Raw genomic sequence first — 72089 nt, forward strand, 5'->3', positions numbered from 1 at the left:
TGACATTTACTTTTGTATGATTTCTCCAAAACTTTCACTTATTATGGATGATGAGGAGCAGTTTATGTTCGTTCTAAGATTGCAATAACTAATGTTCTGAAATAGATATAGCTTAAAATCTGAGACCAGAGTAGAGAAATAACCACTTTATGAATTGTTAGTAATTTTTGTAATAGCAGAATTATTATTTTATTATTGGTAGCAGGATTTGATTTGTTGATGGAAGCAACAAGAAATTAAATCTAAAATTATCCTTTTGGGGCATGTTCAGTGATGACCAAGGAGTTCCTTTTCTCAAGATATAGTACATTGGTGCAGCAAAAAGTCACTTTGGAGCACGGGTGCATTGGAGCCCAATATTTTGAATAATGCCAAAATGCTATTTTGAAGTTTCAAAAAATTATGAAAATAAATCAACATGTTTATATGGATGTATATTACACATGTGCAAAATTTGATGCTGGTATAAGTGACCATGTGAGTCACACGAAAATGACAAAATCAGGACTCTGGAAAGATGAATAGTGCATGTATTATTCACTATTTGGAAATCATCATTTTGTCATTTTTGTATAGCTCACATGTTTACTTATTTCATCGCCAAACTTTACACATATGTAATATACATCCATATGATCATGTAGAATTCTTTTCGGAATTTTTTTAAAAAATGAATGTGATTATTAAAGTATTTAAAATAAGGTCCTCCAATACGCCCGCGTTCCAAAAATCCACTCTCGCTGGTGCAGGCTATTCTTATAGGTTATTTTTGCATAATGAGTTGCATGCATGCTCCCTTTGCCAAGGTTAGCTCACCACAATGAACAGGGATGTATAGGATCTCAACTACTAATGTGTCATGATACAATTGCACTTATATTCTCTTAGTGCATCTTATTCTTGAGAACCGCTTAAGAAGAATGACAAGCATGATCCAAAAATCAGTTTGGTTTCATGCCTGGGAGATCGACGATGGAAGCCATTTGCTTGGTTCGACAACTTATGGAGAGATACATGGAGCAAAAGAAGGACTTGCATATGGTGTTCATTGACTTGGAGAAGGCCTACGATAAGATACCGTGGAATGTCATGTGATGGGCCTTGGAGAAACACAAAGTCCCAGCAAAGTACATTACCCGCATCAAGGACATGTACGATAATGTTGTGACAAGTGTTCGAACAAGTGATGTCGACACTGATGACTTCCCGATTAAGATAGGACTACATCAGGGGTCAACTTTGAGCCCTTATCTTTTTGCCATGGTGATGGACGAGGTCACAAGGGATATACAAGGAGATATCCCATGGTGTATGCTCTTTGCGGACGATGTGGTGCTAGTTGACGATAGTCAGACGGGGGTAAATAGGAAGTTAGAGTTATGGAGACAAACCTTGGAATCGAAAGGGTTTAAGCTTAGTAGAACAAAAACTGAGTACATGATGTGCGGTTGCAGTACTACTAGGTGTGAGGAGGTGGAGGTTAGCCTTGGTGGGCAGGTGGTGCCCCGGAAGTACACCTTTCGATATTTGGGGCCAATGCTACAGGAGGATGGGGGTATTGATGAAGATGTGAACTGACGGCGGTTCGACCCGCAATGCTATATGGCCTGAGTGTTGGCCGACTAAAAGGTGACATGTTCAACAGTTAGCGTAGCACCAATTGAAGAGAAGCTTGTCCAACATCGTCTGAGATGGTTTGGGCATATTCAACACAGGCCTCCAAAAGATCCAGTGCATAGCGGACGGATAAAACGTACGGAGAATGTCAAGAGAGGTCGGGGTAGACCGAAGTTGACATGGGAGGAGTCCGTTAAGAGAGACATGAAGGATTGGGGTATCACCAAAAAACTATCTATGGATAGGGGTGCGTGGAAGCTTGCAATCCATGTGTCGGAGCCATCAGTTGGTCACGAGATCTTAGGGGTTTCACCTCTAGCCTACCCCAACTTGTTTGATACTAAAGGCTTTGTTGTTGTTGTTACTAAGGTTTAATATAACTTTTTTAATCTTTCAATGAAGTAACTTCATTTTTTTTCAAACTATAAGTGGCTTAGTATAACGTAGGTTTGTACTTTCCAAGGAGTTCCATGGAAATGATTGGAACATGAGTTCAATATATACTGATATAGAATTTTATTAGTTTGTGTGAGTTTCCTATGTTGATGCACCCATGCTACTTGATTTTGAATACGAGGATTTTTATACCGAGAACTTATGTCATTTCTCTTCTCTATATATATTACTCATCATTGATGCATAAATAAAAAAAATCACATCTGTATGATATTATCTGTAACTTAAATTGCTTTCCCGTGGAAGTGCACGGGTTGATGACTAATCTTGTAGTGATTGAAAGCACATAACTTCAGCTTTGAAGAATAGGAAAAAATGTCAATAATAATTATGTTCCACGCAAAATTATAAAACATTTTTTTACATGAATTGAAATAACTGACAGCAAATTATTCAACAACAAGCTGATAAAAGGATACAGCAATGTCTTGACACTAGACGTCTTGATGGAACATATCGCTGGAACATGGTACTAGTCATCAGATTCAGACTCATCACTGCCGATGCCTAGCGCCAACATGTAATCACCACGCCGATCATCGCCATCGGCCAAGTCCTGTTGCTGCACAAGTGTAAGGCTCCCCTCTGTGACGTCCACCCAGAACAACTCGACAACCATGTCCACGTGTTCGCTAGGGAACACGACAAGGACGTCACGCACGAGCTGCATTCTCATCACCCCGTCGCGGTGGCGGGCCAGTTGCAGGAAGGATCTGATGAACGAGTTGTTACTAAGCCTGTGGCGAGCGTGCTGCCTAGCCACGCACACGAAGTGAGGCTGCGGTCGGAGCGCATATCTGAGCAAATCCCCTTCTAGAGTTGGCAGGAAGAACTGGCCGCGCACGAAGAGCCCGGACTCTGACAGCGCCGGCGAAGGATCCATGATCTGCCACCTGACGTCGCCGGGCTTTGCGTGCATGATTACTTCCCTGAACGACCCCACCGTCACATACAGCACCACGGTGGGATCAGCCTCGCCGTCGTTGTAGACCATTCCTGCCGCGTTCCACTCGATCGCCCAGGGTGGGCTCTCGAGGAAGACGTTGGGCAGGTCAGCGACGGCCCCGGTCACCGGGTTGAACAGCCGCATATCCCACCCTAAGGCTAAGAGCACCAGGAGGCCCTCGGCGCTGGCGACGACGTCCCCGTACTCCCGAGGGATGTTGAGCTCGATGGAGGCGCTAGTGAGATGGTTTACGAACCTGGCCTTGTGATCGGTGCGCTCATCCCCTTTCGTCATCTCCCATTGCCATGGGTAGAAGCGCGGGTCCATGCCCACTAGCTTCGGGTCGGCAGTGGCGGCCCTCCACGGCTTGCACGCACCTCAAAGCGCCATGTAGTCCTTTACGTCGGAGGCCAATACCATCTCCGCCACCTTGGGTAGCAGCAGGTCGGCGAAGACCATTTCCCGGTCTAGGCTGTCCAGCTCATCCATTGAGGTGCATACGCTGCAAATCAAGAGATTGGAGTACATTAATCTAACAAATCAGGAGAATACCCCACTAGAGTTTAGAGATTCATTTCCTGGATGCATGCTTTTGAAACTTGGAAATCAAGAGATTAGAGATTCATTCCGTCGATGCATATGCTTTTGATCTAGCAACAAGAAAAAAATATAAAATAGATCTAATCCGTAAAAGATATAGCTATATGCATGCGTAATTTCATATAGTGTACCCACCGTTTTTGGCCGGAATCCTCGGGGCAGGCGATGAACGACCGGCCAATCTCCGGCGCGGCTGCAGGAGCGTTGGTGGCGGCGGCTGCAACAGGGAGCTGGGGTTCCATTTTGCGGCTAGGGTTGTTGGGAGGGCAGGCTAGCTTGCGGAGGCCGGGATGGGTTGGCTTTAAATGGCGGCCGGGCAGCTACAAGTGAAAGGGAACGCTGTGTGGATTGAACGAAAATGGAAGGTAGTAGACAGACATGAGGTCACAGCTAGGCTAGGCGACGAGATTAATTATACGACCAGCTGGTGTATTTTTCGTCATAAATTAATATGCTTCGATCCTGTACCCTTGGATGCCAATCAAACGGTGCCCATTTGGAGACCATTAGCTGTTCAGGTGATTATATCAGAGGAAGAAAGGAGTTGCACGTGCGTACATGCAGTGCAATTCAAACGTACAAATGAACACAAAATGGATGTAGTTTAGCATACATCGTGTGCATGCAAAAAAAACTATAAAAAAAATATGACAACTTGTGGTCTGCACAAAAAACATATATGTGAATGACACATTAAACTATAAACTTATAATCTCGTATATTTTGCATAGTTAAAAAGTGCTCATATTTTAAATGAAATTTTGCAGGGCATAAGATACAACATAACCTATTTTAATAGATACAAAAAATAAACCCATCTCAACGAATTTGTTCATTACGTCTGAACTTCTTTTATTCTTGGCGATTTCTGTTGTAGAATTTTAGAACCACATATATGCAATGCAATTCACACATACACATATGCCCTGAAAGTTTTTGTATGCCAGGACACTATATTATTTTTGATAAAACACAAAAGCTTTTGTCTCGATGCATTGATAAAATGAGAGAACAAATATTTTTACATGCCTAGTGACGGGCCACACCCCAATGTACAATACTACACTTCTACGTAGCAACCATTGGGAGGAGTGCCGTCACAGTACACGTCTAAGTATAACCATTGTTTCTTGTCAAAAATAATATAGTGTCTTGACATACAAAAACTTTGAGGGCATATGTGTATGTGTGAATTGCACTGCATATATGTGGTTCTAGAATTCTACAGCAGGAATAAAGAGCAAATTCATTGACTTTGCGTGTTTACGTGAAGGGAACAATCCACGAGTGCATGGTGCGTCCCTGCTCTCTCGATAGCAATAGCATGCAGGCTGGCTCTTATATGGATAGAATTTAGCTTTTATGCACGTAAATATGGAGGAAAGAACAAATAATGATTTGCTGATAGAAAATGTGTATTACAATAGTCCATCAGACGAAAACAAAAATAAATTGAAAAATTACATTTAGTGGTCAGAGCAAGAAACTAAAAGGCATCCTATATGCATCTACTACAATAGTTCTCTACTTGCGCTTAACAACCCCGACATAAGGAAGCTCTACCGAACCCAAGTAGATTTTGCCATTTGCTCTCTTCATAATCTCGGTGGGCCTCACCTTCTTTGGCCCTCTCATCTCCTCGACTATCTTAGCATCGTTACCGACCCTGACAGCGAGACGATGACTATCACGACCAAAGGGTAACTCATTCTTCTCGCGGTGTAACGCCACCCAATAGCCTCCTTTGGTGTCGGGCCTCACGTTATCTGGATAGCCGGGCAGGTCGGCAAAAGGCTCCGATGTGCCTGCGTTGACCCCTTTGATCCAATGCCTCAGCAGCTTGCATGGTCCGGTAGATGCGACCACGAGGTGAGTGCGGTCGGCGCTGAGCGCGACGCCGTTGGGGTACGTCATGCCCGCCTGGAGCACCGTGACATCGGATGTCCGTGGGTCGTACCTCATGAGGCGGCCCGTCGAGTCCCCAGTGCGAGTGACCATCTCATGCTGCGACCTTTGATAGTTCATCGAGCTGTCGGTGAAGTAGACCTGACCCGTAACTTGATCGACGTCAACACCGTTGGTGAAGGGCAGAGGAAAACCGTCAACCTGGTTGACCAACACGGTGGCCTCCCCGCCGCCCGGCGCAACCCGCATCAGCCCCTTGTATGCGTCGGCCACGTAGAGGTCACCTGATTTCTGGTTGAACCGTAGGCCGAGCGGACGGCCGCAGCGGCTCTCTCTGGCAGTCTCAGTCTCCGGGCTGAACTTGGACGGCCTGCACGTCCTGCTATCGTAGCCGGGTCCATATGCATAGGTAGTCCATCCTAGCTTTTCGCCGTTCCACTTGAGGATCCGGCCGTCAGAGACGCCGCTGTAGGGGCCCTGGCCTTGACCGTCGAAGGCGACGCTCTCCGGCCCGTGGACCGTCCCACGCGGCAGCGGCAGCTGTTGGCTTCGTGAGGCATCGAAGCTAGTGGCGGCTAAGGCCCCGGGCATGAGGAGAAGGACGAGGATGATCAGCGTGACGGTGGTCTTGAGGAGGCGGCTCATGCTGCACCCCATGTTGTTGTCGATCTGCTGGTTGTCTCCTTGGCTCTTGGACTCTTGGTTAATAAGCACCTGCGCTGGATGGCTTGGTTTGATGGAGAGATCCAAGCTGGAGGCTGCTCTTATATAGCAGCAGCATTGATCCATCGAGAACTAGCAGTAGTCGGAGTCGGCGTGTGGTACAGCCGGAGGCCGAGTGGGTTTCGATCCTACGTTTTTTTTTTTTAGGAAAACCGTTTCTGCTACGTAACGGACGGAATCAAACCAAACGAGGAAGAGCAAAAAAAAGGGTGGCCGGTGTACGTGCGTGATCGTACAAGCCAGCTTCACGTGTATTGTGTATGGGAGCAGAAGAATCGATCCACCTGCTAGCCTGCTTGCTTCGGAGCTCGTACAGCTTGTTCCTTCGGAAAGCACTCCATCGTCATCGTCTCGCCGTCGCCCGGAAGTACTCGTCGTCGGCACTCGGCCAACAACCGTTCCGACCAAAACCCCTCTCTTTCCTTGTTTTCACCAACGTACCTTAGGACATGTACAATGGTGCTATCTTAAGAATGCCACATAGGATAAAAGATAAGGTGGAGGAGAGAGAACTCATAAGAAAAGGCTAGTCTTTTCTTATTTAAGAGAAGACAAGAGATGATCCCTTAGCACAATATGTCTCACCATGTTTTTAGAAATAACTAGTTATTGAGGATAAGGCTAAGAGATGACCCATTGTAGACAAATATTTCTATCATCTCTAAATTACATGCAAGACTTAAGATAAGACCATTTTATCAACCATTGTACATGCCATCTTATCAACCAACTAGTACTACGAATGGTACACGTACACAGGACAGGAGCACGTACGCCATCCATACTCCATAAATTAAAAGAATCTAAAAATATTACTCCATTAAGGAGCAATACCGCCGTCTTCCCCGCCTAAGGTTTTGGATTTCGGAAAATATACCGCCCCAGAATGAAATTGACGCAATTCGGCTTTAACGGAAATTCCGGACGAAGAGCACCATCCATATTTTGTGTTCTTGAACGAAAATGAGCCGATTTTGAACAAAAATAAACGAAATTACCCCCGCAAGAAAAATATATCATAAAGGGTTTCTTTTTTTTTTGGCACGGATGCACAGAAGTAGGCGGACTACACTGAGCTCGGCCGGCCAAACCTTAGATCAGGGCCTGGGTGTTCCGGCGTGACGGCGCCCACTAAACCAGAGGCCGCCACCGCAGCGGTGATCCCAACAAGTGTGTATCATTGCAGGACAAAATTTAAAGAAGAGCTCAAGTGGATCATCTACAGAGCGAAAAGGCATGAATACAGTGGCTTTCATGACTTGATGAAAGATTTTCGTTAAGCCAGACTGTAATTGTTGTAATCTAGTAAACTAGATATATTATTTATTTATTTGTATTTGTATGTTTTTATTTCTTTCTTTTCTTTCCTGAAGACTTTCTATTACTTTTTAAAAATTAATAAAAATACGCAGCAGAGTCCTGCTGTTTCCCTAAAATAAGGGAACTTAACCCTTCCCCAGAACTGATACAAATAATCAGAGTTAGCATAGTACTTCCCATCAGGAGTCCATTTCCAGCTTAGAACATCCTCCCTTTCAGATAGCAAAATTACTTGAGTGTGGTGCCAAAGGCTGATAAATTTAGGAAGAACATCAACGTCCGGGTTGTGCTTTATCGAAGAAATCCATTTACTGTTGGTGAGGCCCTCATTAACAATGATCTTCCTCTTCTTGCTGTGTTTATAAAGATTTGGGAAGACAAATGCAGGAGCCTCCCCATTCAATCAGTGGTCATGCCAAAAGGAAACTGATTTGCCATAACCCAAGATGAAACAAGTACTAGCAACAAACAGAGCCTTGACTTCCTTATCGACAGGAATCGGAAGATCATGCCATAGCTTGTCAGTTCCTCTATGATTGAGCCACAACCACCTCGCTTTTAGAGCAATACCTTGTTTGTGAACACAAGGGATACCGAGCCCACCAAACTGCACTGGCGAGCAAACCTGCGACCATCGCACCAAGCACTTACCGCCAGTGATAGCATCAACTCCTGCCCAAAGGAAAGCACACTGCAGTTTGTCAATCTGCTTGATAACCCACTATGGTTGCTCCATGGCAAGAAGCAAAAATATGAGCATGGCCGATAATACGAAGCGAACAAGAACCAACCCCCAGAGGAGGAGATCGAACAAGCCTTCCATGCAACAATTTTCTTGATGAGCTTATCCAGGAACTACCACACGGCGTACGTGGAGAGCACTTCCAAGCAAAAAAAACTTATCCAGGAGCTCTTGGACATCAGTCAATTTCAGACGCTTATCCAAGAGGGGCATCCCCGAATAAGGACAAGGGAAGCTAGCAATCTGACAACCAATAGCAACTTGCAGAGAGGTGAGATCAATACCATCACATCTGATTGGAAGAATTTTACTTTTGGCCATATTGGTGCATAGGCCTGTAGCTTTACCAAAGAGATCCATGATCTGCGAAACAGCATTGATGTCCAGCAATAAAGGTTTGATGAAGATGATAACATCGTCTACGTAAATGCAGGCCCTATGCTTGATGGTCATCTTGCTGAGGGGCGAGAGGACGTTGAGCTGCTGAGCGAGGTCCATCAGGCGACCAAGACAATCAACGACCAAGACAATCAACGACCAAGACAAAGATATATGTAGAGTCAATGTAGAGGGATGAGCTCCTACGTGATTACAGCTCCACTTTGATTACATAAGTAGGGAACAACAACTATCTAGAGAAAATATATGACACAATTATACATGAAACAGAAAAAAGGATAACATCCGCACCAATTGTTGTGCTATTTTGTTTTCTCTTTTCAGCATGAAATTCCTTGAGGAATATAAGTAGTGAACGGTGTGCATACCCAGTATACCAAGAGGATGGACATCAAAGTGATCACATCTTTTTTTTAAAGGCACATGCAACCTGTTAAAAAATGAGTGCTGAATTTACTTATCGTAGTTAGGTACAAATGAAGTAAATAGAACAAAAATGTATAAGAATTTACCATATTATTTTCAGATCGAACATATATGTACACTAGCTAGCTAAATAAAAATAGAACAGGTGAGTGAGGAAAACATCATCAAGGAGATTGACCACGAGAAGCTGATCTTATATGCATATACACTAATTAAGATCAGAAAAAAAGATCAATAAACCGACACAGCGTGCACACTAATAACATCAGGAAAAAATATCAATATTTTCCTTCACAAAAACGTCATAAGAGTCGCAATCTCAAAAGAAAAAACTAACAACGTTATAAGAGACCTTTTCTCACAAGAAACGGGGACCATCAGCACTTTTCCTATATAAAAAAGACCATCACCACGGTCCTCTCCTATCATCTATTTATTAAAAAAAACATGCTTCCATAACCAGAATACATGGTAGCTCCTCCTCTTTTCTTTCATGAATAAAACCACGATCCAAGTCTCATCCAAGAAAACAGGTAGCAGCTGAGGCCGTTGATGCTGTATATGGGCGTGCAATGTGGGAGCTGCACAGAGTCGCCGGTGGCCAGGTTCCACGAGAGCAGGGAGACCGTGTTGCATATGCATGTTGATATGTATATAGTGCCCAGGGTTGGAGATTGATCAGCGGATGCTAGCTATCTAATATCCGTATCCCTGAGTGTTTGACGATGGAGGCGGTGGCGTGCATCAGCTTGGCAACAACGACGGGATGCAAGTGGGCGGCTTGCCTCCGTGGGCTGTGTGGCAAACTCGACTGTGCAGCCATCCATTCTCCTCAGAAGCTAAGCGATGCAAGTTCCTTTGCCGCGAAAACGCCCTATATTTCCAACGAGATGTATGATCCTGTACTTTTTGGCACAGTATCATTAACACCCACTAGTAGAAAAAGAGGCTTCCATACGCCCCCATTAGTCTTCAAAATAATCGAACCGCGATCAAAGGGGTCTTTAGTCGCGGTTCGGGAGGAGACCCGCGACCAACTATCTGGGCCCAGCGCGCTCGGTCGACAGCTGGCGGACGGGAGGGGCTTTAGTCCCGGTTGGCCTGGCCAACCGGGACTAAAGGTCCTCAGGCTGGCCCGAAGGCCTTTAGTCGCGGTTGGTCAGACCAACCGGGACTAAAGGTCGCGACTAATGGCCTTCGGGATTTGAGGCTTCATTTTCAAACTCTACCACCCCCCGGATCGCCTTTTCAGTTTTAGAAAAAACAAAAGAAAATGATGGAAATGTCAAAAAAAAAGTTTCCCATGTTATATGTGGTCTAGTTGTTGGGAAAATTAACAAATATGATTTTCGACTTTATTTGCAAAATCTCTCTGGAATTTCTTAAAATGGGCATAACTTTTGCATACGAACTCGGATGAAAAAGTTTTTTATATGAAAAATCATCTACTCGAAAAGTTACATCCGAATTTAACCGGGGGAACCCCGTTAAACATTTTCAAAATCCTCAAAAACCTAATAGAAAAAAGATACGGGGCTTTTAAGATCTGGAGAGGCAAAAAAATTCAAAAAAATTCAAATTGTGGTCAAACTGTGGTCAAACAATGGTCAAACTAATTATTCTAGAATATTAGTGTTACTAAATAATTATTTCAGATTTTTTTAAACTTTGGTCAAATCTGGTCAAACAGTGGTCAAACAGTGGTCAAACAATGGTCCAACTAATTATTCCAGAAATATTAGTGTTACTAAATAATTATTGTTTTTTAAAACAATAGTTTCAAACTCAAACAGTGAAATGTGTCACTTCGTGCTCAAGCTAAATTCCTGAGGGTTAATAGAATTGACATCCTACTATTGTCAGGAAAACAACAAGTGCAGACTTGGAAACGAGGGAGAATAGAACCCGGAAGTTAAGCGTGCTGAGGCTGGAGTAGTGAGAGGATGGGTGACCGTCCGGGAAGTTAGATGATTTGGAATGATGAGGGGTGATTAGAGATTAGAGGATAAATTGAGCAGTGATGAGGGGTGGTGATTAGAGATTAGAGGTTAAAATAATTCAGAAATTTGAAAATTAAAAAAAATTAAAAAAATTCGCAAAGAAACCAGGTTTAGGGGGCCTAAAACCCTAAGCCTGCGGAGGAGGCCTTTAGTCCCGGTTAGCCACGAGAACCGGGACTAAAGGTCCTCCGCCCCGACGGACCCCTGGCGCCCACGTGGACGGGCCTTTAGTCCCGGTTAGCCACGAGAACCGGGACTAAAGCCTTTAGTCGCGGTTCGTAAGAGGCGCGACTAAGGGGGGGGGGGTCTTTAGTCGCGCGTATTTAGTCCCGGTTGCACAGCCGGGACTAAAGGCCTTTGCGAACCGGGACTAAAGGCCCATTTTCTACCAGTGACCCACGCACAGATAGATTGGTTACCCTGAGAAGCACGGGTACACGAGGATAGCTAGCTAAAGCTAGCGATTCTATTATGAGAGAAGACGCACGCTGATGTACGTACAAGCAATACCCTCATCCATTGTTTCCCATGGCTGCACAACAGACGTGAGGACGTACTGGCCATATGAGCTTCTCATCACGTCGGGGCTGCATCACGCGTTTCCTGGTGCAGGTGCAGCCCACTAATTATTGGATTGAACCCCTACTGTATTCTACAAGCCATTAAATTCGTCACCAAATATCTGATAAATGAGGTTGATCCGTACCATCTGAACAAAAATATTGAAGCCGTCCTTCCATGTCACCCTCACTTATATCTAGGAGCATTCTGCTCGTTCCAAATGGTCCGAAGCAAGAGCACTGCACCACCAATCTTGCTAAACAACATCATCCGCGAGGCAAACCATTGGATCACCGCCAGAGCTATGAAATTAGGGAACATTATTTTGTGTGACTATTCCTGCATGCCGTGTAGAAGTGTGCCCTTGTAACAAACTATATTCTCTTCTTATTTAATAGATGATGCAAATCTTTTGCCTCTGTTTCGAAAAAAAACTTATATCTAGGAGCAGTAGTTGCCTCTCCTCCACATGCACATCCTCTAAGCCACCACACAGGTAGTTCGCATGTCAGAAAAAAAATATTCCTTCTTTCCCTGACTAGTTCACAAGATTACTTCTGTTTATTTTTTAATTGGTAGCACACTAGGATACCTTGGATGGATGAAAGATGATGGCTTCATACTACCATGTTATTACCCTGCACGTGAAACATCAATAGTGCATTAGAAGTTGAGTCATGGGAATTGCTGATGCTTTACTCCACAGATTGCATGCAGATATGCATTTTCTTACCACGTAAAGTGGCTATTATTTACTCATACTGATTCCATTGATATTTATATACTCTAGATGAGAGTTAACTCCTAGATCTGACCCAATGATTGCTTTGTCCATTATCGAAGTTGCTTATTTTTTAAACCTTTTGGACATTGTATGTTTGCTTGAGTTAGTGTTCATATAGTATATCTATTAAATGAAGCATGCACGTGATTTCTTTCTATTTGAATTTCTATCTCGATTATATGAGTCATGCATATACATCTCCCTATACAACCACTTAATTTCCAGTTCTCTTCCTCTGATTTTTGTTTCCCTCTTAAGTGAAGACGTCCATGATTTTGAATTTCAATCATATTTTTGTCCAAAGTCGGTTGTCCTCCAATGAAGCCATTAGCTATTGTCTCTATGATGAAACCATCAACTATTGTTACCAAATAGCAAGTATATTTCTTCAGGAAATTGTTCTTAGTTCAGACACAAATATGCCATGCAAGCTTAATTATTTCATCATGTTCTGCATTTAATCGTTGTTTCCATCTACCATTTCATCTTTTTGGTTGTAGTGTATGTTTGAGAAAAAGGGGAGATGCCTATAGTTGGAAGCCTCGGATGGAATCCTAATCACCTTTTTCATGATATATGCTTCCTTTAAATTACTTTATTTACTATGATCTTTCGGATTTGTTATTTATTCACTATTTAATCGATACAAATAACAAAGATTCATGACACATAAGCAACATCCAGTTGACAAGGCTATACTGACATTTACTTTTGTATGATTTCTCCAAAACTTTCACTTATTATGGATGATGAGGAGCAGTTTATGTTCGTTCTAAGATTGCAATAACTAATGTTCTGAAACAGATATAGCTTAAAATCTGAGACGAGAGTAGAGAAATAACCAGTTTATGAATTGTTAGTAATTTTGTAATAGCAGAATTATTATTTTATTATTGGTAGCAGGATTTGATTAGTTGATGGAAGCAACAAGAAATTAAATCTAAAATTATCCTTTTGGGGCATGTTCGGTGATGACCAAGGAGTTCCTTTTCTCAAGATATAGTACATTGGTGCAGCAAAAAGTCACTTTGGAGCACGGGTGCATTGGAGCCCTATATTTTGAATAATGCCAAAATGCTATTTTGAAGTTTCAAAAAATTATGAAAATAAATCAACATGTTTATATGGATGTATATTACACATGTGCAAAATTTGATGCTGGTATAAGTGACCATGTGAGTCACACGAAAATGACAAAATCAGGACTCTGGAAAGATGAATAGTGCATGTATTATTCACTATTTGGAAATCATCATTTTGTCATTTTTGTATAGCTCACATGTTTACTTATTTCATCGCCAAACTTTACACATATGTAATATACATCCATATGATCATGTAGAATTCTTTTCGGAATTTTTTTAAAAAATGAATGTGATTATTAAAGTATTTAAAATAAGGTCCTCCAATACGCCCGCGTTCCAAAAATCCACTCTCGTTGGTGCAGGCTATTCTTATAGGTTATTTTTGCATAATGAGTTGCATGCATGCTCCCTTTGCCAAGGTTAGCTCACCACAATGAACAGGGATGTATAGGATCTCAACTACTAATGTGTCATGATACAATTGCACTTATATTCTCTTAGTGCATCTTATTCTTGAGAACCGCTTAAGAAGAATGACAAGCATGATCCAAAAATCAGTTTGGTTTCATGCCTGGGAGATCGACGATGGAAGCCATTTGCTTGGTTCGACAACTTATGGAGAGATACAGGGAGCAAAAGAAGGACTTGCATATGGTGTTCATTGACTTGGAGAAGGCCTACGATAAGATACCGTGGAATGTCATGTGATGGGCCTTGGAGAAACACAAAGTCCCAGCAAAGTACATTACCCGCATCAAGGACATGTACGATAATGTTGTGACAAGTGTTCGAACAAGTGATGTCGACACTGATGACTTCCCGATTAAGATAGGACTACATCAGGGGTCAACTTTGAGCCCTTATCTTTTTGCCATGGTGATGGACGAGGTCACAAGGGATATACAAGGAGATATCCCATGGTGTATGCTCTTTGCGGACGATGTGGTGCTAGTTGACGATAGTCAGACGGGGGTAAATAGGAAGTTAGAGTTATGGAGAAAAACCTTGGAATCGAAAGGGTTTAAGCTTAGTAGAACTAAAACTGAGTACATGATGTGCGGTTGCAGTACTACTAGGTGTGAGGAGGTGGAGGTTAGCCTTGGTGGGCAGGTGGTGCCCCGGAAGTACACCTTTCGATATTTGGGGCCAATGCTACAGGAGGATGGGGGTATTGATGAAGATGTGAACTGACGGCGGTTCGACCCGCAATGCTGTATGGCCTGAGTGTTGGCCGACTAAAAGGTGACATGTTCAACAGTTAGCGTAGCACCAATTGAAGAGAAGCTTGTCCAACATCGTCTGAGATGGTTTGGGCATATTCAACACAGGCCTCCAAAAGATCCAGTGCATAGCGGACGGATAAAACGTACGGAGAATGTCAAGAGAGGTCGGGGTAGACCGAAGTTGACATGGGAGGAGTCCGTTAAGAGACACATGAAGGATTGGGGTATCACCAAAAAACTATCTATGGATAGGGGTGCGTGGAAGCTTGCAATCCATGTGTCGGAGCCATCAGTTGGTCACGAGATCTTAGGGGTTTCACCTCTAGCCTACCCCAACTTGTTTGATACTAAAGGCTTTGTTGTTGTTGTTGTTACTAAGGTTTAATATAACTTTTTTAATCTTTCAATGAAGTAACTTCATTTTTTTTCAAACTATAACTGGCTTAGTATAACGTAGGTTTGTACTTTCCAAGGAGTTCCATGGAAATGATTGGAACATGAGTTCAATATATACTGATATAGAATTTTATTAGTTTGTGTGAGTTTCCTATGTTGATGCACCCATGCTACTTGATTTTGAATACGAGGATTTTTATACCCAGAACTTATGTCATTTCTCTTCTCTATATATATTACTCATCATTGATGCATAAAAAAAAATCACATCTGTATGATATTATCTGTAACTTAAATTGCTTTCCCGTGGAAGTGCACGGGTTGATGACTAATCTTGTAGTGATTGAAAGCACATAACTTCAGCTTTGAAGAATAGGAAAAAACGTCAATAATAATTATGTTCCACGCAAAATTATAAAACATTTTTTTACATGAATTGAAATAACTGACAGCAAATTATTCAACAACAAGCTGATAAAAGGATACAGCAATGTCTTGACACTAGACGTCTTGATGGAACATATCGCTGGAACATGGTACTAGTCATCAGATTCAGACTCATCACTGCCGATGCCTAGCGCCAACATGTAATCACCACGCTGATCATCGCCATCGGCCAAGTCCTGTTGCTGCACAAGTGTAAGGCTCCCCTCTGTGACGTCCACCCAGAACAACTCGACAACCATGTCCACGTGTTCGCTAGGGAACACGACAAGGACGTCACGCACGAGCTGCATTCTCATCACCCCGTCGCGGTGGCGGGCCAGTTGCAGGAAGGATCTGATGAACGAGTTGTTACTAAGCCTGTGGCGAGCGTGCTGCCTAGCCACGCACACGAAGTGAGGCTGCGGTCGGAGCGCATATCTGAGCAAATCCCCTTCTAGAGTTGGCAGGAAGAACTGGCCGCGCACGAAGAGCCCGGACTCTAACAGCGCCGGCGAAGGATCCATGATCTGCCACCTGACGTCGCCGGGCTTTGCGTGCATGATTACTTCCCTGAACGACCCCACCGTCACATACAGCACCACGGTGGGATCAGCCTCGCCGTCGTTGTAGACCATTCCTGCCGCGTTCCACTCGATCGCCCAGGGTGGGCTCTCGAGGAAGACGTTGGGCAGGTCAGCGACGGCCCCGGTCACCGGGTTGAACAGCCGCATATCCCACCCTAAGGCTAAGAGCACCAGGAGGCCCTCGGCGCTGGCGACGACGTCCCCGTACTCCCGAGGGATGTTGAGCTCGATGGAGGCGCTGGTGAGATGGTTTACGAACCTGGCCTTGTGATCAGTGCGCTCATCCCCTTTCGTCATCTCCCATTGCCATGGGTAGAAGCGCGGGTCCATGCCCACTAGCTTCGGGTCGGCAGTGGCGGCCCTCCACGGCTTGCACACACCTCAAAGCGCCATGTAGTCCTTTACGTCGGAGGCCAATACCATCTCCGCCACCTTGGGTAGCAGCAGGTCGGCGAAGACGATTTCCCGGTCTAGGCTGTCCAGCTCATCCATTGAGGTGCATACGCTGCAAATCAAGAGATTGGAGTACATTAATCTAACAAATCAGGAGAATACCCCACTAGAGTTTAGAGATTCATTTCCTGGATGCATGCTTTTGAAACTTGGAAATCAAGAGATTAGAGATTCATTCCGTCGATGCATATGCTTTTGATCTAGCAACAAGAAAAAAATATAAAATAGATCTAATCCGTAAAAGATATAGCTATATGCATGCGTAATTTCATATAGTGTACCCACCGTTTTTGGCCGGAATCCTCGGGGCAGGCGATGAACGACCGGCCAATCTCCGGCGCGGCTGCAGGAGCGTTGGTGGCGGCGGCTGCAACAGGGAGCTGGGGTTCCATTTTGCGGCTAGGGTTGTTGGGAGGGCAGGCTAGCTTGCGGAGGCCGGGATGGGTTGGCTTTAAATGGCGGCCGGGCAGCTACAAGTGAAAGGGAACGCTGTGTGGATTGAACGAAAATGGAAGGTAGTAGACAGACATGAGGTCACAGCTAGGCTAGGCGACGAGATTAATTATACGACCAGCTGGTGTATTTTTCGTCATAAATTAATATGCTTCGATCCTGTACCCTTGGATGCCAATCAAACGGCGCCCATTTGGAGACCATTAGCTGTTCAGGTGATTATATCAGAGGAAGAAAGGAGTTGCACGTGCGTACATGCAGTGCAATTCAAACGTACAAATGAACACAAAATGGATGTAGTTTAGCATACATCATGTGCATGCAAAAAAAAACTATAAAAAAAATATGACAACTTGTGGTCTGCACAAAAAACATATATGTGAATGACACATTAAACTATAAACTTATAATCTCGTATATTTTGCATAGTTAAAAAGTGCTCATATTTTAAATGAAATTTTGCAGGGCATAAGATACAACATAACCTATTTTAATAGATACAAAAAATAAACCCATCTCAACGAATTTGTTCATTACGTCTGAACTTCTTTTATTCTTGGCGGTTTCTGTTGTAGAATTTTAGAACCATATATATGCAATGCAATTCACACATACACATATGCCCTGAAAGTTTTTGTATGCCAAGACACTATATTATTTTTGATAAAACACAAAAGCTTTTGTCTCGATGCATTGATAAAATGAGAGAACAAATATTTTTACATGCCTAGTGACGGGCCACACCCCAATGTACAATACTACACTTCTAAGTAGCAACCATTGGGAGGAGTGCCGTCACAGTACACGTCTAAGTATAACCATTGTTTCTTGTCAAAAATAATATAGTGTCTTAACATACAAAAACTTTGAGGGCATATGTGTATGTGTGAATTGCACTGCATATATGTGGTTCTAGAATTCTACAGCAGGAATAAAGAGCAAATTCATTGACTTTGCGTGTTTACGTGAAGGGAACAATCCACGAGTGCATGGTGCGTCCCTGCTCTCTCGCTAGCAATAGCATGCAGGCTGGCTCTTATATGGATAGAATTTAGCTTTTATGCACGTAAATATGGAAGAAAGAACAAATAATGATTTGCTGATAGAAAATGTGTATTACAATAGTCCATCCGACGAAAACAAAAATAAATTGAAAAATTACATTTAGTGGTAAGAGCAAGAAACTAAAAGGCATCCTATATGCATCTACTACAATAGTTCTCTACTTGCGCTTAACAACGCCGACATAAGGAAGCTCTACCGAACCCAAGTAGATTTTGCCATTTGCTCTCTCCATAATCTCGGTGGGCCTCACCTTCTTTGGCCCTCTCATCTCCTCGACTATCTTCCCATCGTTACCGACCCTGACAGCGAGACGATGACTATCACGACCAAAGGGTAACTCATTCTTCTCGCGGTGTAACGCCACCCAATAGCCTCCTTTGGTGTCGGGCCTCACGTTATCTGGATAGCCGGGCAGGTCGGCAAAAGGCTCCGATGTGCCTGCGTTGACCCCTTTGATCCAATGCCTCAGCAGCTTGCATGGTCCGGTAGATGCGACCACGAGGTGAGTGCGGTCGGCGCTGAGCGCGACGCCGTTGGGGTACGTCATGTCCGCCTGGAGCACCGTGACATCGGATGTCCGTGGGTCGTACCTCATGAGGCGGCCCGTCGAGTCCCCAGTGCGAGTGACCATCTCATGCTGCGACCTTTGATAGTTCATCGAGCTGTCGGTGAAGTAGACCTGACCCGTAACTTGATCGACGTCAACACCGTTGGTGAAGCGCAGAGGAAAACCGTCAACCTGGTTGACCAACACGGTGGCCTCCCCGCCGCCCGGCGCAACCCGCATCAGCCCCTTGTATGCGTCGGCCACGTAGAGGTCACCCGATTTCTGGTTGAACCGTAGGCCGAGCGGACGGCCGCAGCGGCTCTCCCTGGCAGTCTCAGTCTCCGGGCTGAACTTGGACGGCGTGCACGTCCTGCTATCGTAGCCGGGTCCATATGCATAGGTAGTCCATCCTAGCTTTTCGCCGTTCCACTTGAGGATCCGGCCGTCAGAGACGCCGCTGTAGGGGCCCTGGCCTTGACCGTCGAAGGCGACGCTCTCCGGCCCGTGGACCGTCCCACGCGGCAGCGGCAGCTGTTGGCTTCGTGAGGCATCGAAGCTAGTGGCGGCTAAGGCCCCGGGCATGAGGAGAAGGACGAGGATGATCAGCGTGACGGTGGTCTTGAGGAGGCGGCTCATGCTGCACCCCATGTTGTTGTCGATCTGCTGGTTGTCTCCTTGGCTCTTGGACTCTTGGTTAATAAGCACCTGCGCTGGATGGCTTGGTTTGATGGAGAGATCCAAGCTGGAGGCTGCTCTTATATAGCAGCAGCATTGATCCATCGAGAACTAGCAGTAGTCCGAGTCGGCGTGTGGTACAGCCGGAGGCCGAGTGGGTTTCGATCCTACGTTTTTTTTTTTAGGAAAACCGTTTCTGCTACGTAACGGACGGAATCAAACCAAACGAGGAAGAGCAAAAAAAAGGGTGGCCGGTGTACGTGCGTGATCGTACAAGCCAGCTTCACGTGTATTGTGTACGGGAGCAGAAGAATCGATCCACCTGCTAGCCTGCTTGCTTCGGAGCTCGTACAGCTTGTTCCTTCGGAAAGCACTCCATCGTCATCGTCTCGCCGTCGCCGGAAGTACTCGTCGTCGGCACTCGGCCAACAACCGTTCCGACCAAAACCCCTCTCTTTCCTTGTTTTCACCAACGTACCTTAGGACATGTACAATGGTGCTATCTTAAGAATGCCACGTAGGATAAAAGATAAGGTGGAGGAGAGAGAACTCATAAGAAAAGGCTAGTCTTTTCTTGTTTAAGAGAAGACAAGAGATGATCTCTTAGCACAATATGTCTCACCATGTTTTTAGAAATAACTAGTTATTGACGATAAGGCTAAGAGATGACCCATTGTAGACAAATATTTCTATCATCTCTAAATTACATGCAAAACTTAAGATAAGACCATTTTATCAACCATTGTACATGCCATCTTATCAACCAACTAGTACTACGAATGGTACACGTACACAGGACAGGAGCACGTACGCCATCCATACTCCATAAATTAAAAGAATCTAAAAATATTACTCCATTAACGAGCAATACCGCCGTCTTCCCCGCCTAAGGTTTTGGATTTCGGAAAATATACCGCCCCAGAATGAAATTGACGCAATTCGGCTTTAACGGAAATTCCGGACGAAGAGCACCATCCATATTTTGTGTTCTTGAACGAAAATGAGCCGATTTTGAACAAAAATAAACGAAATTACCCCCGCAAGAAAAATATATCATAAAGGGTTTCTTATTTTTTTGGCACGGATGCACAGAAGTAGGCGGACTACACTGAGCTTGGCCGGCCAAACCTTAGATCAGGGCCTGGGTGTTCCGCGTGACGGCGCCCACTAAACCAGAGGCCGCCACCGCAGCGGTGATCCCAACAAGTGTGTATCATTGCAGGACAAAATTTAAAGAAGAGCTCAAGTGGATCATCTACAGAGCGAAAAGGCATGAATACAGTGGCTTTCATGACTAGGTGAATGATTTTCGTTAAGCCAGACTGTAATTGTTGTAATCTAGTAAACTAGATATATTATTTATTTATTTGTATTTGTATGTTTTTATTTCTTTCTTTTCTTTCCTGAAGACTTTCTATTACTTTTTAAAAATAATAAAATACGCAGCAGAGTCCTGCTGTTTCCCTAAAATAAGGGAACTTAACCCTTCCCCAGAACTGATACAAATAATCAGAGTTAGCATAGTACTTCCCATCAGGAGTCCATTTCCAGCTTAGAACATCCACCCTTTCAGATAGCAAAATTACTTGAGTGTGGTGCCAAAGGCTGATAAATTTAGGAAGAACATCAACGTCCGGGTTGTGCTTTATCGAAGAAATCCATTTACTGTTGGTGAGGCCCTCATTAACAATGATCTTCCTCTTCTTGCTGTGTTTATAAAGATTTGGGAAGACAAATGCAGGAGCCTCCCCATTCAATCAGTGGTCATGCCAAAAGGAAACTGATTTGCCATAACCCAAGATGAAACAAGTACAAGCAACAAACAGAGCCTTGACTTCCTTATCGACAGGAATCGGAAGATCATGCCATAGCTTGTCAGTTCCTCTATGATTGAGCCACAACCACCTCGCTTTTAGAGCAATACCTTGTTTGTGAACACAAGGGATACCGAGCCCACCAAACTGCACTGGCGAGCAAACCTGCGACCATCGCACCAAGCACTTACCGCCAGTGATAGCATCAACTCCTGCCCAAAGGAAAGCACACTGCAGTTTGTCAATCTGCTTGATAACCCACTATGGTTGCTCCATGGCAAGAAGCAAAAATATGAGCATGGCCGATAATACGAAGCGAACAAGAACCAACCCCCAGAGGAGGAGATCCAACAAGCCTTCCATGCAACAATTTTCTTGATGAGCTTATCCAGGAACTACCACACGGCGTACGTGGAGAGCACTTCCAAGCAAAAAAAAAAACTTATCCAGGAGCTCTTGGACATCAGTCAATTTCAGACGCTTATCCAAGAGGGGCATCCCCGAATAAGGACAAGGGAAGCTAGCAATCTGACAACCAATAGCAACTTGCAGAGAGGTGAGATCAATACCATCACATCTGATTGGAAGAATTTTACTTTTGGCCATATTGGTGCATAGGCCTGTAGCTTTACCAAAGAGATCCATGATCTGCGAAATAGCATTGATGTCCAGCAATAAAGGTTTGATGAAGATGATAACATCGTCTGCGTAAATGCAGGCCCTATGCTTGATGGTCATCTTGCTGAGGGGCGAGAGGACGTTGAGCTGCTGAGCGAGGTCCATCAGGCGACCAAGACAATCAACGACCAAGACAAAGATATATGTAGAGTCAATGTAGAGGGATGAGCTCCTACGTGATTACAGCTCCACTTTGATTACATAAGTAGGGAACAACAACTATCTAGAGAAAATATATGACACAATTATACATGAAACAGAAAAAAGGATAACATCCGCACCAATTGTTGTGCTATTTTGTTTTCTCTTTTCAGCATGAAATTCCTTGAGGAATATAAGTAGTGAACGGTGTGCATACCCAGTATACCAAGAGGATGGACATCAAAGTGATCACATCTTTTTTTTAAAGGCACATGCAACCTGTTAAAAAATGAGTGCTGAATTTACTTATCGTAGTTAGGTACAAATGAAGTAAATAGAACAAAAATGTATAAGAATTTACCATATTATTTTCAGATCGAACTTATATGTACACTAGCTAGCTAAATAAAAATAGAACAGGTGAGTGAGGAAAACATCATCAAGGAGATTGACCACGAGAAGCTGATCTTATATGCATATACACTAATTAAGATCAGTAAAAAAAGATCAATAAACCGACACAGCGTGCACACTAATAACATCAGGAAAAAATATCAATATTTTCCTTCACAAAAACGTCATAAGAGTCGCAATCTCAAAAGAAAAAACTAACAACGTTATAAGAGACCTTTTCTCACAAGAAACGGGGACCATCAGCACTTTTCCTATAAAAAAAAGACCATCACCACGGTCCTCTCCTATCATCTATTTATTAAAAAAAACATGCTTCCATAACCAGAATACATGGTAGCTCCTCCTCTTTTCTTTCATGAATAAAACCACGATCCAAGTCTCATCCAAGAAAACAGGTAGCAGCTGAGGCCGTTGATGCTGTATATGGGCGTGCAATGTGGGAGCTGCACAGAGTCGCCGGTGGCCATGTTCCACGAGAGCAGGGAGACCGTGTTGCATATGCATGTTGATATGTATATAGTGCCCAGGGTTGGAGATTGATCAGCGGATGCTAGCTATCTAATATCCGTATCCCTGAGTGTTTGACGATGGAGGCGGTGGCGTGCATCAGCTTGGCAACAACGACGGGATGCAAGTGGGCGGCTTGCCTCCGTGGGCTGTGTGGCAAACTCGACTGTGCAGCCATCCATTCTCCTCAGAAGCTAAGCGATGCAGGTTTCTTTGCCGCGAAAACGCCCTATATTTCCGACGAGATGTATGATCCTGTACTTTTTGGCACAGTATCATTAACACCCACTAGTAGAAAAGGAGGCTTCCATACGCCCCCATTAGTCTTCAAAATAATCGAACCGCGACCAAAGGGGTCTTTAGTCGCGGTTCGGGAGGAGACCCGCGCCCAACTATCTGGGCCCAGCGCGCTCGGTGGACAGCTGGCGGACGGGAGGGGCTTTAGTCCCGGTTGGCCTGGCCAACCGGGACTAAAGGTCCTCAGGCTGGCCCGAAGGCCTTTAGTCGCGGTTGGCCAGACCAACCGGGACTAAAGGTCGCGACTAATGGCCCGAAGGCCATTAGTCGCGGTTGGCCAGACCAACCGGGACTAAAGGTCTAACCTTTAGTCCCGGTTGCCTTTAGTCCCGGTTGGTCTGGCCAACCGCGACTAATGGGATTTGAGGCTTCATTTTCAAACTCTACCACCCCCCTGATCGCCTTTTTAGTTTTAGAAAAAACAAAAGAAAATGATGGAAATGTCAAAAAAAAGTTTCCCATGTGATATGTGGTCTAGTTGTTGGGAAAATTAACAAATATGAATTTCGACTTTATTTGCAAAATCTCTCTGGAATTTCTTAAAATGGGCATAACTTTTGCATACGAACTCGGATGAAAAAGTTTTTTATATGAAAACTCATCTACTCGAAAAGTTACATCCGAATTTAACCGGGGAAACCCCGTTAAACATTTTCAAAATCCTCAAAAACCTAACAGAAAAAAAGATACGGGGCTTTTAAGATCTGGAGAGGCAAAAAAATTCAAAAAATTTCAAATTGTGGTCAAACTGTGGTCAAACAATGGTCAAACTAATTATTCTAGAATATTAGTGTTACTAAATAATTATTTCAGATTTTTTTAAACTTTGGTCAAATCTGGTCAAACTGTGGTCAAACAGTGGTCAAACAATGGTCCAACTAATTATTCCAGAAATATTAGTGTTACTAAATAATTATTGTTTTTTAAAACAATAGTTTCAAACTCAAACAGTGAAATGTGTCACTTCGTGCTCAAGCTAAATTCCTGAGGGTTAATAGAATTGACATCCTACTATTGTCAGGAAAACAACAAGTGCAGACTTGGAAACGAGGGAGAATAGAACCCGGAAGTTAAGCGTGCTCAAGCTGGAGTAGTGAGAGGATGGGTGACCGTCCGGGAAGTTAGATGATTTGGAATGATGAGGGTGATTAGAGATTAGAGGATAAATTGAGCAGTGATGAGGGGTGGTGATTAGAGATTAGAGGTTAAAATAATTCAGAAATTTGAAAATAAAAAAATTAAAAAAATTCGCAAAGAAACCAGGTTTAGGGGGGCTAAAACCCTAAACCTGCGGAGGAGGCCTTTAGTCCCGGTTAGCCACGAGAACCGGGACTAAAGGTCCTCCGCCCCGACGGACCCCTGGCGCCCACGTGGACGGGCCTTTAGTCCCGGTTAGCCACGAGAACCGGGACTAAAGCCTTTCGTCGCGGTTCGTAAGAGGCGCGACTAAAGGGGGGGGTCTTTAGTCGCGCATATTTAGTCCCGGTTGCACAGCCGAGACTAAAGGCCTTTGCGAACCGGGACTAAAGGCCCATTTTCTACCAGTGACCCACGCACAGATAGATTGATAGATTGGTTACCCTGAGAAGCACGGGTACACGAGGATAGCTAGCTAAAGCTAGCGATTCTATTATGAGAGAAGATGCACGCTGACGTACGTACAAGAAATACCCTCATCCATTGTTTCCCATGGCTGCACAACAGACGTGAGGACGTACTGGCCATATGAGCTTCTCATCACGTCGGGGCTGCATCACGCGTTTCCTGGTGCAGGTGCAGCCCACTAATTATTGGATTGAACCCCTACTGTATTCTACAAGCCATTAAATTCGTCACCAAATATCTGATAAATGAGGTTGATTCGTACCATCTGAACAAAAATATTGAAGCCGTCCTTCCATGTCACCCTCACTTATATCTAGGAGCATTCTGCTCGTTCCAAATGGTCCGAAGCAAGAGCACTGCACCACCAATCTTGCTAAACAACATCATCCGCGAGGCAAACCATTGGATCACCGCCAGAGCTATGAAATTAGGGAACATTATTTTATGTGACTATTCCTGCATGCCGTGTAGAAGTGTGCCCTTGTAACAAACTATATTCTCTTCTTATTTAATAGATGATGCAAATCTTTTGCCTCTGTTTCGAAAAAAACTTATATCTAGGAGCAGTAGTTGCCTCTCCTCCACATGCACATCCTCTAAGCCACCACACAGGTAGTTCGCATGTCAGAAAGAAAATATTCCTTCTTTCCCTGACCAGTTCACAAGATTACTTCTGTTTATTTTTTAATTGGTAGCACACTAGGATACCTTGGATGGTTAAAGATGATGGCTTCATACTACCATGTTATTACCCTGCACGTGAAACATCAATAGTGCATTAGAAGTTGAGTCATGGGAATTGCTGATGCTTTACTCCACAGATTGCATGCAGATATGCATTTTCTTACCACGTAAAGTGGCTATTATTTACTCATACTGATTCCATTGATATTTATATACTCCAGATGAGAGTTAACTCCTAGATCTGACCCAATGATTGCTTTGTCCATTATCGAAGTTGCTTATTTTTTAAACCTTTTGGACATTGTATGTTTGCTTGAGTTAGTGTTCATATAGTATATCTATTAAATGAAGCATGCACGTGATTTCTTTCTATTTGAATTTCTATCTCGATTATATGAGTCATGCATATACATCTCCCTATACAACCACTTAATTTCCAGTTCTCTTCCTCTGATTTTTATTTCCCTCTTAAGTGAAGACGTCCATGATTTTGAATTTCAATCATATTTTTGTCCAAAGTCGGTTGTCCTCCAATGAAGCCATTAGCTATTGTCTCTATGATGAAACCATCAACTATTGTTACCAAATAGCAAGTATATTTCTTCAGGAAATTCTTCTTAGTTCAGACATAAATATGCCATGCATGCTTAATTATTTCATCATGTTCTGCATTTAATCGTTGTTTCCATCTACCATTTCATCTTTTTGGTTGTAGTGTATGTTTGAGAAAAAGGGGAGATGCCTATAGTTGGAAGCCTCGGATGGAATCCTAATCACCTTTTTCATGATATATGCTTCCTTTAAATTACTTTATTTACTATGATCTTTCGGATTTGTTATTTATTCACTATTTAATCGATACAAATAACAAAGATTCATGACACATAAGCAACATCCAGTTGACAAGGCTATACTGACTTTTACTTTTGTATGATTTCTCCAAAACTTTCACTTATTATGGATGATGAGGAGCAGTTTATGTTCATTCTAAGATTGCAATAACTAATGTTCTGAAACAGATATAGCTTAAAATCTGAGACAAGAGTAGAGAAATAACCAGTTTATGAATTGTTAGTAATTTTTGTAATAGCAGAATTATTATTTTATTATTGGTAGCAGGATTTGATTAGTTGATGGAAGCAACAAGAAATTAAATCTAAAATTATCCTTTTGGGGCATGTTCGGTGATGACCAAGGAGTTCCTTTTCTCAAGATATAGTACATTGGTGCAGCAAAAAGTCACTTTGGAGCACGGGTGCATTGGAGCCCTATATTTTGAATAATGCCAAAATGCTATTTTGAAGTTTCAAAAAATTATGAAAATAAATCAACATGTTTATATGGATGTATATTACACATGTGCAAAATTTGATGCTGATATAAGTGACCATGTGAGTCACACGAAAATGACAAAATCAGGACTCTGGAAAGATGAATAGTGCATGTATTATTCACTATTTGGAAATCATCATTTTGTCATTTTTGTATAGCTCACATGTTTACTTATTTCATCGCCAAACTTTACACATATGTAATATACATCCATATGATCATGTAGAATTCTTTTCGGAATTTTTTTAAAAAATGAATGTGATTATTAAAGTATTTAAAATAAGGTCCTCCAATACGCCCGCGTTCCAAAAATCCACTCTCGCTGGTGCAGGCTATTCTTATAGGTTATTTTTGCATAATGAGTTGCATGCATGCTCCCTTTGCCAAGGTTAGCTCACCACAATGAACAGGGATGTATAGGATCTCAACTACTAATGTGTCATGATACAATTGCACTTATATTCTCTTAGTGCATCTTATTCTTGAGAACCGCTTAAGAAGAATGACAAGCATGATCCAAAAATCAGTTTGGTTTCATGCCTGAGAGATCGACGATGGAAGCCATTTGCTTGGTTCGACAACTTATGGAGAGATACAGGGAGCAAAAGAAGGACTTGCATATGGTGTTCATTGACTTGGAGAAGGCCTACGATAAGATACCGTGGAATGTCATGTGATGGGCCTTGGAGAAACACAAAGTCCCAGCAAAGTACATTACCCGCATCAAGGACATGTACGATAATGTTGTGACAAGTGTTCGAACAAGTGATGTCGACACTGATGACTTCCTGATTAAGATAGGACTACATCAGGGGTCAACTTTGAGCCCTTATCTTTTTGCCATGGTGATGGACGAGGTCACAAGGGATATACAAGGAGATATCCCATGGTGTATGCTCTTTGCGGACGATGTGGTGCTAGTTGACGATAGTCAGACGGGGGTAAATAGGAAGTTAGAGTTATGGAGACAAACCTTGGAATCGAAAGGGTTTAAGCTTAGTAGAACAAAAACTGAGTACATGATGTGCGGTTGCAGTACTACTAGGTGTGAGGAGGTGGAGGTTAGCCTTGGTGGGCAGGTGGTGCCCCGGAAGTACACCTTTCGATATTTGGGGCCAATGCTACAGGAGGACGGGGGTATTGATGAAGATGTGAACTGACGGCGGTTCGACCCGCAATGCTGTATGGCCTGAGTGTTGGCCGACTAAAAGGTGACATGTTCAACAGTTAGCGTAGCACCAATTGAAGAGAAGCTTGTCCAACATCGTCTGAGATGGTTTGGGCATATTCAACACAGGCCTCCAAAAGATCCAGTGCATAGCGGACGGATAAAACGTACGGAGAATGTCAAGAGAGGTCGGGGTAGACCGAAGTTGACATGGGAGGAGTCCGTTAAGAGAGACATGAAGGATTGGGGTATCACCAAAAAACTATCTATGGATAGGGGTGCGTGGAAGCTTGCAATCCATGTGTCGGAGCCATCAGTTGGTCACAAGATCTTAGGGGTTTCACCTCTAGCCTACCCCAACTTGTTTGATACTAAACGCTTTGTTGTTGTTGTTGTTACTAAGGTTTAATATAACTTTTTTAATCTTTCAATGAAGTAACTTCATTTTTTTTCAAACTATAACTGGCTTAGTATAACGTAGGTTTGTACTTTCCAAGGAGTTCCATGGAAATGATTGGAACATGAGTTCAATATATACTGATATAGAATTTTATTAGTTTGTGTGAGTTTCCTATGTTGATGCACCCATGCTACTTGATTTTGAATACGAGGATTTTTATACCGAGAACTTATGTCATTTATCTTCTCTATATATATTACTCATCATTGATGCATAAATAAAAAAAATCACATCTGTATGATATTATCTGTAACTTAAATTGCTTTCCCGTGGAAGTGCACGGGTTGATGACTAATCTTGTAGTGATTGAAAGCACATAACTTCAGAAATTATAAAACATTTTTTTACATGAATTGAAATAACTGCCAGCAAATTATTCAACAACAAGCTGATAAAAGGATACTGCAATGTCTTGACACTAGACGTCTTGATGGAACATATCGCTGGAACATGGTACTAGTCATCAGATTCAGACTCATCACTGCCGATGCCTAGCGCCAACATGTAATCACCACGCCGATCATCGCCATCGGCCAAGTCCTGTTGCTGCACAAGTGTAAGGCTCCCCTCTGTGACGTCCACCCAGAACAACTCGACAACCATGTCCACGTGTTCGCTAGGGAACACGACAAGGACGTCACGCACGAGCTGCATTCTCATCACCCCGTCGCGGTGGCGGGCCAGTTGCAGGAAGGATCTGATGAACGAGTTGTTACTAAGCCTGTGGCGAGCGTGCTGCCTAGCCACGCACACGAAGTGAGGCTGCGGTCGGAGCGCATATCTGAGCAAATCCCCTTCTAGAGTTGGCAGGAAGAACTGGCCGCGCACGAAGAGCCCGGACTCTGACAGCATCGGCGAAGGATCCACGATCTGCCACCTGACGTCGCCGGGCTTTGCGTGCATGATTACTTCCCTGAACGACCCCACCGTCACATACAGCACCACGGTGGGATCAGCCTCGCCGTCGTTGTAGACCATTCCTGCCGCGTTCCACTCGATCGCCCAGGGTGGGCTCTCGAGGAAGACGTTGGGTAGGTCAGCGACGGCCCCGGTCACCGGGTTGAACAGCCGCATATCCCACCCTAAGGCTAAGAGCACCAGGAGGCCCTCGGCGCTGGCGACGACGTCCCCGTACTCGCGAGGGATGTTGAGCTCGATGGAGGCGCTGGTGAGATGGTTTACGAACCTGGCCTTGTGATCAGTGCGCTCATCCCCTTTCGTCATCTCCCATTGCCATGGGTAGAAGCGCGGGTCCATGCCCACTAGCTTCGGGTCGGCAGTGGCGGCCCTCCACGGCTTGCACACACCTCAAAGCGCCATGTAGTCCTTTACGTCGGAGGCCAATACCATCTCCGCCACCTTCGGTAGCAGCAGGTCGGCGAAGACGATTTCCTAGTCTAGGCTGTCCAGCTCATCCATTGAGGTGCATACGCTGCAAATCAAGAGATTGGAGTACATTAATCTAACAAATCAGGAGAATACCCCACTAGAGTTTAGAGATTCATTTCCTGGATGCATGCTTTTGAAACTTGGAAATCAAGAGATTAGAGATTCATTCCGTCGATGCATATGCTTTTGATCTAGCAACAAGAAAAAAATATAAAATAGATCTAATCCGTAAAAGATATAGCTATATGCATGCGTAATTTCATATAGTGTACCCACCGTTTTGGGCCGGAATCCTCGGGGCAGGCGATGAACGACCGGCCAATCTCCGGCGCGGCTGCAGGAGCGTTGGTGGCGGCGGCTGCAACAGGGAGCTGGGGTTCCATTTTGCGGCTAGGGTTGTTGGGAGGGCAGGCTAGCTTGCGGAGGCCGGGATGGGTTGGCTTTAAATGGCGGCCGGGCAGCTACAAGTGAAAGGGATCGCTGTGTGGATTGAACGAAAATGGAAGGTAGTAGACAGACATGAGGTCACAGCTAGGCTAGGCGACGAGATTAATTATACGACCAGCTGGTGTATTTTTCGTCATAAATTAATATGCTTCGATCCTGTACCTTGGATGCCAATCAAACGGCGCCCATTTGGAGACCATTAGCTGTTCAGGTGATTATATCAGAGGAAGAAAGGAGTTGCACGTGCGTACATGCAGTGCAATTCAAACGTACAAATGAACACAAAATGGATGTAGTTTAGCATACATCGTGTGCATGCAAAAAAAACTATAAAAAAAATATGACAACTTGTGGTCTGCACAAAAAACATATATGTGAATGACACATTAAACTATAAACTTATAATCTCGTATTTTTTGCATAGTTAAAAAGTGCTCATATTTTAAATGAAATTTTGCAGGGCATAAGATACAACATAACCTATTTTAATAGATACAAAAAATAAACCCATCTCAACGAATTTGTTCATTACGTCTGAACTTCTTTTATTCTTGGCGGTTTCTGTTGTAGAATTTTAGAACCACATATATGCAATGCAATTCACACATACACATATGCCCTGAAAGTTTTTGTATGCCAGGACACTATATTATTTTTGATAAAACACAAAAGCTTTTGTCTCGATGCATTGATAAAATGAGAGAACAAATATTTTTACATGCCTAGTGACGGGCCACACCCCAATGTACAATACTACACTTCTACGTAGCAACCATTGGGAGGAGTGCCGTCACAGTACACGTCTAAGTATAACCATTGTTTCTTGTCAAAAATAATATAGTGTCTTGACATACAAAAACTTTGAGGGCATATGTGTATGTGTGAATTGCACTGCATATATGTGGTTCTAGAATTCTACAGCAGGAATAAAGAGCAAATTCATTGACTTTGCGTGTTTACGTGAAGGGAACAATCCACGAGTGCATGGTGCGTCCCTGCTCTCTCGCTAGCAATAGCATGCAGGCTGGCTCTTATATGGATAGAATTTAGCTTTTATGCACGTAAATATGGAGGAAAGAACAAATAATGATTTGCTGATAGAAAATGTGTATTACAATAGTCCATCCGACGAAAACAAAAATAAATTGAAAAATTACATTTAGTGGTAAGAGCAAGAAACTAAAAGGCATCCTATATGCATCTACTACAATAGTTCTCTACTTGCGCTTAACAACGCCGACATAAGGAAGCTCTACCGAACCCAAGTAGATTTTGCCATTTGCTCTCTCCATAATCTCGGTGGGCCTCACCTTCTTTGGCCCTCTCATCTCCTCGACTATCTTCCCATCGTTACCGACCCTGACAGCGAGACGATGACTATCACGACCAAAGGGTAACTCATTCTTCTCGCGGTGTAACGCCACCCAATAGCCTCCTTTGGTGTCGGGCCTCACGTTATCTGGATAGCCGGGCAGGTCGGCAAAAGGCTCCGATGTGCCTGCGTTGACCCCTTTGATCCAATGCCTCAGCAGCTTGCATGGTCCGGTAGATGCGACCACGAGGTGAGTGCGGTCGGCGCTGAGCGCGACGCCGTTGGGGTACGTCATGCCCGCCTGGAGCACCGTGACATCGGATGTCCGTGGGTCGTACCTCATGAGGCGGCCCGTCGAGTCCCCAGTGCGAGTGACCATCTCATGCTGCGACCTTTGATAGTTCATCGAGCTGTCGGTGAAGTAGACCTGACCCGTAACTTGATCGACGTCAACACCGTTGGTGAAGCGCAGAGGAAAACCGTCAACCTGGTTGACCAACACGGTGGCCTCCCCGCCGCCCGGCGCAACCCGCATCAGCCCCTTGTATGCGTCGGCCACGTAGAGGTCACCCGATTTCTGGTTGAACCGTAGGCCGAGCGGACGGCCGCAGCGGCTCTCCCTGGCAGTCTCAGTCTCCGGGCTGAACTTGGACGGCGTGCACGTCCTGCTATCGTAGCCGGGTCCATATGCATAGGTAGTCCATCCTAGCTTTTCGCCGTTCCACTTGAGGATCCGGCCGTCAGAGACGCCGCTGTAGGGGCCCTGGCCTTGACCGTCGAAGGCGACGCTCTCCGGCCCGTGGACCGTCCCACGCGGCAGCGGCAGCTGTTGGCTTCGTGAGGCATCGAAGCTAGTGGCGGCTAAGGCCCCGGGCATGAGGAGAAGGACGAGGATGATCAGCGTGACGGTGGTCTTGAGGAGGCGGCTCATGCTGCACCCCATGTTGTTGTCGATCTGCTGGTTGTCTCCTTGGCTCTTGGACTCTTGGTTAATAAGCACCTGCGCTGGATGGCTTGGTTTGATGGAGAGATCCAAGCTGGAGGCTGCTCTTATATAGCAGCAGCATTGATCCATCGAGAACTAGCAGTAGTCCGAGTCGGCGTGTGGTACAGCCGGAGGCCGAGTGGGTTTCGATCCTACGTTTTTTTTTTTAGGAAAACCGTTTCTGCTACGTAACGGACGGAATCAAACCAAACGAGGAAGAGCAAAAAAAAGGGTGGCCGGTGTACGTGCGTGATCGTACAAGCCAGCTTCACGTGTATTGTGTACGGGAGCAGAAGAATCGATCCACCTGCTAGCCTGCTTGCTTCGGAGCTCGTACAGCTTGTTCCTTCGGAAAGCACTCCATCGTCATCGTCTCGCCGTCGCCGGAAGTACTCGTCGTCGGCACTCGGCCAACAACCGTTCCGACCAAAACCCCTCTCTTTCCTTGTTTTCACCAACGTACCTTAGGACATGTACAATGGTGCTATCTTAAGAATGCCACGTAGGATAAAAGATAAGGTGGAGGAGAGAGAACTCATAAGAAAAGGCTAGTCTTTTCTTATTTAAGAGAAGACAAGAGATGATCCCTTAGCACAATATGTCTCACCATGTTTTTAGAAATAACTAGTTATTGAGGATAAGGCTAAGAGATGACCCATTGTAGCCAAATATTTCTATCATCTCTAAATTACATGCAAGACTTAAGATAAGACCATTTTATCAACCATTGTACATGCCATCTTAGCAACCAACTAGTACTACGAATGGTACACGTACACAGGACAGGAGCACGTACGCCATCCATACCCCATAAATTAAAAGAATCTAAAAATATTACTCCATTAAGGAGCAATACCGCCGTCTTCCCCGCCTAAGGTTTTGGATTTCGGAAAATATACCGCCCCAGAATGAAATTGACGCAATTCGGCTTTAACGGAAATTCCGGACGAAGAGCACCATCCATATTTTGTGTTCTTGAACGAAAATGAGCCGATTTTGAACAAAAATAAACGAAATTACCCCCGCAAGAAAAATATATCATAAAGGGTTTCTTATTTTTTTGGCACGGATGCACAGAAGTAGGCGGACTACACTGAGCTCGGCCGGCCAAACCTTAGATCAGGGCCTGGGTGTTCCGGCGTGACGGCGCCCACTAAACCAGAGGCCGCCACCGCAGCGGTGATCCCAACAAGTGTGTATCATTGCAGGACAAAATTTAAAGAAGAGCTCAAGTGGATCATCTACAGAGCGAAAAGGCATGAATACAGTGGCTTTCATGACTAGGTGAAAGATTTTCGTTAAGCCAGACTGTAATTGTTGTAATCTAGTAAACTAGATATATTATTTATTTATTTGTATTTGTATGTTTTTATTTCTTTCTTTTCTTTCCTGAAGACTTTCTATTACTTTTTAAAAATTAATAAAAATACGCAGCAGAGTCCTGCTGTTTCCCTAAAATAAGGGAACTTAACCCTTCCCCAGAACTGATACAAATAATCAGAGTTAGCATAGTACTTCCCATCAGGAGTCCATTTCCAGCTTAGAACATCCTCCCTTTCAGATAGCAAAATTACTTGAGTGTGGTGCCAAAGGCTGATAAATTTAGGAAGAACATCAACGTCCGGGTTGTGCTTTATCGAAGAAATCCATTTACTGTTGGTGAGGCCCTCATTAACAATGATCTTCCTCTTCTTGCTGTGTTTATAAAGATTTGGGAAGACAAATGCAGGAGCCTCCCCATTCAATCAGTGGTCATGCCAAAAGGAAACTGATTTGCCATAACCCAAGATGAAACAAGTACTAGCAACAAACAGAGCCTTGACTTCCTTATCGACAGGAATCGGAAGATCATGCCATAGCTTGTCAGTTCCTCTATGATTGAGCCACAACCACCTCGCTTTTAGAGCAATACCTTGTTTGGGATACCGAGCCCACCAAACTGCACTGGCGAGCAAACCTGCGACCATCGCACCAAGCACTTACCGCCAGTGATAGCAACAACTCCTGCCCAAAGGAAAGCACACTGCAGTTTGTCAATCTGCTTGATAACCCACTATGGTTGCTCCATGGCAAGAAGCAAAAATATGAGCATGGCCGATAATACGAAGCGAACAAGAACCAACCCCCAGAGGAGGAGATCCAACAAGCCTTCCATGCAACAATTTTCTTGATGAGCTTATCCAGGAACTACCACACGGCGTACGTGGAGAGCACTTCCAAGCAAAAAAAAACTTATCCAGGAGCTCTTGGACATCGGTCAATTTCAGACGCTTATCCAAGAGGGGCATCCCCGAATAAGGACAAGGGAAGCTAGCAATCTGACAACCAATAGCAACTTGCAGAGAGGTGAGATCAATACCATCACATCTGATTGGAAGAATTTTACTTTTGGCCATATTGGTGCATAGGCCTGTAGCTTTACCAAAGAGATCCATGATCTGCGAAACAGCATTGATGTCCAGCAATAAAGGTTTGATGAAGATGATAACATCGTCTGCGTAAATGCAGGCCCTATGCTTGATGGTCATCTTGCTGAGGGGCGAGAGGACGTTGAGCTGCTGAGCGAGGTCCATCATGCGACCAAGACAATCAACGACCAAGACAATCAACGACCAAGACAAAGATATATGTAGAGTCAATGTAGAGGGATGAGCTCCTACGTGATTACAGCTCCACTTTGATTACATAAGTAGGGAACAACAACTATCTAGAGAAAATATATGACACAATTATACATGAAACAGAAAAAAGGATAACATCCGCACCAATTGTTGTGCTATTTTGTTTTCTCTTTTCAGCATGAAATTCCTTGAGGAATATAAGTAGTGAACGGTGTGCATACCCAGTATACCAAGAGGATGGACATCAAAGTGATCACATCTTTTTTTTAAAGGCACATGCAACCTGTTAAAAAATGAGTGCTGAATTTACTTATCGTAGTTAGGTACAAATGAAGTAAATAGAACAAAAATGTATAAGAATTTACCATATTATTTTCAGATCGAACTTATATGTACACTAGCTAGCTAAATAAAAATAGAACAGGTGAGTGAGGAAAACATCATCAAGGAGATTGACCACGAGAAGCTGATCTTATATGCATATACACTAATTAAGATCAGAAAAAAAAGATCAATAAACCGACACAGCGTGCACACTAATAACATCAGGAAAAAATATCAATATTTTCCTTCACAAAAACGTCATAAGAGTCGCAATCTCAAAAGAAAAAACTAACAACGTTATAAGAGACCTTTTCTCACAAGAAACGGGGACCATCAGCACTTTTCCTAAAAAAAAAGACCATCACCACGGTCCTCTCCTATCATCTATTTATTAAAAAAAACATGCTTCCATAACCAGAATACATGGTAGCTCCTCCTCTTTTCTTTCATGAATAAAACCACGATCCAAGTCTCATCCAAGAAAACAGGTAGCAGCTGAGGCCGTTGATCCTGTATATGGGCGTGCAATGTGGGAGCTGCACAGAGTCGCCGGTGGCCAGGTTCCACGAGAGCAGGGAGACCGTGTTGCATATGCATGTTGATATGTATATAGTGCCCAGGGTTGGAGATTGATCAGCGGATGCTAGCTATCTAATATCCGTATCCCTGAGTGTTTGACGATGGAGGCGGTGGCGTGCATCAGCTTGGCAACAACGACGGGATGCAAGTGGGCAGCTTGCCTCCGTGGGCTGTGTGGCAAACTCGACTGTGCAGCCATCCATTCTCCTCAGAAGCTAAGCGATGCAGGTTCCTTTGCCGCGAAAACGCCCTATATTTCCGACGAGATGTATGATCCTGTACTTTTTGGCACAGTATCATTAACACCCACTGGTAGAAAAAGAGGCTTCCATACGCCCCCATTAGTCTTCAAAATAATCGAACCGCGACCAACGGGGTCTTTAGTCGCGGTTCGGGAGGAGACCCGCGACCAACTATCTGGGCCCAGCGCGCTCGGTCGACAGCTGGCGGACGGGAGGGGCTTTAGTCCCGGTTGGCCTAGCCAACCGGGACTAAAGGTCCTCAGGCTGGCCCGAAGGCCTTTAGTCGCGGTTGGCCAGATCAACCGGGACTAAAGGTCGCGACTAATGGCCTTCGGGATTTGAGGCTTCATTTTCAAACTCTACCACCCCCCTGGATCGCCTTTTCAGTTTTAGAAAAAACAAAAGAAAATGATGGAAATGTCAAAAAAAAAGTTTCCCATGTTATATGTGGTCTAGTTGTTGGGAAAATTAACAAATATGAATTTCGACTTTATTTGCAAAATCTCTCTGGAATTTCTTAAAATGGGCATAACTTTTGCATACGAACTCGGATGAAAAAGTTTTTTATATGAAAAATCATCTACTCGAAAAGTTACATCCGAATTTAACCGGGGGAACCCCGTTAAACATTTTCAAAATCCTCAAAAACCTAATAGAAAAAAGATACGGGGCTTTTAAGATCTGGAGAGGCAAAAAAATTCAAAAAATTTCAAATTGTGGTCAAACTGTGGTCAAACAATGGTCAAACTAATTATTCTAGAATATTAGTGTTACTAAATAATTATTTCAGATTTTTTTAAACTTTGGTCAAATCTGGTCAAACTGTGGTCAAACAGTGGTCAAACAATGGTCCAACTAATTATTCCAGAAATATTAGTGTTACTAAATAATTATTGTTTTTTAAAACAATAGTTTCAAACTCAAACAGTGAAATGTGTCACTTCGTGCTCAAGCTAAATTCCTGAGGGTTAATAGAATTGACATCCTACTATTGTCAGGAAAACAACAAGTGCAGACTTGGAAACGAGGGAGAATAGAACCCGGAAGTTAAGCGTGCTCAGGCTGGAGTAGTGAGAGGATGGGTGACCGTCCGGGAAGTTAGATGATTTGGAATGATGAGGGGTGATTAGAGATTAGAGGATAAATTGAGCAGTGATGAGGGGTGGTGATTAGAGATTAAAGGTTAAAATAATTCAGAAATTTGAAAATTAAAAAAAATTAAAAAAATTCGCAAAGAAACCAGGTTTAGGGGGCCTAAAACCCTAAACCTGCGGAGGAGGCCTTTAGTCCCGGTTAGCCACGAGAACCGGGACTAAAGGTCCTCCGCCCCGACGGACCCCTGGCGCCCACGTGGACGGGCCTTTAGTCCCGGTTAGCCACGAGAACCGGGACTAAAGCCTTTAGTCGCGGTTCGTAAGAGGCGCGACTAAGGGGGGGGGGTCTTTAGTCGCGCATATTTAGTCCCGGTTGCACAGCCGGGACTAAAGGCCTTTGCGAACCGGGACTAAAGGCCCATTTTCTACCAGTGACCCACGCACAGATAGATTGGTTACCCTGAGAAGCACGGGTACACGAGGATAGCTAGCTAAAGCTAGCGATTCTATTATGAGAGAAGATGCACGCTGACGTACGTACAAGCAATACCCTCATCCATTGTTTCCCATGGCTGCACAACAGACGTGAGGACGTACTGGCCATATGAGCTTCTCATCACGTCGGGGCTGCATCACGCGTTTCCTGGTGCAGGTGCAGCCCACTAATTATTGGATTGAACCCCTACTGTATTCTACAAGCCATTAAATTCGTCACCAAATATCTGATAAATGAGGTTGATCCGTACCATCTGAACAAAAATATTGAAGCCGTCCTTCCATGTCACCCTCACTTACATCTAGGAGCATTCTGCTCGTTCCAAATGGTCCGAAGCAAGAGCACTGCACCACCAATCTTGCTAAACAACATCATCCGCGAGGCAAACCATTGGATCACCGCCAGAGCTATGAAATTAGGGAACATTATTTTGTGTGACTATTCCTGCGTGCCGTGTAGAAGTGTGCCCTTGTAACAAACTATATTCTCTTCTTATTTAATAGATGATGCAAATCTTTTGCCTCTGTTTCGAAAAAAAACTTATATCTAGGAGCAGTAGTTGCCTCTCCTCCACATGCACATCCTCTAAGCCACCACACAGGTAGTTCGCATGTCAGAAAAAAAATATTCCTTCTTTCCCTGACCAGTTCACAAGATTACTTCTGTTTATTTTTTAATTGGTAGCACACTAGGATACCTTGGATGGATGAAAGATGATGGCTTCATACTACCATGTTATTACCCTGCACGTGAAACATCAATAGTGCATTAGAAGTTGAGTCATGGGAATTGCTGATGCTTTACTCCACAGATTGCATGCAGATATGCATTTTCTTACCACGTAAAGTGGCTATTATTTACTCATACTGATTCCATTGATATTTATATACTCTAGATGAGAGTTAACTCCTAGATCTGACCCAATGATTGCTTTGTCCATTATCGAAGTTGCTTATTTTTTAAACCTTTTGGACATTGTATGTTTGCTTGAGTTAGTGTTCATATAGTATATCTATTAAATGAAGCATGCACGTGATTTCTTTCTATTTGAATTTCTATCTCGATTATATGAGTCATGCATATACATCTCCCTATACAACCACTTAATTTCCAGTTCTCTTCCTCTGATTTTTGTTTCCCTCTTAAGTGAAGACGTCCATGATTTTGAATTTCAATCATATTTTTGTCCAAAGTCGGTTGTCCTCCAATGAAGCCATTAGCTATTGTCTCTATGATGAAACCATCAACTATTGTTACCAAATAGAAAGTATATTTCTTCAGGAAATTGTTCTTAGTTCAGACACAAATATGCCATGCAAGCTTAATTATTTCATCATGTTCTGCATTTAATCGTTGTTTCCATCTACCATTTCATCTTTTTGGTTGTAGTGTATGTTTGAGAAAAAGGGGAGATGCCTATAGTTGGAAGCCTCGGATGGAATCCTAATCACCTTTTTCATGATATATGCTTCCTTTAAATTACTTTATTTACTATGATCTTTCGGATTTGTTATTTATTCACTATTTAATCGATACAAATAACAAAGATTCATGACACATAAGCAACATCCAGTTGACAAGGCTATACTGACATTTACTTTTGTATGATTTCTCCAAAACTTTCACTTATTATGGATGATGAGGAGCAGTTTATGTTCGTTCTAAGATTGCAATAACTAATGTTCTGAAACAGATATAGCTTAAAATCTGAGACCAGAGTAGAGAAATAACCACTTTATGAATTGTTAGTAATTTTTGTAATAGCAGAATTATTATTTTATTATTGGTAGCAGGATTTGATTAGTTGATGGAAGCAACAAGAAATTAAAAATCTAAAATTATCCTTTTGGGGCATGTTCAGTGATGACCAAGGAGTTCCTTTTCTCAAGATATAGTACATTGGTGCAGCAAAAAGTCACTTTGGAGCACGGGTGCATTGGAGCCCTATATTTTGAATAATGCCAAAATGCTATTTTGAAGTTTCAAAAAATTATGAAAATAAATCAACATGTTTATATGGATGTATATTACACATGTGCAAAATTTGATGCTGGTATAAGTGACCATGTGAGTCACACGAAAATGACAAAATCAGGACTCTGGAAAGATGAATAGTGCATGTATTATTCACTATTTGGAAATCATCATTTTGTCATTTTTGTATAGCTCACATGTTTACTTATTTCATCGCCAAACTTTACACATATGTAATATACATCCATATGATCATGTAGAATTCTTTTCGGATTTTTTTTAAAAAATGAATGTGATTATTAAAGTATTTAAAATAAGGTCCTCCAATACGCCCGCGTTCCAAAAATCCACTCTCGCTGGTGCAGGCTATTCTTATAGGTTATTTTTGCATAATGAGTTGCATGCATGCTCCCTTTGCCAAGGTTAGCTCACCACAATGAACAGGGATGTATAGGATCTCAACTACTAATGTGTCATGATACAATTGCACTTATATTCTCTTAGTGCATCTTATTCTTGAGAACCGCTTAAGAAGAATGACAAGCATGATCCAAAAATCAGTTTGGTTTCATGCCTGGGAGATCGACGATGGAAGCCATTTGCTTGGTTCGACAACTTATGGAGAGATACAGGGAGCAAAAGAAGGACTTGCATATGGTGTTCATTGACTTGGAGAAGGCCTACGATAAGATACCGTGGAATGTCATGTGATGGGCCTTGGAGAAACACAAAGTCCCAGCAAAGTACATTACCCGCATCAAGGACATGTACGATAATGTTGTGACAAGTGTTCGAACAAGTGATGTCGACACTGATGACTTCCCGATTAAGATAGGACTACATCAGGGGTCAACTTTGAGCCCTTATCTTTTTGCCATGGTGATGGACGAGGTCACAAGGGATATACAAGGAGATATCCCATGGTGTATGCTCTTTGCGGACGATGTGGTGCTAGTTGACGATAGTCAGACGGGGGTAAATAGGAAGTTAGAGTTATGGAGACAAACCTTGGAATCGAAAGGGTTTAAGCTTAGTAGAACTAAAACTGAGTACATGATGTGCGGTTGCAGTACTACTAGGTGTGAGGAGGTGGAGGTTAGCCTTGGTGGGCAGGTGGTGCCCCGGAAGTACACCTTTCGATATTTGGGGCCAATGCTACAGGAGGATGGGGGTATTGATGAAGATGTGAACTGACGGCGGTTCGACCCGCAATGCTATATGGCCTGAGTGTTGGCCGACTAAAAGGTGACATGTTCAACAGTTAGCGTAGCACCAATTGAAGAGAAGCTTGTCCAACATCGTCTGAGATGGTTTGGGCATATTCAACACAGGCCTCCAAAAGATCCAGTGCATAGCGGACGGATAAAACGTACGGAGAATGTCAAGAGAGGTCGGGGTAGACCGAAGTTGACATGGGAGGAGTCCGTTAAGAGAGACATGAAGGATTGGGGTATCACCAAAAAACTATCTATGGATAGGGGTGCGTGGAAGCTTGCAATCCATGTGTCGGAGCCATCAGTTGGTCACGAGATCTTAGGGGTTTCACCTCTAGCCTACCCCAACTTGTTTGATACTAAAGGCTTTGTTGTTGTTGTTGTTACTAAGGTTTAATATAACTTTTTTAATCTTTCAATGAAGTGACTTCATTTTTTTTCAAACTATAACTGGCTTAGTATAACGTAGGTTTGTACTTTCCAAGGAGTTCCATGGACATGATTGGAACATGAGTTCAATATATACTGATATAGAATTTTATTAGTTTGTGTGAGTTTCCTATGTTGATGCACCCATGCTACTTGATTTTGAATACGAGGATTTTTATACCCAGAACTTATGTCTTTTCTCTTCTCTATATATATTACTCATCATTGATGCATAAATAAAAAAAATCACATCTGTATGATATTATCTGTAACTTAAATTGCTTTCCCGTGGAAGTGCACGGGTTGATGACTAATCTTGTAGTGATTGAAAGCACATAACTTCAGCTTTGAAGAATAGGAAAAAACGTCAATAATAATTATGTTCCACGCAAAATTATAAAACATTTTTTTACATGAATTGAAATAACTGACAGCAAATTATTCAACAACAAGCTGATAAAAGGATACAGCAATGTCTTGACACTAGACGTCTTGATGGAACATATCGCTGGAACATGGTACTAGTCATCAGATTCAGACTCATCACTGCCGATGCCTAGCGCCAACATGTAATCACCACGCTGATCATCGCCATCGGCCAAGTCCTGTTGCTGCACAAGTGTAAGGCTCCCCTCTGTGACGTCCACCCAGAACAACTCGACAACCATGTCCACGTGTTCGCTAGGGAACACGACAAGGACGTCACGCACGAGCTGCATTCTCATCACCCCGTCGCGGTGGCGGGCCAGTTGCAGGAAGGATCTGATGAACGAGTTGTTACTAAGCCTGTGGCGAGCGTGCTGCCTAGCCACGCACACGAAGTGAGGCTGCGGTCGGAGCGCATATCTGAGCAAATCCCCTTCTAGAGTTGGCAGGAAGAACTGGCCGCGCACGAAGAGCCCGGACTCTGACAGCGCCGGCGAAGGATCCATGATCTGCCACCTGACGTCGCCGGGCTTTGCGTGCATGATTACTTCCCTGAACGACCCCACCGTCACATACAGCACCACGGTGGGATCAGCCTCGCCGTCGTTGTAGACCATTCCTGCCGCGTTCCACTCGATCGCCCAGGGTGGGCTCTCGAGGAAGACGTTGGGCAGGTCAGCGACGGCCCCGGTCACCGGGTTGAACAGCCGCATATCCCACCCTAAGGCTAAGAGCACCAGGAGGCCCTCGGCGCTGGCGACGACGTCCCCGTACTCCCGAGGGATGTTGAGCTCGATGGAGGCGCTGGTGAGATGGTTTACGAACCTGGCCTTGTGATCAGTGCGCTCATCCCCTTTCGTCATCTCCCATTGCCATGGGTAGAAGCGCGGGTCCATGCCCACTAGCTTCGGGTCGACAGTGGCGGCCCTCCACGGCTTGCACACACCTCAAAACGCCATGTAGTCCTTTACGTCGGAGGCCAATACCATCTCCGCCACCTTGGGTAGCAGCAGGTCGGCGAAGACGATTTCCCGGTCTAGGCTGTCCAGCTCATCCATTGAGGTGCATACGCTGCAAATCAAGAGATTGGAGTACATTAATCAAACAAATCAGGAGAATAACCCACTAGAGTTTAGAGATTCATTTCCTGGATGCATGCTTTTGAAACTTGGAAATCAGGAGATTAGAGATTCATTCCGTCGATGCATATGCTTTTGATCTAGCAACAAGAAAAAAATATAAAATAGATCTAATCCGTAAAAGATATAGCTATATGCATGCGTAATTTCATATAGTGTAGACACCGTTTTTGGCCGGAATCCTCGGGGCAGGCGATGAACGACCGGCCAATCTCCGGCGCGGCTGCAGGAGCGTTGGTGGCGGCGGCTGCAACAGGGAGCTGGGGTTCCATTTTGCGGCTAGGGTTGTTGGGAGGGCAGGCTAGCTTGCGGAGGCCGGGATGGGTTGGCTTTAAATGGCGGCCGGGCAGCTACAAGTGAAAGGGAACGCTGTGTGGATTGAACGAAAATGGAAGGTAGTAGACAGACATGAGGTCACAGCTAGGCTAGGCGACGAGATTAATTATACGACCAGCTGGTGTATTTTTCGTCATAAATTAATATGCTTCGATCCTGTACCCTTGGATGCCAATCAAACGGCGCCCATTTGGAGACCATTAGCTGTTCAGGTGATTATATCAGAGGAAGAAAGGAGTTGCACGTGCGTACATGCAGTGCAATTCAAACGTACAAATGAACACAAAATGGATGTAGTTTAGCATACATCATGTGCATGCAAAAAAAACTATAAAAAAAATATGACAACTTGTGGTCTGCACAAAAAACATATATGTGAATGACACATTAAACTATAAACTTATAATCTCGTATATTTTGCATAGTTAAAAAGTGCTCATATTTTAAATGAAATTTTGCAGGGCATAAGATACAACATAACCTATTTTAATAGATACAAAAAATAAACCCATCTCAACGAATTTGTTCATTACGTCTGAACTTCTTTTATTCTTGGCGGTTTCTGTTGTAGAATTTTAGAACCATATATATGCAATGCAATTCACACATACACATATGCCCTGAAAGTTTTTGTATGCCAAGACACTATATTATTTTTGATAAAACACAAAAGCTTTTGTCTCGATGCATTGATAAAATGAGAGAACAAATATTTTTACATGCCTAGTGACGGGCCACACCCCAATGTACAATACTACACTTCTAAGTAGCAACCATTGGGAGGAGTGCCGTCACAGTACACGTCTAAGTATAACCATTGTTGCTTGTCAAAAATAATATAGTGTCTTAACATACAAAAACTTTGAGGGCATATGTGTATGTGTGAATTGCACTGCATATATGTGGTTCTAGAATTCTACAGCAGGAATAAAGAGCAAATTCATTGACTTTGCGTGTTTACGTGAAGGGAACAATCCACGAGTGCATGGTGCGTCCCTGCTCTCTCGCTAGCAATAGCATGCAGGCTGGCTCTTATATGGATAGAATTTAGCTTTTATGCACGTAAATATGGAGGAAAGAACAAATAATGATTTGCTGATAGAAAATGTGTATTACAATAGTCCATCCGACGAAAACAAAAATAAATTGAAAAATTACATTTAGTGGTAAGAGCAAGAAACTAAAAGGCATCCTATATGCTTCTACTACAATAGTTCTCTACTTGCGCTTAACAACGCCGACATAAGGAAGCTCTACCGAACCCAAGTAGATTTTGCCATTTGCTCTCTCCATAATCTCGGTGGGCCTCACCTTCTTTGGCCCTCTCATCTCCTCGACTATCTTCCCATCGTTACCGATCCTGACAGCGAGACGATGACTATCACGACCAAAGGGTAACTCATTCTTCTCGCGGTGTAACGCCACCCAATAGCCTCCTTTGGTGTCGGGCCTCACGTTATCTGGATAGCCGGGCAGGTCGGCAAAAGGCTCCGATGTGCCTGCGTTGACCCCTTTGATCCAATGCCTCAGCAGCTTGCATGGTCCGGTAGATGCGACCACGAGGTGAGTGCGGTCGGCGCTGAGCGCGACGCCGTTGGGGTACGTCATGCCCGCCTGGAGCACCGTGACATCGGATGTCCGTGGGTCGTACCTCATGAGGCGGCCCGTCGAGTCCCCAGTGCGAGTGACCATCTCATGCTGCGACCTTTGATAGTTCATCGAGCTGTCGGTGAAGTAGACCTGACCCGTAACTTGATCGACGTCAACACCGTTGGTGAAGCGCAGAGGAAAACCGTCAACCTGGTTGACCAACACGGTGGCCTCCCCGCCGCCCGGCGCAACCCGCATCAGCCCCTTGTATGCGTCGGCCACGTAGAGGTCACCCGATTTCTGGTTGAACCGTAGGCCGAGCGGACGGCCGCAGCGGCTCTCCCTGGCAGTCTCAGTCTCCGGGCTGAACTTGGACGGCGTGCACGTCCTGCTATCGTAGCCGGGTCCATATGCATAGGTAGTCCATCCTAGCTTTTCGCCGTTCCACTTGAGGATCCGGCCGTCAGAGACGCCGCTGTAGGGGCCCTGGCCTTGACCGTCGAAGGCGACGCTCTCCGGCCCGTGGACCGTCCCACGCGGCAGCGGCAGCTGTTGGCTTCGTGAGGCATCGAAGCTAGTGGCGGCTAAGGCCCCGGGCATGAGGAGAAGGACGAGGATGATCAGCGTGACGGTGGTCTTGAGGAGGCGGCTCATGCTGCACCCCATGTTGTTGTCGATCTGCTGGTTGTCTCCTTGGCTCTTGGACTCTTGGTTAATAAGCACCTGCGCTGGATGGCTTGGTTTGATGGAGAGATCCAAGCTGGAGGCTGCTCTTATATAGCAGCAGCATTGATCCATCGAGAACTAGCAGTAGTCCGAGTCGACGTGTGGTACAGCCGGAGGCCGAGTGGGTTTCGATCCTACGTTTTTTTTTTTTAGGAAAACCGTTTCTGCTACGTAACGGACGGAATCAAACCAAACGAGGAAGAGCAAAAAAAAGGGTGGCCGGTGTACGTGCGTGATCGTACAAGCCAGCTTCACGTGTATTGTGTACGGGAGCAGAAGAATCGATCCACCTGCTAGCCTGCTTGCTTCGGAGCTCGTACAGCTTGTTCCTTCGGAAAGCACTCCATCGTCATCGTCTCGCCGTCGCCGGAAGTACTCGTCGTCGGCACTCGGCCAACAACCGTTCCGACCAAAACCCCTCTCTTTCCTTGTTTTCACCAACGTACCTTAGGACATGTACAATGATGCTATCTTAAGAATGCCACGTAGGATAAAAGATAAGGTGGAGGAGAGAGAACTCATAAGAAAAGGCTAGTCTTTTCTTATTTAAGAGAAGACAAGAGATGATCTCTTAGCACAATATGTCTCACCATGTTTTTAGAAATAACTAGTTATTGAGGATAAGGCTAAGAGATGACCCATTGTAGACAAATATTTCTATCATTTCTAAATTACATGCAAGACTTAAGATAAGACCATTTTATCAACCATTGTACATGCCATCTTATCAACCAACTAGTACTACGAATGGTACACGTACACAGGACAGGAGCACGTACGCCATCCATACTCCATAAATTAAAAGAATCTAAAAATATTACTCCATTAAGGAGCAATACCGCCGTCTTCCCCGCCTAAGGTTTTGGATTTCGGAAAATATACCGCCCCAGAATGAAATTGACGCAATTCGGCTTTAACGGAAATTCCGGACGAAGAGCACCATCCATATTTTGTGTTCTTGAACGAAAATGAGCCGATTTTGAACAAAAATAAACGAAATTACCCCCGCAAGAAAAATATATCATAAAGGGTTTCTTTTTTTTTGGCACGGATGCACAGAAGTAGGCGGACTACACTGAGCTCGGCCGGCCAAACCTTAGATCAGGGCCTGGGTGTTCCGGCGTGACGGCGCCCACTAAACCAGAGGCCGCCACCGCAGCGGTGATCCCAACAAGTGTGTATCATTGCAGGACAAAATTTAAAGAAGAGCTCAAGTGGATCATCCACAGAGCGAAAAGGCATGAATACAGTGGCTTTCATGACTAGGTGAAAGATTTTCGTTAAGCCAGACTGTAATTGTTGTAATCTAGTAAACTAGATATATTATTTATTTATTTGTATTTGTATGTTTTTATTTCTTTCTTTTCTTTCCTGAAGCCTTTCTATTACTTTTTAAAAATTAATAAAAATACGCAGTAGAGTCCTGCTGTTTCCCTAAAATAAGGGAACTTAACCCTTCCCCAGAACTGATACAAATAATCAGAGTTAGCATCGTACTTCCCATCAGGAGTCCATTTCCAGCTTAGAACATCCTCCCTTTCAGATAGCAAAATTACTTGAGTGTGGTGCCAAAGGCTGATAAATTTAGGAAGAACATCAACGTCCGGGTTGTGCTTTATCGAAGAAATCCATTTACTGTTGGTGAGGCCCTCATTAACAATGATCTTCCTCTTCTTGCTGTGTTTATAAAGATTTGGGAAGACAAATGCAGGAGCCTCCCCATTCAATCAGTGGTCATGCCAAAAGGAAACTGATTTGCCATAACCCAAGATGAAACAAGTACTAGCAACAAACAGAGCCTTGACTTCCTTATCGACAGGAATCGGAAGATCATGCCATAGCTTGTCAGTTCCTCTATGATTGAGCCACAACCACCTCGCTTTTAGAGCAATACCTTGTTTGGGATACCGAGCCCACCAAACTGCACTGGCGAGCAAACCTGCGACCATCGCACCAAGCACTTACCGCCAGTGATAGCATCAACTCCTGCCCAAAGGAAAGCACACTGCAGTTTGTCAATCTGCTTGATAACCCACTATGGTTGCTCCATGGCAAGAAGCAAAAATATGAGCATGGCCGATAATACGAAGCGAACAAGAACCAACCCCCAGAGGAGGAGATCCAACAAGCCTTCCATGCAACAATTTTCTTGATGAGCTTATCCAGGAACTACCACACGGCGTACGTGGAGAGCACTTCCAAGCAAAAAAAAACTTATCCAGGAGCTCTTGGACATCAGTCAATTTCAGACGCTTATCCAAGAGGGGCATCCCCGAATAAGGACAAGGGAAGCTAGCAATCTGACAACCAATAGCAACTTGCAGAGAGGTGAGATCAATACCATCACATCTGATTGGAAGAATTTTACTTTTGGCCATATTGGTGCATAGGCCTGTAGCTTTACCAAAGAGATCCATGATCTGCGAAACAACATTGATGTCCAGCAATAAAGGTTTGATGAAGATGATAACATCGTCTACGTAAATGCAGGCCCTATGCTTGATGGTCATCTTGCTGAGGGGCGAGAGGACGTTGAGCTGCTGAGCGAGGTCCATCAGGCGACCAAGACAATCAACGACCAAGACAATCAACGACCAAGACAAAGATATATGTAGAGTCAATGTAGAGGGATGAGCTCCTACGTGATTACAGCTCCACTTTGATTACATAAGTAGGGAACAACAACTATCTAGAGAAAATATATGACACAATTATACATGAAACAGAAAAAAGGATAACATCCGCACCAATTGTTGTGCTATTTTGTTTTCTCTTTTCAGCATGAAATTCCTTGAGGAATATAAGTAGTGAACGGTGTGCATACCCAGTATACCAAGAGGATGGACATCAAAGTGATCACATCTTTTTTTTAAAGGCACATGCAACCTGTTAAAAAATGAGTGCTGAATTTACTTATCGTAGTTAGGTACAAATGAAGTAAGTACAACAAAAATGTATAAGAATTTACCATATTATTTTCAGATCGAACTTATATGTACACTAGCTAGCTAAATAAAAATAGAACAGGTGAGTGAGGAAAACATCATCAAGGAGATTGACCACGAGAAGCTGATCTTATATGCATATACACTAATTAAGATCAGAAAAAAAAGATCAATAAACCGACACAGCGTGCACACTAATAACATCAGGAAAAAATATCAATATTTTCCTTCACAAAAACGTCATAAGAGTCGCAATCTCAAAAGAAAAAACTAACAACGTTATAAGAGACCTTTTCTCACAAGAAACGGGGACCATCAGCACTTTTCCTAAATAAAAGACCATCACCACGGTCCTCTCCTATCATCTATTTATTAAAAAAAACATGCTTCCATAACCAGAATACATGGTAGCTCCTCCTCTTTTCTTTCATGAATAAAACCACGATCCAAGTCTCATCCAAGAAAACAGGTAGCAGCTGAGGCCGTTGATGCTGTATATGGGCGTGCAATGTGGGAGCTGCACAGAGTCGCCGGTGGCCAGGTTCCACGAGAGCAGGGAGACCGTGTTGCATACGCATGTTGATATGTATATAGTGCCCAGGGTTGGAGATTGATCAGCGGATGCTAGCTATCTAATATCCGTATCCCTGAGTGTTTGACGATGGAGGCGGTGGCGTGCATCAGCTTGGCAACAACGACGGGATGCAAGTGGGCGGCTTGCCTCCGTGGGCTGTGTGGCAAACTCGACTGTGCAGCCATCCATTCTCCTCAGAAGCTAAGCGATGCAGGTTCCTTTGCCGCGAAAACGCCCTATATTTCCGACGAGATGTATGATCCTGTACTTTTTGGCACAGTATCATTAACACCCACTAGTAGAAAAAGAGGCTTCCATACGCCCCCATTAGTCTTCAAAATAATCGAACCGCGACCAAAGGGGTCTTTAGTCGCGGTTCGGGAGGAGACCCGCGACCAACTATCTGGGCCCAGCGCGCTCGGTCGACAGCTGGCGGACGGGAGGGGCTTTAGTCCCGGTTGGCCTGGCCAACCGGGACTAAAGGTCCTCAGGCTGGCCCGAAGGCCTTTAGTCGCGGTTGGCCAGACCAACCGGGACTAAAGGTCGCGACTAATGGCCTTCGGGATTTGAGGCTTCATTTTCAAACTCTACCACCCCCCTGGATCGCCTTTTCAGTTTTAGAAAAAACAAAAGAAAATGATGGAAATGTCAAAAAAAAAGTTTCCCATGTTATATGTGGTCTAGTTGTTGGGAAAATTAACAAATATGAATTTCGACTTTATTTGCAAAATCTCTCTGGAATTTCTTAAAATGGGCATAACTTTTGCATACGAACTCGGATGAAAAAGTTTTTTATATGAAAAATCATCTACTCGAAAAGTTACATCCGAATTTAATCGGGGGAACCCCGTTAAAAATTTTCAAAATCCTCAAAAACCTAACAGAAAAAAAGATACGGGGCTTTTAAGATCTGGAGAGGCAAAAAAATTCAAAAAAATTCAAACTGTGGTCAAACTGTGGTCAAACAATGGTCAAACTAATTATTCTAGAATATTAGTGTTACTAAATAATTATTTCAGATTTTTTTAAACTTTGGTCAAATCTGGTCAAACAGTGGTCAAACAGTGGTCAAACAATGGTCCAACTAATTATTCCAGAAATATTAGTGTTACTAAATAATTATTGTTTTTTAAAACAATAGTTTCAAACTCAAACAGTGAAATGTGTCACTTCGTCCTCAAGCTAAATTCCTGAGGGTTAATAGAATTGACATCCTACTATTGTCAGGAAAACAACAAGTGCAGACTTGGAAACGAGGGAGAATAGAACCCGGAAGTTAAGCGTGCTCAGGCTGGAGTAGTGAGAGGATGGGTGACCGTCCGGGAAGTTAGATGATTTGGAATGATGAGGGGTGATTAGAGATTAGAGGATAAATTGAGCAGTGATGAGGGGTGGTGATTAGAGATTAGAGGTTAAAATAATTCAGAAATTTGAAAATAAAAAAAATTAAAAAAATTCGCAAAGAAACCAGGTTTAGGGGGGCTAAAACCCTAAACCTGCGGAGGAGGCCTTTAGTCCCGGTTAGCCACGAGAACCGGGACTAAAGGTCCTCCGCCCCGACGGACCCCTGGCGCCCACGTGGACGGGCCTTTAGTCCCGGTTAGCCACGAGAACCGGGACTAAAGCCTTTAGTCGCGGTTCGTAAGAGGCGCGACTAGGGGGGGGGGTCTTTAGTCGCGCATATTTAGTCCCGGTTGCACAGCCGGACTAAAGGCCTTTGCGAACCGGGACTAAAGGCCCATTTTCTACCAGTGACCCACGCACAGATAGATTGGTTACGCTGAGAAGCACGGGTACACGAGGATAGCTAGCTAAAGCTAGCGATTCTATTATGAGAGAAGATGCACGCTGACGTACGTACAAGCAATACCCTCATCCATTGTTTCCCATGGCTGCACAACAGACGTGAGGACGTACTGGCCATATGAGCTTCTCATCACGTCGGGGCTGCATCACGCGTTTCCTGGTGCAGGTGCAGCCCACTAATTATTGGATTGAGCCCCTACTGTATTCTACAAGCCATTAAATTCGTCACCAAATATCTGATAAATGAGGTTGATCCGTACCATCTGAACAAAAATATTGAAGCCGTCCTTCCATGTCACCCTCACTTATATCTAGGAGCATTCTGCTCGTTCCAAATGGTCCGAAGCAAGAGCACTGCACCACCAATCTTGCTAAACAACATCATCCGCGAGGCAAACCATTGGATCACCGCCAGAGCTATGAAATTAGGGAACATTATTTTGTGTGACTATTCCTGCATGCCGTGTAGAAGTGTGCCCTTGTAACAAACTATATTCTCTTCTTATTTAATAGATGATGCAAATCTTTTGCCTCTGTTTCGAAAAAAAACTTATATCTAGGAGCAGTAGTTGCCTCTCCTCCACATGCACATCCTCTAAGCCACCACACAGGTAGTTCGCATGTCAGAAAAAATATATTCCTTCTTTCCCTGACTAGTTCACAAGATTACTTCTGTTTATTTTTTAATTGGTAGCACACTAGGATACCTTGGATGGATGAAAGATGATGGCTTCATACTACCATGTTATTACCCTGCACGTGAAACATCAATAGTGCATTAGAAGTTGAGTCATGGGAATTGCTGATGCTTTACTCCACAGATTGCATGCAGATATGCATTTTCTTACCACGTAAAGTGGCTATTATTTACTCATACTGATTCCATTGATATTTATATACTCTAGATGAGAGTTAACTCCTAGATCTGACCCAATGATTGCTTTGTCCATTATCGAAGTTGCTTATTTTTTTAAACCTTTTGGACATTGTATGTTTGCTTGAGTTAGTGTTCATATAGTATATCTATTAAATGAAGCATGCACGTGATTTCTTTCTATTTGAATTTCTATCTCGATTATATGAGTCATGCATATACATCTCCCTATACAACCACTTAATTTCCAGTTCTCTTCCTCTGATTTTTGTTTCCCTCTTAAGTGAAGACGTCCATGATTTTGAATTTCAATCATATTTTTGTCCAAAGTCGGTTGTCCTCCAATGAAGCCATTAGCTATTGTCTCTATGATGAAACCATCAACTATTGTTACCAAATAGCAAGTATATTTCTTCAGGAAATTGTTCTTAGTTCAGACACAAATATGCCATGCAAGCTTAATTATTTCATCATGTTCTGCATTTAATCGTTGTTTCCATCTACCATTTCATCTTTTTGGTTGTAGTGTATGTTTGAGAAAAAGGGGAGATGCCTATAGTTGGAAGCCTCGGATGGAATCCTAATCACCTTTTTCATGATATATGCTTCCTTTAAATTACTTTATTTACTATGATCTTTCGGATTTGTTATTTATTCACTATTTAATCGATACAAATAACAAAGATTCATGACACATAAGCAACATCCAGTTGACAAGGCTATACTGACATTTACTTTTGTATGATTTCTCCAAAACTTTCACTTATTATGGATGATGAGGAGCAGTTTATGTTCGTTCTAAGATTGCAATAACTAATGTTCTGAAACAGATATAGCTTAAAATCTGAGACCAGAGTAGAGAAATAACCACTTTATGAATTGTTAGTAATTTTTGTAATAGCAGAATTATTATTTTATTATTGGTAGCAGGATTTGATTTGTTGATGGAAGCAACAAGAAATTAAATCTAAAATTATCCTTTTGGGGCATGTTCAGTGATGACCAAGGAGTTCCTTTTCTCAAGATATAGTACATTGGTGCAGCAAAAAGTCACTTTGGAGCACGGGTGCATTGGAGCCCTATATTTTGAATAATGCCAAAATGCTATTTTGAAGTTTCAAAAAATTATGAAAATAAATCAACATGTTTATATGGATGTATATTACACATGTGCAAAATTTGATGCTGGTATAAGTGACCATGTGAGTCACACGAAAATGACAAAATCAGGACTCTGGAAAGATGAATAGTGCATGTATTATTCACTATTTGGAAATCATCATTTTGTCATTTTTGTATAGCTCACATGTTTACTTATTTCATCGCCAAACTTTACACATATGTAATATACATCCATATGATCATGTAGAATTCTTTTCGGAATTTTTTTAAAAAATGAATGTGATTATTAAAGTATTTAAAATAAGGTCCTCCAATACGCCCGCGTTCCAAAAATCCACTCTCGCTGGTGCAGGCTATTCTTATAGGTTATTTTTGCATAATGAGTTGCATGCATGCTCCCTTTGCCGAGGTTAGCTCACCACAATGAACAGGGATGTATAGGATCTCAACTACTAATGTGTCATGATACAATTGCACTTATATTCTCTTAGTGCATCTTATTCTTGAGAACCGCTTAAGAAGAATGACAAGCATGATCCAAAAATCAGTTTGGTTTCATGCCTGGGAGATCGACGATGGAAGCCATTTGCTTGGTTCGACAACTTATGGAGAGATACAGGGAGCAAAAGAAGGACTTGCATATGGTGTTCATTGACTTGGAGAAGGCCTACGATAAGATACCGTGGAATGTCATGTGATGGGCCTTGGAGAAACACAAAGTCCCAGCAAAGTACATTACCCGCATCAAGGACATGTACGATAATGTTGTGACAAGTGTTCGAACAAGTGATGTCGACACTGATGACTTCCCGATTAAGATAGGACTACATCAGGGGTCAACTTTGAGCCCTTATCTTTTTGCCATGGTGATGGACGAGGTCACAAGGGATATACAAGGAGATATCCCATGGTGTATGCTCTTTGCGGACGATGTGGTGCTAGTTGACAATAGTCAGACGGGGGTAAATAGGAAGTTAGAGTTATGGAGACAAACCTTGGAATCGAAAGGGTTTAAGCTTAGTAGAACTAAAACTGAGTACATGATGTGCGGTTGCAGTACTACTAGGTGTGAGGAGGTGGAGGTTAGCCTTGGTGGGCAGGTGGTGCCCCGGAAGTACACCTTTCGATATTTGGGGCCAATGCTACAGGAGGATGGGGGTATTGATGAAGATGTGAACTGACGGCGGTTCGACCCGCAATGCTATATGGCCTGAGTGTTGGCCGACTAAAATGTGACATGTTCAACAGTTAACGTAGCACCAATTGAAGAGAAGCTTGTCCAACATCGTCTGAGATGGTTTGGGCATATTCAACACAGGCCTCCAAAAGATCCAGTGCATAGCGGACGGATAAAACGTACGGAGAATGTCAAGAGAGGTCGGGGTAGACCGAAGTTGACATGGGAGGAGTCCGTTAAGAGAGACATGAAGGATTGGGGTATCACCAAAAAACTATCTATGGATAGGGGTGCGTGGAAGCTTGCAATCCATGTGTCGGAGCCATCAGTTGGTCACGAGATCTTAGGGGTTTCACCTCTAGCCTACCCCAACTTGTTTGATACTAAAGGCTTTGTTGTTGTTGTTACTAAGGTTTAATATAACTTTTTTAATCTTTCAATGAAGTAACTTCATTTTTTTTCAAACTATAAGTGGCTTAGTATAACGTAGGTTTGTACTTTCCAAGGAGTTCCATGGAAATGATTGGAACATGAGTTCAATATATACTGATATAGAATTTTATTAGTTTGTGTGAGTTTCCTATGTTGATGCACCCATGCTACTTGATTTTGAATACGAGGATTTTTATACCGAGAACTTATGTCATTTCTCTTCTCTATATATATTACTCATCATTGATGCATAAATAAAAAAAATCACATCTGTATGATATTATCTGTAACTTAAATTGCTTTCCCGTGGAAGTGCACGGGTTGATGACTAATCTTGTAGTGATTGAAAGCACATAACTTCAGCTTTGAAGAATTGGAAAAAATGTCAATAATAATTATGTTCCACGCAAAATTATAAAACATTTTTTTACATGAATTGAAATAACTGACAGCAAATTATTCAACAACAAGCTGATAAAAGGATACAGCAATGTCTTGACACTAGACGTCTTGATGGAACATATCGCTGGAACATGGTACTAGTCATCAGATTCAGACTCATCACTGCCGATGCCTAGCGCCAACATGTAATCACCACGCCGATCATCGCCATCGGCCAAGTCCTGTTGCTGCACAAGTGTAAGGCTCCCCTCTGTGACGTCCACCCAGAACAACTCGACAACCATGTCCACGTGTTCGCTAGGGAACACGACAAGGACGTCACGCACGAGCTGCATTCTCATCACCCCGTCGCGGTGGCGGGCCAGTTGCAGGAAGGATCTGATGAACGAGTTGTTACTAAGCCTGTGGCGAGCGTGCTGCCTAGCCACGCACACGAAGTGAGGCTGCGGTCGGAGCGCATATCTGAGCAAATCCCCTTCTAGAGTTGGCAGGAAGAACTGGCCGCGCACGAAGAGCCCGGACTTTGACAGCGCCGGCGAAGGATCCATGATCTGCCACCTGACGTCGCCGGGCTTTGCGTGCATGATTACTTCCCTGAACGACCCCACCGTCACATACAGCACCACGGTGGGATCAGCCTCGCCGTCGTTGTAGACCATTCCTGCCGCGTTCCACTCGATCGCCCAGGGTGGGCTCTCGAGGAAGACGTTGGGCAGGTCAGCGACGGCCCCGGTCACCGGGTTGAACAGCCGCATATCCCACCCTAAGGCTAAGAGCACCAGGAGGCCCTCGGCGCTGGCGACGACGTCCCCGTACTCCCGAGGGATGTTGAGCTCGATGGAGGCGCTAGTGAGATGGTTTACGAACCTGGCCTTGTGATCGGTGCGCTCATCCCCTTTCGTCATCTCCCATTGCCATGGGTAGAAGCGCGGGTCCATGCCCACTAGCTTCGGGTCGGCAGTGGCGGCCCTCCACGGCTTGCACGCACCTCAAAGCGCCATGTAGTCCTTTACGTCGGAGGCCAATACCATCTCCGCCACCTTGGGTAGCAGCAGGTCGGCGAAGACCATTTCCCGGTCTAGGCTGTCCAGCTCATCCATTGAGGCGCATACGCTGCAAATCAAGAGATTGGAGTACATTAATCTAACAAATCAGGAGAATACCCCACTAGAGTTTAGAGATTCATTTCCTGGATGCATGCTTTTGAAACTTGGAAATCAAGAGATTAGAGATTCATTCCGTCGATGCATATGCTTTTGATCTAGCAACAAGAAAAAAATATAAAATAGATCTAATCCGTAAAAGATATAGCTATATGCATGCGTAATTTCATATAGTGTACCCACCGTTTTTGGCCGGAATCCTCGGGGCAGGCGATGAACGACCGGCCAATCTCCGGCGCGGCTGCAGGAGCGTTGGTGGCGGCGGCTGCAACAGGGAGCTGGGGTTCCATTTTGCGGCTAGGGTTGTTGGGAGGGCAGGCTAGCTTGCGGAGGCCGGGATGGGTTGGCTTTAAATGGCGGCCGGGCAGCTACAAGTGAAAGGGAACGCTGTGTGGATTGAACGAAAATGGAAGGTAGTAGACAGACATGAGGTCACAGCTAGGCTAGGCGACGAGATTAATTATACGACCAGCTGGTGTATTTTTCGTCATAAATTAATATGCTTCGATCCTGTACCCTTGGATGCCAATCAAACGGCGCCCATTTGGAGACCATTAGCTGTTCAGGTGATTATATCAGAGGAAGAAAGGAGTTGCACGTGCGTACATGCAGTGCAATTCAAACGTACAAATGAACACAAAATGGATGTAGTTTAGCATACATCGTGTGCATGCAAAAAAAACTATAAAAAAAATATGACAACTTGTGGTCTGCACAAAAAACATATATGTGAATGACACATTAAACTATAAACTTATAATCTCGTATATTTTGCATAGTTAAAAAGTGCTCATATTTTAAATGAAATTTTGCAGGGCATAAGATACAACATAACCTATTTTAATAGATACAAAAAATAAACCCATCTCAACGAATTTGTTCATTACGTCTGAACTTCTTTTATTCTTGGCGGTTTCTGTTGTAGAATTTTAGAACCATATATATGCAATGCAATTCACACATACACATATGCCCTGAAAGTTTTTGTATGCCAAGACACTATATTATTTTTGATAAAACACAAAAGCTTTTGTCTCGATGCATTGATAAAATGAGAGAACAAATATTTTTACATGCCTAGTGACGGGCCACACCCCAATGTACAATACTACACTTCTAAGTAGCAACCATTGGGAGGAGTGCCGTCACAGTACACGTCTAAGTATAACCATTGTTGCTTGTCAAAAATAATATAGTGTCTTAACATACAAAAACTTTGAGGGCATATGTGTATGTGTGAATTGCACTGCATATATGTGGTTCTAGAATTCTACAGCAGGAATAAAGAGCAAATTCATTGACTTTGCGTGTTTACGTGAAGGGAACAATCCACGAGTGCATGGTGCGTCCCTGCTCTCTCGCTAGCAATAGCATGCAGGCTGGCTCTTATATGGATAGAATTTAGCTTTTATGCACGTAAATATGGAGGAAAGAACAAATAATGATTTGCTGATAGAAAATGTGTATTACAATAGTCCATCCGACGAAAACAAAAATAAATTGAAAAATTACATTTAGTGGTAAGAGCAAGAAACTAAAAGGCATCCTATATGCATCTACTACAATAGTTCTCTACTTGCGCTTAACAACGCCGACATAAGGAAGCTCTACCGAACCCAAGTAGATTTTGCCATTTGCTCTCTCCATAATCTCGGTGGGCCTCACCTTCTTTGGCCGTCTCATCTCCTCGACTATCTTCCCATCGTTACCGACCCTGACAGCGAGACGATGACTATCACGACCAAAGGGTAACTCATTCTTCTCGCGGTGTAACGCCACCCAATAGCCTCCTTTGGTGTCGGGCCTCACGTTATCTGGATAGCCGGGCAGGTCGGCAAAAGGCTCCGATGTGCCTGCGTTGACCCCTTTGATCCAATGCCTCAGCAGCTTGCATGGTCCGGTAGATGCGACCACGAGGTGAGTGCGGTCGGCGCTGAGCGCGACGCCGTTGGGGTACGTCATGCCCGCCTGGAGCACCGTGACATCGGATGTCCGTGGGTCGTACCTCATGAGGCGGCCCGTCGAGTCCCCAGTGCGAGTGACCATCTCATGCTGCGACCTTTGATAGTTCATCGAGCTGTCGGTGAAGTAGACCTGACCCGTAACTTGATCGACGTCAACACCGTTGGTGAAGCGCAGAGGAAAACCGTCAACCTGGTTGACCAACACGGTGGCCTCCCCGCCGCCCGGCGCAACCCGCATCAGCCCCTTGTATGCGTCGGCCACGTAGAGGTCACCCGATTTCTGGTTGAACCGTAGGCCGAGCGGACGGCCGCAGCGGCTCTCCCTGGCAGTCTCAGTCTCCGGGCTGAACTTGAACGGCGTGCACGTCCTGCTATCGTAGCCGGGTCCATATGCATAGGTAGTCCATCCTAGCTTTTCGCCGTTCCACTTGAGGATCCGGCCGTCAGAGACGCCTCTGTCGGGGCCCTGGCCTTGACCGTCGAAGGCGACGCTCTCCGGCCCGTGGACCGTCCCACGCGGCAGCGGCAGCTGTTGGCTTCGTGAGGCATCGAAGCTAGTGGCGACTAAGGCCCCGGGCATGAGGAGAAGGACGAGGATGATCAGCGTGACGGTGGTCTTGAGGAGGCGGCTCATGCTGCACCCCATGTTGTTGTCGATCTGCTGGTTGTCTCCTTGGCTCTTGGACTCTTGGTTAATAAGCACCTGCGCTGGATGGCTTGGTTTGATGGAGAGATCCAAGCTGGAGGCTGCTCTTATATAGCAGCAGCATTGATCCATCGAGAACTAGCAGTAGTCCGAGTCGGCGTGTGGTACAGCCGGAGGCCGAGTGGGTTTCGATCCTACAGAAGAATCGATCCACCTGCTAGCCTGCTTGCTTCGGAGCTCGTACAGCTTGTTCCTTCGGAAAGCACTCCATCGTCATCGTCTCGCCGTCGCCGGAAGTACTCGTCGTCGGCACTCGGCCAACAACCGTTCCGACCAAAACCCCTCTCTTTCCTTGTTTTCACCAACGTACCTTAGGACATGTACAATGGTGCTATCTTAAGAATGCCACGTAGGATAAAAGATAAGATGGAGGAGAGAGAACTCATAAGAAAAGGCTAGTCTTTTCTTATTTAAGAGAAGACAAGAGATAATCTCTTAGCACAATATGTCTCACCATGTTTTTAGAAATAACTAGTTATTGAGGATAAGGCTAAGAGATGACCCATTGTAGACAAATATTTCTATCATCTCTAAATTACATGCAAGACTTAAGATAAGACCATTTTATCAACCATTGTACATGCCATCTTATCAACCAACTAGTACTACGAATGGTACACGTACACAGGACAGGAGCACGTACGCCATCCATACTCCATAAATTAAAAGAATCTAAAAATATTACTCCATTAAGGAGCAATACCGCCGTCTTCCCCGCCTAAGGTTTTGGATTTCGGAAAATATACCGCCCCAGAATGAAATTGACGCAATTCGGCTTTAACGGAAATTCCGGACGAAGAGCACCATCCATATTTTGTGTTCTTGAACGAAAATGAGCCGATTTTGAACAAAAATAAACGAAATTACCCCCGCAAGAAAAATATATCATAAAGGGTTTCTTTTTTTTTTGGCACGGATGCACAGAAGTAGGCGGACTACACTGAGCTCGGCCGGCCAAACCTTAGATCAGGGCCTGGGTGTTCCGGCGTGACGGCGCCCACTAAACCAGAGGCCGCCACCGCAGCGGTGATCCCAACAAGTGTGTATCATTGCAGGACAAAATTTAAAGAAGAGCTCAAGTGGATCATCTACAGAGCGAAAAGGCATGAATACAGTGGCTTTCATGACTTGATGAAAGATTTTCGTTAAGCCAGACTGTAATTGTTGTAATCTAGTAAACTAGATATATTATTTATTTATTTGTATTTGTATGTTTTTATTTCTTTCTTTTCTTTCCTGAAGACTTTCTATTACTTTTTAAAAATTAATAAAAATACGCAGCAGAGTCCTGCTGTTTCCCTAAAATAAGGGAACTTAACCCTTCCCCAGAACTGATACAAATAATCAGAGTTAGCATAGTACTTCCCATCAGGAGTCCATTTCCAGCTTAGAACATCCTCCCTTTCAGATAGCAAAATTACTTGAGTGTGGTGCCAAAGGCTGATAAATTTAGGAAGAACATCAACGTCCGGGTTGTGCTTTATCGAAGAAATCCATTTACTGTTGGTGAGGCCCTCATTAACAATGATCTTCCTCTTCTTGCTGTGTTTATAAAGATTTGGGAAGACAAATGCAGGAGCCTCCCCATTCAATCAGTGGTCATGCCAAAAGGAAACTGATTTGCCATAACCCAAGATGAAACAAGTACTAGCAACAAACAGAGCCTTGACTTCCTTATCGACAGGAATCGGAAGATCATGCCATAGCTTGTCAGTTCCTCTATGATTGAGCCACAACCACCTCGCTTTTAGAGCAATACCTTGTTTGTGAACACAAGGGATACCGAGCCCACCAAACTGCACTGGCGAGCAAACCTGCGACCATCGCACCAAGCACTTACCGCCAGTGATAGCATCAACTCCTGCCCAAAGGAAAGCACACTGCAGTTTGTCAATCTGCTTGATAACCCACTATGGTTGCTCCATGGCAAGAAGCAAAAATATGAGCATGGCCGATAATACGAAGCGAACAAGAACCAACCCCCAGAGGAGGAGATCCAACAAGCCTTCCATGCAACAATTTTCTTGATGAGCTTATCCAGGAACTACCACACGGCGTACGTGGAGAGCACTTCCAAGCAAAAAAAACTTATCCAGGAGCTCTTGGACATCAGTCAATTTCAGACGCTTATCCAAGAGGGGCATCCCCGAATAAGGACAAGGGAAGCTAGCAATCTGACAACCAATAGCAACTTGCAGAGAGGTGAGATCAATACCATCACATCTGATTGGAAGAATTTTACTTTTGGCCATATTGGTGCATAGGCCTGTAGCTTTACCAAAGAGATCCATGATCTGCGAAACAGCATTGATGTCCAGCAATAAAGGTTTGATGAAGATGATAACATCGTCTGCGTAAATGCAGGCCCTATGCTTGATGGTCATCTTGCTGAGGGGCGAGAGGACGTTGAGCTGCTGAGCGAGGTCCATCAGGCGACCAAGACAATCAACGACCAAGACAATCAACGACCAAGACAAAGATATATGTAGAGTCAATGTAGAGGGATGAGCTCCTACGTGATTACAGCTCCACTTTGATTACATAAGTAGGGAACAACAACTATCTAGAGAAAATATATGACACAATTATACATGAAACAGAAAAAAGGATAACATCCGCACCAATTGTTGTGCTATTTTGTTTTCTCTTTTCAGCATGAAATTCCTTGAGGAATATAAGTAGTGAACGGTGTGCATACCCAGTATACCAAGAGGATGGACATCAAAGTGATCACATCTTTTTTTTAAAGGCACATGCAACCTGTTAAAAAATGAGTGCTGAATTTACTTATCGTAGTTAGGTACAAATGAAGTAAATAGAACAAAAATGTATAAGAATTTACCATATTATTTTCAGATCGAACATATATGTACACTAGCTAGCTAAATAAAAATAGAACAGGTGAGTGAGGAAAACATCATCAAGGAGATTGACCACGAGAAGCTGATCTTATATGCATATACACTAATTAAAATCAGAAAAAAAAGATCAATAAACCGACACAGCGTGCACACTAATAACATCAGGAAAAAATATCAATATTTTCCTTCACAAAAACGTCATAAGAGTCGCAATCTCAAAAGAAAAAACTAACAACGTTATAAGAGACCTTTTCTCACAAGAAACGGGGACCATCAGCACTTTTCCTATATAAAAAAGACCATCACCACGGTCCTCTCCTATCATCTATTTATTAAAAAAAACATGCTTCCATAACCAGAATACATGGTAGCTCCTCCTCTTTTCTTTCATGAATAAAACCACGATCCAAGTCTCATCCAAGAAAACAGGTAGCAGCTGAGGCCGTTGATGCTGTATATGGGCGTGCAATGTGGGAGCTGCACAGAGTCGCCGGTGGCCAGGTTCCACGAGAGCAGGGAGACCGTGTTGCATATGCATGTTCATATGTATATAGTGCCCAGGATTGGAGATTGATCAGCGGATGCTAGCTATCTAATATCCGTATCCCTGAGTGTTTGACGATGGAGGCGGTGGCGTGCATCAGCTTGGCAACAACGACGGGATGCAAGTGGGCGGCTTGCCTCCGTGGGCTGTGTGGCAAACTCGACTGTGCAGCCATCCATTCTCCTCAGAAGCTAAGCGATGCAGGTTCCTTTGCCGCGAAAACGCCCTATATTTCCGACGAGATGTATGATCCTGTACTTTTTGGCACAGTATCATTAACACCCACTAGTAGAAAAAGAGGCTTCCATACGCCCCCATTAGTCTTCAAAATAATCGAACCGCGACCAAAGGAGTCTTTAGTCGCGGTTCGGGAGGAGACCCGCGCCCAACTATCTGGGCCCAGCGCGCTCGGTCGACAGCTGGCGGACGGGAGGGGCTTTAGTCCCGGTTGGCCTGGCCAACCGGGACTAAAGGTCCTCAGGCTGGCCCGAAGGCCTTTAGTCGCGGTTGGCCAGACCAACCGGGACTAAAGGTCGCGACTAATGGCCCGAAGGCCATTAGTCGCGGTTGGCCAGACCAACCGGGACTAAAGGTCTAACCTGTAGTCCCGGTTGGTCTGGCCAACCGCGACTAATGGGATTTGAGGCTTCATTTTCAAACTCTACCACCCCCCTGATCGTCTTTTTAGTTTTAGAAAAAACAAAAGAAAATGATGGAAATGTCAAAAAAAAAGTTTCCCATGTGATATGTGGTCTAGTTGTTGGGAAAATTAACAAATATGAATTTCGACTTTATTTGCAAAATCTCTCTGGAATTTCTTAAAATGGGCATAACTTTTGCATACGAACTCGGATGAAAAAGTTTTTTATATGAAAAATCATCTACTCGAAAAGTTACATCCGAATTTAACCGGGGAAACCCTGTTAAACATTTTCAAAATCCTCAAAAACCTAACAGAAAAAAAGATACGGGGCTTTTAAGATCTGGAGAGGCAAAAAAATTCAAAAAATTTCAAATTGTGGTCAAACTGTGGTCAAACAATGGTCAAACTAATTATTCTAGAATATTAGTGTTACTAAATAATTATTTCAGTTTTTTTAAAACTTTGGTCAAATCTGGTCAAACTGTGGTCAAACAGTGGTCAAACAATGGTCCAACTAATTATTCCAGAAATATTAGTGTTACTAAATAATTATTGTTTTTTAAAACAATAGTTTCAAACTCAAACAGTGAACTGTGTCACTTCCTGCTCAAGCTAAATTCCTGAGGGTTAATAGAATTGACATCCTACTATTGTCAGGAAAACAACAAGTGCAGACTTGGAAACGAGGGAGAATAGAACCCGGAAGTTAAGCGTGCTCAGGCTGGAGTAGTGAGAGGATGGGTGACCGTCCGGGAAGTTAGATGATTTGGAATGATGAGGGGTGATTAGAGATTAGAGGATAAATTGAGCAGTGATGAGGGGTGGTGATTAGAGATTAGAGGTTAAAATAATTCAGAAATTTGAAAATAAAAAAATTAAAAAAATTCGCAAAGAAACCAGGTTTAGGGGGGCTAAAACCCTAAACCTGCGGAGGAGGCCTTTAGTCCCGGTTAGCCACGAGAACCGGGACTAAAGGTCCTCCGCCCCGACGGACCCCTGGCGCCCACGTGGACGGGCCTTTAGTCCCGGTTAGCCACGAGAACCGGGACTAAAGCCTTTAGTCGCGGTTCGTAAGAGGCGCGACTAAAGGGGGGGGGGGTCTTTAGTCGCGCATATTTAGTCCCGGTTGCACAGCCGGGACTAAAGGCCTTTGCGAACCGGGACTAAAGGCCCATTTTCTACCAGTTACCCACGCACAGATAGATTGATAGATTGGTTACCCTGAGAAGCACGGGTACACGAGGATAGCTAGCTAAAGCTAGCGATTCTATTATGAGAGAAGACGCACGCTGACGTACGTACAAACAATACCCTCATCCATTGTTTCCCATGGCTGCACAACAGACGTGAGGACGTACTGGCCATATGAGCTTCTCATCACGTCGGGGCTGCATCACGCGTTTCCTGGTGCAGGTGCAGCCCACTAATTATTGGATTGAACCCCTACTGTATTCTACAAGCCATTAAATTCGTCACCAAATATCTGATAAATGAGGTTGATCCGTACCATCTGAACAAAAATATTGAAGCCGTCCTTCCATGTCACCCTCACTTATATCTAGGAGCATTCTGCTTGTTCCAAATGGTCCGAAGCAAGAGCACTGCACCACCAATCTTGCTAAACAACATCATCCGCGAGGCAAACCATTGGATCACCGCCAGAGCTATGAAATTAGGGAACATTATTTTGTGTGACTATTCCTGCATGCCGTGTAGAAGTGTGCCCTTGTAACAAACTATATTCTCTTCTTATTTAATAGATGATGCAAATCTTTTGCCTTTGTTTCGAAAAAAAACTTATATCTAGGAGCAGTAGTTGCCTCTCCTCCACATGCACATCCTCTAAGCCACCACACAGGTAGTTCGCATGTCAGAAAAAAAATATTCCTTCTTTCCCTGACCAGTTCACAAGATTACTTCTGTTTATTTTTTAATTGGTAGCACACTAGGATACCTTGGATGGATGAAAGATGATGGCTTCATGCTACCATGTTATTACCCTGCACGTGAAACATCAATAGTGCATTAGAAGTTGAGTCATGGGAATTGCTGATGCTTTACTCCACAGATTGCATGCAGATATGCATTTTCTTACCACGTAAAGTGGCTATTATTTACTCATACTGATTCCATTGATATTTATATACTCTGGATGAGAGTTAACTCCTAGATCTGACCCAATGATTGCTTTGTCCATTATCGAAGTTGCTTATTTTTTAAACCTTTTGGACATTGTATGTTTGCTTGAGTTAGTGTTCATATAGTATATCTATTAAATGAAGCATGCACGTGATTTCTTTCTATTTGAATTTCTATCTCGATTATATGAGTCATGCATATACATCTCCCTATACAACCACTTAATTTCCAGTTCTCTTCCTCTGATTTTTGTTTCCCTCTTAAGTGAAGACGTCCATGATTTTGAATTTCAATCATATTTTTGTCCAAAGTCGGTTGTCCTCCAATGAAGCCATTAGCTATTGTCTCTATGATGAAACCATCAACTATTGTTACCAAATAGCAAGTATATTTCTTCAGGAAATTGTTCTTAGTTCAGACACAAATATGCCATGCAAGCTTAATTATTTCATCATGTTCTGCATTTAATCGTTGTTTCCATCTACCATTTCATCTTTTTGGTTGTAGTGTATGTTTGAGAAAAAGGGGAGATGCCTATAGTTGGAAGCCTCGGATGGAATCCTAATCACCTTTTTCATGATATATGCTTCCTTTAAATTACTTTATTTACTATGATCTTTCGGATTTGTTATTTATTCACTATTTAATCGATACAAATAACAAAGATTCATGACACATAAGCAACATCCAGTTGACAAGGCTATACTGACATTTACTTTTGTATGATTTCTCCAAAACTTTCACTTATTATGGATGATGAGGAGCAGTTTATGTTCGTTCTAATATTGCAATAACTAATGTTCTGAAACAGATATAGCTTAAAATCTGAGACGAGAGTAGAGAAATAACCAGTTTATGAATTGTTAGTAGTTTTGTAATAGCAGAATTATTATTTTATTATTGGTAGCAGGATTTGATTAGTTGATGGAAGCAACAAGAAATTAAATCTAAAATTATCCTTTTGGGGCATGTTCGGTGATGACCAAGGAGTTCCTTTTCTCAAGATATAGTACATTGGTGCAGCAAAAAGTCACTTTGGAGCACGGGTGCATTGGAGCCCTATATTTTGAATAATGCCAAAATGCTATTTTGAAGTTTCAAAAAATTATGAAAATAAATCAACATGTTTATATGGATGTATATTACACATGTGCAAAATTTGATGCTGGTATAAGTGACCATGTGAGTCACACGAAAATGACAAAATCAGGACTCTGGAAAGATGAATAGTGCATGTATTATTCACTATTTGGAAATCATCATTTTGTCATTTTTGTATAGCTCACATGTTTACTTATTTCATCGCCAAACTTTACACATATGTAATATACATCCATATGATCATGTAGAATTCTTTTCGGAATTTTTTTAAAAAATGAATGTGATTATTAAAGTATTTAAAATAAGGTCCTCCAATACGCCCGCGTTCCAAAAATCCACTCTCGCTGGTGCAGGCTATTCTTATAGGTTATTTTTGCATAATGAGTTGCATGCATGCTCCCTTTGCCAAGGTTAGCTCACCACAATGAACAGGGATGTATAGGATCTCAACTACTAATGTGTCATGATACAATTGCACTTATATTCTCTTAGTGCATCTTATTCTTGAGAACCGCTTAAGAAGAATGACAAGCATGATCCAAAAATCAGTTTGGTTTCATGCCTGGGAGATCGACGATGGAAGCCATTTGCTTGGTTCGACAACTTATGGAGAGATACAGGGAGCAAAAGAAGGACTTGCATATGGTGTTCATTGACTTGGAGAAGGCCTACGATAAGATACCGTGGAATGTCATGTGATGGGCCTTGGAGAAACACAAAGTCCCAGCAAAGTACATTACCCGCATCAAGGACATGTACGATAATGTTGTGACAAGTGTTCGAACAAGTGATGTCGACACTGATGACTTCCCGATTAAGATAGGACTACATCAGGGGTCAACTTTGAGCCCTTATCTTTTTGCCATGGTGATGGACGAGGTCACAAGGGATATACAAGGAGATATCCCATGGTGTATGCTCTTTGCGGACGATGTGGTGCTAGTTGACGATAGTCAGACGGGGGTAAATAGGAAGTTAGAGTTATGGAGACAAACCTTGGAATCGAAAGGGTTTAAGCTTAGTAGAACTAAAACTGAGTACATGATGTGCGGTTGCAGTACTACTAGGTGTGAGGAGGTGGAGGTTAGCCTTGGTGGGCAGGTGGTGCCCCGGAAGTACAACTTTCGATATTTGGGGCCAATGCTACAGGAGGATGGGGGTATTGATGAAGATGTGAACTGACGGCGGTTCGACCCGCAATGCTGTATGGCCTGAGTGTTGGCCGACTAAAAGGTGACATGTTCAACAGTTAGCGTAGCACCAATTGAAGAGAAGCTTGTCCAACATCGTCTGAGATGGTTTGGGCATATTCAACACAGGCCTCCAAAAGATCCAGTGCATAGCGGACGGATAAAACGTACGGAGAATGTCAAGAGAGGTCGGGGTAGACCGAAGTTGACATGGGAGGAGTCCGTTAAGAGAGACATGAAGGATTGGGGTATCACCAAAAAACTATCTATGGATAGGGGTGCGTGGAAGCTTGCAATCCATGTGTCGGAGCCATCAGTTGGTCACGAGATCTTAGGGGTTTCACCTCTAGCCTACCCCAACTTGTTTGATACTAAAGGCTTTGTTGTTGTTGTTGTTACTAAGGTTTAATATAACTTTTTTAATCTTTCAATGAAGTAACTTCATTTTTTTTCAAACTATAACTGGCTTAGTATAACGTAGGTTTGTACTTTCCAAGGAGTTCCATGGAAATGATTGGAACATGAGTTCAATATATACTGATATAGAATTTTATTAGTTTGTGTGAGTTTCCTATGTTGATGCACCCATGCTACTTGATTTTGAATACGAGGATTTTTATACCCAGAACTTATGTCATTTCTCTTCTCTATATATATTACTCATCATTGATGCATAAAAAAAAAATCACATCTGTATGATATTATCTGTAACTTAAATTGCTTTCCCGTGGAAGTGCACGGGTTGATGACTAATCTTGTAGTGATTGAAAGCACATAACTTCAGCTTTGAAGAATAGGAAAAAACGTCAATAATAATTATGTTCCACGCAAAATTATAAAACATTTTTTTACATGAATTGAAATAACTGACAGCAAATTATTCAACAACAAGCTGATAAAAGGATACAGCAATGTCTTGACACTAGACGTCTTGATGGAACATATCGCTGGAACATGGTACTAGTCATCAGATTCAGACTCATCACTGCCGATGCCTAGCGCCAACATGTAATCACCACGCTGATCATCGCCATCGGCCAAGTCCTGTTGCTGCACAAGTGTAAGGCTCCCCTCTGTGACGTCCACCCAGAACAACTCGACAACCATGTCCACGTGTTCGCTAGGGAACACGACAAGGACGTCACGCACGAGCTGCATTCTCATCACCCCGTCGCGGTGGCGGGCCAGTTGCAGGAAGGATCTGATGAACGAGTTGTTACTAAGCCTGTGGCGAGCGTGCTGCCTAGCCACGCACACGAAGTGAGGCTGCGGTCGGAGCGCATATCTGAGCAAATCCCCTTCTAGAGTTGGCAGGAAGAACTGGCCGCGCACGAAGAGCCCGGACTCTAACAGCGCCGGCGAAGGATCCATGATCTGCCACCTGACGTCGCCGGGCTTTGCGTGCATGATTACTTCCCTGAACGACCCCACCGTCACATACAGCACCACGGTGGGATCAGCCTCGCCGTCGTTGTAGACCATTCCTGCCGCGTTCCACTCGATCGCCCAGGGTGGGCTCTCGAGGAAGACGTTGGGCAGGTCAGCGACGGCCCCGGTCACCGGGTTGAACAGCCGCATATCCCACCCTAAGGCTAAGAGCACCAGGAGGCCCTCGGCGCTGGCGACGACGTCCCCGTACTCCCGAGGGATGTTGAGCTCGATGGAGGCGCTGGTGAGATGGTTTACGAACCTGGCCTTGTGATCAGTGCGCTCATCCCCTTTCGTCATCTCCCATTGCCATGGGTAGAAGCGCGGGTCCATGCCCACTAGCTTCGGGTCGGCAGTGGCGGCCCTCCACGGCTTGCACACACCTCAAAGCGCCATGTAGTCCTTTACGTCGGAGGCCAATACCATCTCCGCCACCTTGGGTAGCAGCAGGTCGGCGAAGACGATTTCCCGGTCTAGGCTGTCCAGCTCATCCATTGAGGTGCATACGCTGCAAATCAAGAGATTGGAGTACATTAATCTAACAAATCAGGAGAATACCCCACTAGAGTTTAGAGATTCATTTCCTGGATGCATGCTTTTGAAACTTGGAAATCAAGAGATTAGAGATTCATTCCGTCGATGCATATGCTTTTGATCTAGCAACAAGAAAAAAATATAAAATAGATCTAATCCGTAAAAGATATAGCTATATGCATGCGTAATTTCATATAGTGTACCCACCGTTTTTGGCCGGAATCCTCGGGGCAGGCGATGAACGACCGGCCAATCTCCGGCGCGGCTGCAGGAGCGTTGGTGGCGGCGGCTGCAACAGGGAGCTGGGGTTCCATTTTGCGGCTAGGGTTGTTGGGAGGGCAGGCTAGCTTGCGGAGGCCGGGATGGGTTGGCTTTAAATGGCGGCCGGGCAGCTACAAGTGAAAGGGAACGCTGTGTGGATTGAACGAAAATGGAAGGTAGTAGACAGACATGAGGTCACAGCTAGGCTAGGCGACGAGATTAATTATACGACCAGCTGGTGTATTTTTCGTCATAAATTAATATGCTTCGATCCTGTACCCTTGGATGCCAATCAAACGGCGCCCATTTGGAGACCATTAGCTGTTCAGGTGATTATATCAGAGGAAGAAAGGAGTTGCACGTGCGTACATGCAGTGCAATTCAAACGTACAAATGAACACAAAATGGATGTAGTTTAGCATACATCATGTGCATGCAAAAAAAAACTATAAAAAAAATATGACAACTTGTGGTCTGCACAAAAAACATATATGTGAATGACACATTAAACTATAAACTTATAATCTCGTATATTTTGCATAGTTAAAAAGTGCTCATATTTTAAATGAAATTTTGCAGGGCATAAGATACAACATAACCTATTTTAATAGATACAAAAAATAAACCCATCTCGATGAATTTGTTCATTACGTCTGAACTTCTTTTATTCTTGGCGGTTTCTGTTGTAGAATTTTAGAACCATATATATGCAATGCAATTCACACATACACATATGCCCTGAAAGTTTTTGTATGCCAAGACACTATATTATTTTTGATAAAACACAAAAGCTTTTGTCTCGATGCATTGATAAAATGAGAGAACAAATATTTTTACATGCCTAGTGACGGGCCACACCCCAATGTACAATACTACACTTCTAAGTAGCAACCATTGGGAGGAGTGCCGTCACAGTACACGTCTAAGTATAACCATTGTTTCTTGTCAAAAATAATATAGTGTCTTAACATACAAAAACTTTGAGGGCATATGTGTATGTGTGAATTGCACTGCATATATGTGGTTCTAGAATTCTACAGCAGGAATAAAGAGCAAATTCATTGACTTTGCGTGTTTACGTGAAGGGAACAATCCACGAGTGCATGGTGCGTCCCTGCTCTCTCGCTAGCAATAGCATGCAGGCTGGCTCTTATATGGATAGAATTTAGCTTTTATGCACGTAAATATGGAGGAAAGAACAAATAATGATTTGCTGATAGAAAATGTGTATTACAATAGTCCATCCGACGAAAACAAAAATAAATTGAAAAATTACATTTAGTGGTAAGAGCAAGAAACTAAAAGGCATCCTATATGCATCTACTACAATAGTTCTCTACTTGCGCTTAACAACGCCGACATAAGGAAGCTCTACCGAACCCAAGTAGATTTTGCCATTTGCTCTCTCCATAATCTCGGTGGGCCTCACCTTCTTTGGCCCTCTCATCTCCTCGACTATCTTCCCATCGTTACCGACCCTGACAGCGAGACGATGACTATCACGACCAAAGGGTAACTCATTCTTCTCGCGGTGTAACGCCACCCAATAGCCTCCTTTGGTGTCGGGCCTCACGTTATCTGGATAGCCGGGCAGGTCGGCAAAAGGCTCCGATGTGCCTGCGTTGACCCCTTTGATCCAATGCCTCAGCAGCTTGCATGGTCCGGTAGATGCGACCACGAGGTGAGTGCGGTCGGCGCTGAGCGCGACGCCGTTGGGGTACGTCATGTCCGCCTGGAGCACCGTGACATCGGATGTCCGTGGGTCGTACCTCATGAGGCGGCCCGTCGAGTCCCCAGTGCGAGTGACCATCTCATGCTGCGACCTTTGATAGTTCATCGAGCTGTCGGTGAAGTAGACCTGACCCGTAACTTGATCGACGTCAACACCGTTGGTGAAGCGCAGAGGAAAACCGTCAACCTGGTTGACCAACACGGTGGCCTCCCCGCCGCCCGGCGCAACCCGCATCAGCCCCTTGTATGCGTCGGCCACGTAGAGGTCACCCGATTTCTGGTTGAACCGTAGGCCGAGCGGACGGCCGCAGCGGCTCTCCCTGGCAGTCTCAGTCTCCGGGCTGAACTTGGACGGCGTGCACGTCCTGCTATCGTAGCCGGGTCCATATGCATAGGTAGTCCATCCTAGCTTTTCGCCGTTCCACTTGAGGATCCGGCCGTCAGAGACGCCGCTGTAGGGGCCCTGGCCTTGACCGTCGAAGGCGACGCTCTCCGGCCCGTGGACCGTCCCACGCGGCAGCGGCAGCTGTTGGCTTCGTGAGGCATCGAAGCTAGTGGCGGCTAAGGCCCCGGGCATGAGGAGAAGGACGAGGATGATCAGCGTGACGGTGGTCTTGAGGAGGCGGCTCATGCTGCACCCCATGTTGTTGTCGATCTGCTGGTTGTCTCCTTGGCTCTTGGAC

The 72089-nt window shown here is 43.9% G+C and overlaps 3 protein-coding genes and 3 pseudogenes across 3 annotated transcripts; all 6 read right to left on the reverse strand.

Moving 5' to 3' along the window:
- Positions 1-3397: 3397 nt before the first annotated feature.
- Positions 3398-6313, reverse strand: LOC141020807 (protein STRICTOSIDINE SYNTHASE-LIKE 3-like). The gene is made up of 3 exons (XM_073495750.1): positions 5237-6313; positions 3755-3939; positions 3398-3521 (listed from the first exon to the last, which is right to left on the reverse strand). The coding sequence occupies exons 1-3, from the start codon at positions 6311-6313 to the stop codon at positions 3398-3400; spliced, it is 1386 nt and encodes a 461-aa protein (XP_073351851.1).
- A 12008-nt stretch (positions 6314-18321) lies between these two features.
- On the reverse strand, positions 18322-19359 carry LOC141021082 (protein STRICTOSIDINE SYNTHASE-LIKE 10-like; annotated as a pseudogene).
- A 12180-nt stretch (positions 19360-31539) lies between these two features.
- On the reverse strand, positions 31540-32709 carry LOC141020808 (protein STRICTOSIDINE SYNTHASE-LIKE 10-like). The gene has a single exon (XM_073495751.1). It carries the CDS (start codon positions 32707-32709, stop codon positions 31540-31542), a length of 1170 nt encoding a protein of 389 aa, XP_073351852.1.
- Positions 32710-44711: 12002 nt separating this feature from the next.
- LOC141020809 (protein STRICTOSIDINE SYNTHASE-LIKE 10-like) lies at positions 44712-45881 on the reverse strand. The gene has a single exon (XM_073495752.1). The coding sequence runs from the start codon at positions 45879-45881 to the stop codon at positions 44712-44714; it is 1170 nt and encodes a 389-aa protein (XP_073351853.1).
- An 11995-nt stretch (positions 45882-57876) lies between these two features.
- LOC141021083 (protein STRICTOSIDINE SYNTHASE-LIKE 10-like) lies at positions 57877-58914 on the reverse strand (annotated as a pseudogene).
- A 12097-nt stretch (positions 58915-71011) lies between these two features.
- On the reverse strand, positions 71012-72049 carry LOC141021084 (protein STRICTOSIDINE SYNTHASE-LIKE 10-like; annotated as a pseudogene).
- Positions 72050-72089: the final 40 nt, after the last annotated feature.

This window comes from Aegilops tauschii, chromosome 3, assembly GCF_002575655.3.
Source record: "Aegilops tauschii subsp. strangulata cultivar AL8/78 chromosome 3, Aet v6.0, whole genome shotgun sequence".
NCBI lineage: Eukaryota > Viridiplantae > Streptophyta > Magnoliopsida > Poales > Poaceae > Aegilops > Aegilops tauschii.

Bases quoted from the DNA above. Each gene is read 5' to 3' on its own strand.
- LOC141020808 (XM_073495751.1), bottom strand. From the start codon at position 32,709: ATGGATCAATGCTGCTGCTATATAAGAGCAGCCTCCAGCTTGGATCTC.
- LOC141020809 (XM_073495752.1), bottom strand. From the start codon at position 45,881: ATGGATCAATGCTGCTGCTATATAAGAGCAGCCTCCAGCTTGGATCTC.
- LOC141020807 (XM_073495750.1), bottom strand. From the start codon at position 6,313: ATGGATCAATGCTGCTGCTATATAAGAGCAGCCTCCAGCTTGGATCTC. The intron at 3,940-5,236 runs GTGAGGCCCACC...TTTCACTTGTAG, and splicing joins AGATGAGAGGGCCAAAGAAG to CTGCCCGGCCGCCATTTAAA. The intron at 3,522-3,754 runs GTGGGTACACTA...CTTGATTTGCAG, and splicing joins GAGGATTCCGGCCAAAAACG to CGTATGCACCTCAATGGATG.